The sequence below is a fragment of the Nicotiana tabacum genome, chromosome 10 (genome assembly GCF_000715075.1).
Source record: "Nicotiana tabacum cultivar K326 chromosome 10, ASM71507v2, whole genome shotgun sequence".
Taxonomy (NCBI): Eukaryota; Viridiplantae; Streptophyta; class Magnoliopsida; order Solanales; family Solanaceae; genus Nicotiana; species Nicotiana tabacum.
In genome coordinates, this window is record NC_134089.1 from 32,542,427 (window position 1) to 32,614,515 (window position 72,089).

Genomic DNA, 72,089 nt, shown 5'->3' on the forward strand with positions numbered 1-72,089 from the left:
ACTATCAGAAAATGACGCCAAACTGCACAAAAATTGTAAAAATAAAGAAAAAGAATCATTTTGTTTGAATTTTGGGAATAATTTGCTTAGGGCAAAATCACGTGCTCACAGCTGCCCCTCTTCATTGTTTGTTTACTGTCTCACCCAGTATGTCTAAATTTTGCTTGTTCTGTATGTGATTAGTGTTTCTAAAACCTTGAATGCTTCATGAAGTGTTTGTCTAGTTTGTTCATTTAAATCTAACTTACTCTACTTCACTAAGGATATCTTGTTAAGACATCTAGCTCTTTCAAAGGTACTCTAGTTGTGTGTATTGGTCATGTCTAAGACCTATGTGTTCTCAACATATCTTTGTAATTAACTGGTTACTTCCATAACTTCTTGAGGAATCTGTGTATTTGTTTTCTATCACTAAGGTGCATTCTAGGTGTCCCCTACCCCTTTCTCCTTATGTGAAGTCTGTTTGCCAAAGTATTTTCTGAAGCTATTCTGGGATTGGTATTCTGATTTCAAGATATTCTTTTTCATGCTTTTCCAACAACTGTTTTACTCAAACTAGTACAGGTTTTCAGAAAACTCTTTTCATTCTTGAGACCTTCTTTATACTATTCACCAAACTCTTTCAAATTATTATGCACTCTCACATTACTCTTAGATTACTAAGTCATGCCCCTCTGATATGTGTACTGCTTTGAGACCCTTGAGATCTCTCTGAACTATGGCATATCAGGGTTGGCACTTTCATACTGCACATAACCAGTCTTTGTTTGAGGAAAGTCTGGGTGTGAGCACTGCCCGGTATCCTTGAGGTCCTTAGGGAACTCTGACACACATAGATATGAAATGGGCTATGGAACTTTGGCCATTTGAGACTAGTGAAGGCTTGGTACACCAGGATTGTTTTGGGCCTGCTTCAGGCTCCCTATAGCTTAACTTCTATTCTATTTATGTAATTTATATTCAATTCTTGGTCTGTAATAATTATTGTAAACAAACATTGGGGTGATTAGTGAAAAAAAAGGTTGGGTAATCACATACTATGGGTAAAGTTGGGGTAGATAACATGCCTATAGGGCTTAAATCAACTTTAATAGAAATCATGCCTATAGGATCTGCTTTGGTTCAAATAAATTCTGCTTGATTTACTTTCACAATTAGAAGCCATGCCTATAGGACCTAAATCAGCTTTAATAATAGAGATCATGCATATAGGATCTAAATCAACTTTAATAGAAATCATGCCTATAGAGATTTCGCTTTGGTCAAATATATTATGCTTGCTTCGCCTTATGTCTAATTAGAAATCATGATTATAAGATCTAAAACCAGTTTAGTTAGACCTAAAATTAGTTTAACTTTAACTCATATTTGTTGACTCTGAATAGGTTTAACTGACTAATCTGTTTGTTTCTTTAACAAGTTTTCAATGCTGCCTTAATTAATATTACTAAAGAGCATGCTTATAGAGTCCAAATTGCCCGTTTAAAATTGTTCACTGTCTCATTGCATTCCTGATTAGTGACTAGATACCATGCTAATAGGACATCACTATTATACGCCTAGGCAAGCCTATAGGGCGATTAAAAATCCTGCAACTGTAAAACTATGCTCTGTTATCTGTGATTGCTCATATTCAATAGGTTTAAAATCAGTAGGCAAGCTGAATAGGTCTTTGACACTTTGGTCCAAATTCAATACCGCATATTCTCTGCTCACCTAGATATCATGTTTTATGGCTTCTCTTAAATATCTGAAAAACTGTTGTTTGAGACGTGCATTTACTTGCTCTGTTTGTGGAGGTAAAATGTGAGCCTTTAATTGTTCCCTCTTTAATGCAGCCCTAATTGTTTTCGGTTGACGCTTAGATTTTTCTCCTTTAAGTACCTTAGGATGGTCTAGAACTACCTAAATTAGAGGTCCTAAATACCTCCAGAGCCACAAGGAAGGGACGGATAGTGCATGCATAGGATATCTTTCAACATTTCTAGAACGCTTTAGGCTATGACCGAGGGGAGGAAATCAGGTAGTAAGGATATGATGACTATGCGCTAATGTCACTCGTAGCCCCTCACTAAGAAGTGATTACCGGGCATTGTGTAGGTATGATCCTGTAAGCTAAACCAACCTAGGACCCCTCTCCCATTGTTTAAATGAATTTACTTTCCTTTACATATGTGCAAATTGTTCAAACCTTTTCCCTTGTTTTCATTACTTGGATCATACATGCACTTAGAATGTTAAGACATGTCTTTATTCGCGAGTATGTGTTAAAAATGTTTATTCGTTAAAATGACTAATTCACATAGTTTAAGTTCCGTCGGGACCTACCGTTGTGGACTGCGAGGGGTGCCTAACACCTTCCCCTCAAGATTATTTCGAGCCCTTACGCTAATCTCTAGTAATGCAAACTACTTCATGGGTTAATTTCTCTAGGTGTCCTAACGCACCATAATGCGTTAGGTGGCGACTCTCCAAATACCCAAATTCCAAAAAGGAAACGAGTTATTTTCCCCATGAATGTCGAAACCCGGACTTCCTCGTTAAAAAGGGAAAACATGGGGCGCGACAGTCCTTGTTACACAACATTTTAGATGATTTCGGCGGCCAATAATGCTCAGCGCACATTGGCTGCAACTGCCCACTATGTGTGTTTAAGTATGCAGCAATATTGTATTGCCTATCAACATAGTTGATTGCTCATAAACCTGTTTGTTGAAAGCACTTTATGGCATGTGAGCACGGCATGTGGTAGATGGTCCATTTCCCACAGGAATACAACCTGTTGGCTTCATTTACGGTGTGTATATTATTCCCCCGGTGTTGATGGATAGCAGTGCTGTAGACATGTGATTTTTGACCCTCCCCAAGAGTTTTCATATTTTAGCACGTAAATATTTAATGTATGCCTAATATAGCTATTTCAACTATTTTTTTCTTTACTTTATTTTCGTCATAAAAATGGAAAATTACAAAAAATACTTTAATATGTATCTTTCATAATTCTTAAAAAAAAATACAAAAATAGTACTTTAATTTTATCTTTATATAATCTTGAAAAATACAACAAAAAAATATGTAATAGTTTCATGTTTTAATATAGTATAGTTTAATTAATTAGAATTTATTTTTGCATCATGTAGTATAGTTATCTTATATTAAGGGAATTTAGCTATGGTTTTAATTAATAATTTTTGGAGTCTTCTTAGCCCAAAATTGAAACACAAAAAGACATGATTCAACCCAATTACCCTTAGCTCATTCTTCCCAACTCATTAGTCCATTTAAGTGCAAGATTTAATCCTAACCATCTATTTCCTTCTAATCCAATGATCATCATTCTTTCCCACTTCCATATAAGATACTCAATTATAGAAACTCTACCCAATTCTCAATTCCAAAAAAGCTAGAGCGGCAGCCATCACCCTAGATAGACACAGAACCTAGCCGACACCCCTCCCCTCATTGGATTGGACGTCTTCTGCCGCTTCACCCAAAGCTTCTGTTGTTAAACTTAATGAAGTAGATAAGAAGTTAAGAGAGAAAAACAATGTGAGGAAAGGATTTGAAAAGGAACGGAGCTCGTAACAAGCAGGGACGTGGCTATACTAAGTTCATTCGTTGCTCCAACTCTAAATTCATTCATACTAGATTCAAACTAAATCCAACTCCAACATGCTAAAGCAAGTTACTGAGCCTATCATTTTGTTATCTCAAGACTTTATTTTGGTTATGGCTAAAGTACATTAAAGCATTAGAATTTGTTACTGATTACCTAGCCACCGTAGCCTTGTCTTTTTTAGTTGTCAGATATTTGTCTATAATTGCAGCCATTGTTGGTCCTAGACGATGGATATTTCCAGATCTGACAGAAGGTTTTAGTTTATCGTTTGATTGAGATCGATTTGGGTTTCGAGATTTTCGGTGTCGATTTGAGGTTCCGGTTTGCAATTTCGGTGTTTCAGTCCAAGTATTGTTGTTTTGGCTAGCCCGATTGATTTACAATTTTCGGCTTTGCTCATCAATAAAAGTTCAATTTCTCAATTTTCATTCTTATTTCATTTTGTTATGATATTTTGGTGCGTGTGTCGATTGATTTATGATTCTACGTTGTTTGAGTAGTATGTCTTAGTTTTCATTTAAATTGTTTTAATTAGTTTTATTTCGATTGTGACGTATGTCGTCTTGGTTCTTGAATAATTGCTTTTAATTGGGTAGATGAAAAATTGGAGTTGTTTCTTTCTTGGCAAGGAATAAGAATGGGTCATAAGGTGGGTTTTGGACCATAAGGAATCTGACCAAGTAATAGATCATGCTAGCTAGCATATTTGCTCCCCAATAATATATGACCTTCGCAATAATCTCAAATTAGCTTTAGAAAAATAATTACTGAACATGCGTAATTGTTTTAGGCGCGTAATTTAAATTACTTTCCTAAACTCGGGTGTACATTTATGTGACCCAAATCCAAATCTTAAAACGTTGACTAAAATGTGTTTAGGATTGCGGGTGCATTTCATGTGGCGCGATCCAAAGACACGTTTTAAACGACGTTCAATCTTCTTTAAAAATTGATTAAAAGCGGTTAAAAGTTAAAATTTGCACATAGGTTCATAATTGTTTAAAATTAGATAATTAAGCTGAATATAACAGTTGAGCGACCGTGCTAGAACCATGGAACTCGGGAATGCCTAACACCTTCTCTCGGGTTAACAAAATTCCTTACCCGGATTTCTAGTTCGCGGACTGTAATACAGAGTCAATCTTTTCCTCGATTCGGGATTTGAACCGGTGACTTGGGACACCATAAATTATTTCAAGTGGCGACTCTCAGTTTAATAAATAAATAATCTCATTTCGATTGTCACTTTAAGTTGAAAAAAACTCCCTTATATACTCCCTTCCAGGGTGTAGTGAAAAAGGAGGTGTGACAAGTGCGAATTTCAAAAATGCCACGATCGTGATCATACTTTAAATATGAATGTCAATGTGCTCGCCTCCTATATTTCTCTAATCTTTTCATTGGTATTGACATAAATTCAACACCCCTCTCCATCAATTCCGATGCACCTCTATGCCTTTCAACAAGCCTCTTCGCCGTCTGTTTGAATGTCATCCGGACCATGGCAGTGACAGGCAATCCACGTGAAGACTTCAATAATCCGTTGAAAGACTCCGACACATTTGTAGTCAGGGTTCCCCATCGTCTGTCACATCCGCATGCAATGTCCACTTGTGAAGCTCATGTCACATCAACCAATGATAGGCTCTTTCGTCTAACTGCCGGATCAATTCCATATGCCTCCTGAATTTGCACTGCTGGTGATCAGTTGCAGCCATCCACATTAAATCATGTAAGCCCTTGTTGGGATATTTCTTCTAGAAATTGGCCTTCAGGTGTCTCATACAGTAACGGTGGTATGCATAGGATTCCTGCCATTTAGGCAAATTCTCTACAAAACTTAATATACCACCATGTCGATCAGATATTAGACAAGTACCTGAATGTTGTTTAACAACGTACTGCTTCAAGTGGTTCAAAAATAGCATCCACGTCTCTTCGCTTTCATTGACACAGATGGCAAAGGCTAGTGGAAATATTTGTCCATTGGCATCTACTGCAACGGTGATCAAAGCTTAATATCATACTTTCCATACACATGAGTATCGTCTATAGAAATTACCGAACGGAAATGCACAAAACCATCAATTACTGGTTTAAATGCCCAGAACACATATCTGAATATATATTCCGGTCTTCCTACACTCTGCTCATGCTTCCACTCAACAACAGTCCCAGGATTGAAGTGTTTCAATGCGTCCATGTACTTGGGTAGAGATGCAAATGACTTACCCAGTTACCATAAATAATTTCAAATGCACGTTTGCGTCCGAGATATGCCTTTCTTTTGGTAATAGTACACCCATATTCCTGATGGATGGATGTAATACACTCTTTGATCTAGTACCTAATGGACGCTTTAATGTATGAAATCAGTTGAAGAGAAATCAAGTCAACATCCAAGTTGAAGTGATTCCCATTGAATGTGTCCATTTCACAATTGTGGGTGTCACTATATTTACCCACTTTTCACAACCTTGTTTTCTTCTTGCTCGCACGCAGCATCCAATGACAACCCGTAAACCATCTACGGCAAACACCCTTGTATACATCCGGACTTAACTCCCATACCATCATCTCAGGCACTCTCTTACGCTGTACATTTTTACAGCCCTAGTTGAGCGAGCTTTATCAGAAAAAACATGCCCTTTGCCAGCACTGTTGTTCTAGACTCATCCTACATTACTGTCCGAATTTCGTCAAGATCCCTTGTGAGGGCATCCACATCCAACATACTTAGCAAATTATCAAAGTAGGGGATATGCCTTGAATGAAACGGCACGTGGGACTCGTACACTCTTGATCTAATGGGAGGTGGAGCATGCTCCCTCGTCAACTCAGGTTCGGCATCCTCTTCCTCCTCATCATCACCCTCGTCAGGGAAGGGTGTGCCATCTCCAAACTCATCGGCATGGTTGTCATAATCATTATTATCTTCCTGACTCTGCGCATCTACCAAATCCTGAGTAAATACGTCGTCTATGGGCAACTGAGTGAGGTCAGCACCATCAAGTTGCTCGTTTTCACTGCACAAACAACAAAATAATAAGCTACTCAAATTGATAAATACTTTACATATAGATATATCACTTCACTTACAAGTCATAATGTATTGACATTCCGTGATGGACATTATCCTGTTGGTGATGACTCCCGGATGGACCACCGTGATCCAACACACCAAAATTATGCATATTCCAACTGGACGTGGGGTCATAACTTATAAAATTCATATCTGGACGGTACCCCCAGTGGAATATATGCGTGTTAATACAAATTCAATACAATAAAAATAAATATCGTAACATAAAGGAAATTTGAAGTTTACCGGTCGTCTTGTGGATTATGTAAAGTAGGAGAGAAATTATTTCCTCGCTCCTCGTTCGCCCATGGAGATAAGTTTAGATCCGGCCAAACTCTTTCAGTCGGAACCCGTTAGGCTAAAACTGCTCCACAATAATCACTCGATGATTGAGGGTTATCACTGCTTTGTGCAACATCATTATTGCGAACGTATTCAACCTTCACGTGCATTTTCAATATTTTTATCAAAATAAGTTCCCGGTATTTATCTGGAGTCCCCAAAAATTCTCTCAGAGTTTCATCATCCTCGATGTTAAACTCAGCGTAACAAGCAACCCATTGCGGAGTCACAGAATATAGATGTCTTCTGGTTATTTTAAGATTCACCGAACGTTTGTTCAACCTCATTTTATTGCATAACAACGATATCAGTCTATCGTACTCCATTGTAAGTGACAACTTAACATGACTCTGTAAAGATAAACTATAGCTCATTGAGTTTCTCACCACCACAACCTCATCCCCTATCCCCCAGTATAATGAAACCCTTACTCTTCGCTCTTCGGATATTATGAAAAAAGCTTGAGAATTTAACAACAAAGATTTATTACGAAGTTGGAGCATTTCTGAATGATTTTTCTCAAAACCCTTAACGCCTTTAAATAAGGCAATGCCCAATCCGGGGAGGGGGGACAAATTTTTGGAAGTAAAATGCAGTTTAGAAAGGCGTTTTACATATTTGAATTATTGTTATGTCAATTAAGCACAAAAGAGTTATTGGTGGGCCCGCAAAATATGTAAAATGTGATTTACTACTGCGTTTTATATAATTGTCTTATCAGCTAGTAATATGTAAAATGCAGTTTGTTACTGCGTTTTATATAAAATGCGGTTATGAACCGCGTTTTACCTTAACGTACCAAACGGCCGTTAAGGTAAAACACGGCTCATAATTGCATTTTATATAAAATGGTAATTATTTTTTTTCACCTTAAAAAGTATTTTGAGTCCAAAAGAACCACATTTCGGTTCCGGACTCATTTTGTAGTGGCAAGTGCACAAATTGACGTTTCTAGGACCCCTATTTAAAGAAAAGTTTAAGTTCATTAGATTTTTAAAGTTTAATCATTTCATAATCCAGGCTGGAAATTAGAAATAGATATATGAGTTGGAATTACGATTGCCAATCTAATTTAAGAGCTAAATATCTGCTAATTGGCATTTGCCGTACATTTCGAATTTAAGATAATTAGGCCTGAATTTAAATTTGATAGTTCACGTCAAACTCGTATGTCTGAAGTTGGGACCACCAAACTTAACTTCGTACCTTAGTATCAGAAGTTGGTATATAGCGTATTGTAACTCCTGCACTTTTGTTGGTGGAAAGCAAACTATTTAGGGGTCGTTTGGTGGGGTATTAGAAAAACTAATGCAAACATTAGCTCTATGCATTGTTAATATTTTGTTTGGTATATTTTTTTAACCTGTGTATAATTAATACTATACATTATATTTGGTATTATCCTATATATAAGTAATGCATAGAAAACCATGGCATTAGTAATACCAAGGCTATTAATGCATGCATTAGTATGGTTAAAGATAAAATTGTCCTTAAAGTCCCTTAAAGCCAAAGAATATGGAAGACATTTTTGTAAACAACTATTTTTCTTAAAAATTATGTAATGCATTATAATTTTAATACACGACACCAAATAGTAGATAAGAAATAATATCTGCATAATTAATGTTTGCATTACCAACCTATGCATTACTAATACACCTTATTCTGCACTATTCTTATACACCCTACCAAACGACCCCTTAGCATATAATTTTTTACATAGCTTTTATCCGGTAGTACTCAGGGCGGCCCTTCCTTAAAGCAAGTAAATCAACCACTTTAGGCCTTATACTTTGTAGGGGCCTCATTTTTTATTACAACTAATAAACAACAACAACAACAACAACCTAGTATAATCCCACTTAGTGGGGTCTGAGGAGAGTAGTGTGTACGCAGACCTTACCCCTACCCTGGGGTAGAGAGGCTGTTTCCAAATAGACCCCCGACATCCTTCCCTCCAAGAACTTCCCACCTTGCTCTTGGGGAGACTCGAACTCACCTAATAATCTATGTATAAATTTTTTTTAAAAAAATTGTAAAGTGAAAAAGTTTGATTCTTTCTTTAACAAATATAGATAAGAAGGATTTGCAATTGCTATGATTTCTACCAAGGAAATTGCACTTGAAATGAATATCGAGCCTAAATTTCGTAAGAAATGTGTGATATATAGAAAGTAACAATTTGATGTGAATGTTGATAATAAAATCTCAAAATCTTTCGAACAGTCCTTTATAGTTGATTACTTTTATACATAATAGACAACTATTTTTTCATTTCAAAATAGATTTGAACAATTCAAAACATATGAAAATATTTTTGGTTTCCTACTTAGCGGTAAAGAATAAGATCACTAGATTTGAAAATTTAAAAAAATATTGCCTTAATCTTGAATGATTCTTAAAGCATAATAATCAATACGAATTTAATGGTTTAAATTATTTTTTGAATTAAAAGTATTAAGAAAAATTATATAATTAGAAGATAGCAGTTTAATTGATATACTTAATAAAATAAAAAGATTTAATTCTTTTTCAAATGATTAAATTGCTTATGGAATAATGTTAATAACTTATATTACCATTGCTTCGGCGGAAAAAATTTTCAAAATTAAAATTGATAAAAGCTTACCTAAAATGTTACAAGAAAGGTTAAATGGATGGTCAATTGAGAAATACTTATTAAGAGTTATTGATTATAAGAAAATTATTAACAACTTTGTATCTATCTAAAAAAATAGACTTCAAATAAATAATAATAAAACTTTTAATAATTAAAGCCCCTCGTAAAGTTTGGCTTTAGGCCACAAAATTCGTCGAGCCGCTCCTAGTAGTACTAGACTACTAGCTAATTCGGGAAGGTAAAGTGAAATCATAAAACCAGAAGTACTACTCCCTCCGTTACAATTTAGATGAGGTAGTTTGACTCGGCATGGAGTTTAAGAGAAAATAAGAAGACTTTTGAAACTTGTGGTCTTAAAAGTTTAATGGGTAAAATCTTTGTGGGGCCATGACATTTGTGTTATTATAAAAATTTCTTATTATGAATAAAATTGGTAAAATAAAAAGTTTATAGAATTATTTTCAATTATAAAAATATATTATTCTTTTTAAAATAAATTAATAAGAAAAATGTGTCATTTAAATTGAAACAGATGGATTATAGTGTGCAAATTTGGTACACAAACCGCTCACGTTTCTTACAATAGGCTAAAATAGAAAATTAATGCGCAACTAAAGACTTGTAGCCAGTAACTAACATGCAGCAATGTGATTCAATCAATCAGAGATTTCAAAATCCTAATATTTGGTTCTATTAATTTACTGTATGTAAAAAAAAAATAACTTATTTACCGCATTTCTGTTGGTGTTTGTGTGGACGGTCTCAGTGGCGGATTCACCCTTTAGGATGGGGTGATATGACACCTGCTAGATTGGTAAAATTATCATATATTTTATGTAGAAAGTTTTTTAAATTAGGTTAAATATTTGATCCTGTCACTCCTAGCCGCAAACTAAACAAATGTGTCATAGCTGATAAACCTTTTTTGAAAACTTTTCTCATATGTAAAATTCAAGTTCGAATTTATCTTGAACCTTGTCTTACTTTCCCTTTTTTATATGCTTTTTATTTCCTTTGTCCCAGCCATTTTCTTTTTGGCTATCTCCCAATTTCCTATTTGTTGTTCATTATTTTTTTTAATATTTTTTCTTTCTATTCTATTATTTTATCTGTTGATCTTTAGCAAGCACGCTAAAATAAGAGCCACCAAAATTTAAAAATTCCATAAAATAATCATTTCTCTCAAATCTTTTAGTTTTTTTCTTTCAAAATTAAAAAAAATTGGGTCTTGATCGGAATTTTGGATTAAGATGAAATCTAATTTTTATAATTTCTTCTTTAATATAAAATGAATTTTTTGCTATTATGATTCTTAAATACAATTTATCTCTTTACTATTAAATTATGATGAATATTTCGGAAGTATTTTCTAGAAAAATATGATATTTATGATTTTAATTCTGCATTTACTAATGAGTATAATTTATCTATTGATTTTTTTTTCTTATTCTGATTGGTGGAATTCCCTTATGAAGATGTTATTTTACTTGTACAAATTTATTTTTAGCATACAAAAAAAGATGTAGTTCCTTACTGAAAAGATTGGTTTTGCTTTTGTTGTTAATAATAAAGGTATGATTCCTTCTTTAAAATACGATTACATTTGCTTCTTGATATCTGAGATATAATTTTCATACGAAAACAATAACATACCCAGTGAAATTCCAGAAGTAGGATCTGAGAAAAAGATGTAATTTTCGTATTTGCAAATAAAAAATGCCTATTAAATTGCTGAAATAAACTAACAAAATGGATCGAACAAATGTTTCAAACAAACTCTATATTAGTTATTATAAGATATATATTAAAGAAAATTATGATACCTGCTGATAATATGTGAATTTAACTATAATTATGCCCTAAATAATCATTGTCTTGTATAGTTTGGATGATAAAAGTGATAACAAAATGCTCTTATTAGTGTTTTTCATGCTTTGCAGGTTATATATGACCAGAGAAGGCTATGGAGTACTTTTGGGATCAAATATGGAGAAAAAGAGGCCGATCATAAAATTTCGTCAAGTAAACCACGCGAAACAGCTCAAGTCAGAACCGAAAGAGGATTGTCGCGATTCCACCGCGACCGCGGCAGAACCGCGGCAGAAGAGGGATGTAGACAAAGTGAGAATCAAAGAGCATGTTTGGCCGCGGTTTGACCGCGACCGCGGCAGAACCGCGTCGGAGGCGGAGAATTTCAGGGACTAAAGTGCAAAATACGGGATTTTTAGCCCAAAACCCTATTTTAAACACTAGACTCCGCCCAAGAGAGACATGTATTGTTTTAGAGAGTATTTTGGCAAGAAGAACAATTGTGAGAGATCACCCAAAACATCTTTCTTCTTTTCTTTATTTTTCTTGCAAGTTTTATGATGAATATTGTTTTAGTTTGTTTACCCATAGTTATGAGTAGCTAAATCCTGTGTCTAAGGTTTTGATGGAACCTATTGGGGGATGAACTTCTTGTTTATGTGAATACAAATTACTAGTCTCAATCTTTATTTGTTCAACTTTGTGTATGTTGTAGTTAATTGACAGGATCCTCAATTAGCTGTGCCTATTTAGTGTGCATAACTCGGGAGAGAGTGCATATTTAGGTTATTATTGAACAACACCACTCCCAAAGTATAAGAGGGATCTATAACTGCGGGTTTAAAGGCGGGATTAGGGATAACGAAGCCTTGAGTGCAATCTAAAGTGAACCGTGTTAATTAGAGCTAGCTAGTGTACCTCGGGAGAGTGCATTAAGTATATTACTGTGATTACTCGGGAGAGATTTACGGTAAAATGAACAATCATGGTTGATAGAGAGGTGTTGGTCAATTTGTATGAAGCATAAACATAAGGGATTCCATCAATGGGGGAAGTCATTACCTTAACATTTTCTCATTATTGTTTACAACCTTAGCATCCTTAGTTTACAGCTGCTTATTTACTTGCAATTTTAGTTATTAAAGACACCATCAACTGCGATTCAAACGTTTGGGGAAATTGGTTTTCAAGAGTTTAGTGGGTCTAAAGATAGTGATTGATAGGTTAACTCTCTGTGGATTCGACTCTGGGCAGAATACTCAGGTTATATTTACAATATCCGCAGAATCCTTTTTATAAGACATAGTTGGGATTGATCACCTGCCACCTTTAAATTCTAAATATACCTCTATGTGGTCTAGAGTCGAAAAGACTGCTAATTTATTCACGTCTTATTGTCAGAGTTCACCAGACCAATTTCATTGTGCTTAGTTTTTTTATTGAGGAAGAATATGAGTGTTCATATTGGCAGAAGAAAAACGAAGCAGCACTGGTTTTGTCTTAAATTGCAACCTTTAGGCTAAAATTTAAATATTTTAAAGAAATTGGCTAAAGTCTAAATAAGGGTGTTAAAAGCGGCTACTGATCATTTCTACAATATTGTGAAATGAGAGTCCTCTCAAACCTTTTGGGCTCAAAAAATGGGGGAAGTGCACGGTAAGCCATTAATTAGAAATATCTTTACTTTTTAGCCCCTATTTAAAATGTATTTATTCTTTAGTCATTGCAAAATAAATTTTTATTTGCCTGGACGAAAATATCCATGTGCTAAACATGGGTGTTGTGTAAATATTAAGGACATAATATCCTTAACTTCATAAATAATGTGTAAATATTAAGAACAAAATGTCTTGTATTTGCACCTTCCATTGTTAAACTTTAGGAGATCATGTCCTTAACTTCATATGTGTAGTGTAAATGTTAAGGATATAGTGTCCTTAACTTCATGTGTGCAGTGTAAATATTAAGGACATAATGTCCTTAACTTTATGAGTATTGTATAATATTAAGGACATGGTGTCCTTAACTTCATGAATGTTGTGTAAATATTAAGGACAAAGTGTCATGTATTTGCATCTTCCGTTGTTATAACTTTAGGACATCATGTCCTTAACTTCATATGTGCAGTGTAAATATTAAAGACATGGCGTCCTTAATTTCATGTGTGTTGTGTAAATGTTAAGGACACCATGTCCTTAATATTTATACAACACTCATGAAGAAAGGATAAAAACGTCTTTTCGTATTAATTTTAATAGAGTAGTGGCTATTTTTGCTCAATATTAAAAAACTGAATAAAAACTAATACCATATTAAAAAGTGGCTATCCCACGCTATTTCTACCAAAAAATGTCAGTCAGATCTAATTATCTAATATGTGTCATACAATTGCACCAGTTGTTTCTATAAGGGATTGGTCTTTAAATATTTTTTATATTTTTATTTTGTTGCACAGATATGCTTCTTCTTCATCAAAATATCAGTCTTCAATACTATAAACTTAAAATTTTTGTTTGGGGGGTGAAAAGTAGAAGTTAATAATTGATTATTTTTTAAATTATTTTAATATTGATAATTTATACTTAACTTTTTAGTTCAAACACTAATTTAGTGATTTGCTTTAAAATTTTCAAAAATCCATTGACCCTTAGTACTAAAGAAGATAAAGTGGATCTTTTTGATATGGTGTTATCTAACTAAATTGGTGATTGGAGATCTTTTGTGTTGGTATTTTGAGGTGTTATTTCAAATTTAAAATCACTTGTAGCAGATTATAAGATGATTTTATTGAAACTGAATTAGTAATTTTGAGGAACACTAGTTGAAATACCAATCGAGTAGACTTTGATGAACAATTTAACAAATAAGTGGATTGCATATTATAAAATGTAATACCAATCTGGTAGAGTTTGGTGAAATTGAACAAGCACAAAATCATATCAATCTTGTAGCGTTTGTGAGCAATTTAATAAATAGGTCGAATGCAGATGACACAAAGTCATGACAATATGATATAGTTTGGTTAACAATAGAACAATCACAAAGTCATACCAGCTGGCTGAAGTTTGTGAACAATTAAAAATATAGGTAGAGTAAATATAACATAAAACGTACCAATTCAATAGAGAAATCCCTGACAAACAATAAATATGTGAGTCCGGAGATCATTTTTTAAATATATTTAAAAACATGGGGAATATTTAAATATCAACCCTTTATAGTGCCACCCAATATGAAGGGAATCTTATAAAAAATGTCGTAAACAAGTTATAACTTACCAACCTCTAGTCATTAGCCATATAGTTATTAAAATTAGCCAACCACATATAAAAATTGAAAAACCAAATAAATAAGGTTCTTTCTCTTCAAGAATCACACACAAAGATCTCCTTTCTATATTTTCATGTGTGATGAGGTAACTAACAAGGTGATGAAATACAATATATATATATATATATATATATATATATATATATATATATATATATATATATATATATATATATATCACGAGAGGCAGCATCACGACCGGGTTGGGATTTTGGGTCATGACAAGTTGGTATCAGAGCCTAGGTTACTAGGTCTCGCGAGTCATGAGCTGGTTTAGTAGAGTCTCGCGGATCGGTACGGAGACGTCTGTACTTATCCTCGGGAGGCTGCAGAACCTTTAGGAAAAACTTCATATTCTTGAATTCTTAATCGTGCCTCCTTGATTCAGCTTGACAAAGTAACTTTTACAGTTCCTTCCACATATTCGTATGCGCGAACGAATGCCCAGTATTAGATGTGCCTTGATGGCTTGTAATTCCCCCATCGATGGGCGAGGTGTAATCTCTGTGAGTTTGATGTTAGGCCAGCCGGGAGGACTTGAGGCCGGATCATTGCCTATGGCTTGAGCACCGAGGTGCTGATTGTGTGAGTAATGATTTTAAATGATGCACTGAGGGTTTGAAAACCCGGATTGCACAACATACTGCTATGTTGAGATGAGACACGCGTTGTATGACGAGCGCGAGGTCATTTACTATTGGGGATTGTGACTTGGTCCATCCCAGTTGATATTTTTACCGCGTAATTGATAAAGATTTATTATTTTTCACTATGATTGGGGCTTATTGCCATATTTGAGCTTCGTGCCAATTATCTGAAATCTTTTGTGAATTTACATCACTATTTTCCTCACGAATTAAAATATTATTTGAACTCAGTCCAATTGAATTATATTATTTTGTGAACTCAGCTACATTTATACTCAACTCGAGATTTAATGATATTTATAATGCTGTTGAGCTGAGCACTATTATTTTACTGATGCCCAAGAGGCTTATGATTATTTTCTGGACCGATTAAGGCCGAGGGCCATACGTGAGGATATGTTGAGTGATGTGAGGAGTCTTTCAAGCCTCGAGTGTTATGTGAGGAGGCTTTCAAGCCTCGAGCATATAGACGAGTCAATATAAAAATAAATTGACGAAGATTGATGGTGATTTGGACTGATTTGGTGTCAAAATTCATAGTTAAAATCGAGTTCAAAAAATTCTTGTGCACACATGTATCACGCACACAAATATATATATGAATATACATGTGATACATATTTGATACAAATATGATACATATGTATACATAAATAATACACAGTGTGATACACACATCATTTGTTTATGTTCATCTTCTACTTCGAATTTTCAATTCAAACCACCTCAAAACTCCACGAAATTATCCTAAAACTGAGATTCAAACTCCTTAAAATGTACTCAGTTTATTCTAATAACACTCACTTAAAAAAAGATCTTTTTTTGGTACAAATAGCTAATTGGTTAATATCAATAATATTTGGCTAATATTTGTAGTAATATTTCATAAATTGACCAACTTTTGAAATATGCCTGTGAATACCTTGTTATCCGAAACTAGGCCAAAATCTAAATTGCTTTTCAAGACGGTCAAACGTAAAGGCCCATAAATAACTAAACTTCAAAGGGGGTTTGTTGATTTTCCTTCACTGTAAATTTCAACTTTCAGCAATCAGCACAGAACTAAGGGACGAACACCTCTTTTCTCCGGTAATCTTCCAATAACATAAGACACGCACACAGAGTTATACACAATGGTAATACATATATTCTTTGTTTTCTTCTGAATTTTGTTTCTCGTTCTGATAGTTGGGATTCAAATATTACTTAAATTTGGTGGCGTAATAGTCCATTCATCAGCATTATTTATCTCAGAAATTTATGCATTTATTACAGTTTAATTTAATTGGAATTCAGAATCGAATTTGAAATACCTAGTACTTGCTCAAAGTCGGGAAAGTAGAAATTTTGCTATTTTAGGGTTTATATGTTGTTTTTGTGATGTAGATTTGGCAGCAGAAGCCCTTTTTTTAACTGATGCATTAGGGGTTTCCATGAAATCCTTAAAAATTTCTTTCAATTAGAGCCTGAGGTTAGAATTGATATGGGTACTAGTTAGAAAGCTTGTTAATCATTAGTATTTTCTGGACAACTATTGTTTCTTATAACTTATTCATTTATTTGCTTATATTTGGACCATTGCTTCATCACACCTGCATACAAGAAGTATGCCAAAATGTAGAAAACTTTACAAAAGATATGATAGTTACCCAATCTTCTATAAAAATAGGAATCTCGTGGGTGCCCCAAAAATCAATACGGGATAACTGGCTACTCCTCAAATGTACAAAATCAATTTCTACTCCTTCAAAAGCTCTCCCTCCGAACTGTCTGCATATTGCTAGAGGAGCCACATCCCAAACCATGCGTCTTCTTTTCCAACTTCTGGTGACCAACTGAAAATAGCTTCCTTTACCGTGCATGACATCACCCATTGAAGACCAAACCATCCCAGGATCTCCTATGCAGTATTTTGTTTGTATAGCCTCCACAAATGTGAAGCAGCCCTGCAATGTAAAAGAAGATGATCCACGTCCTCACCCGAGTTTTTGCACATGAAACACCAACTGACATATGTAATCTTTCTCTTCCTCAGATTATTTGCCGTCAAGATCTCCCACTCATGGCTAGCAAGTGAAAAAGCACACCTTTCTCGATACCCGAAAGATCCATACCTAGAGTGTGGGAAAGCTGACACCTCCCTTACTAGAAGCTTCTCATAGTAGGACTTCACAAAAAATGCACCACTGTTTCACGCGCTCCATCTCCATGCATCACAATTATCCTGTGTAGTATTTCGTTTGTGAAGCAATTCCACAAACCCTTGAAATTCTGTAACCCTTCTTGATCTTTTTCGTGGTATCATGCCATGCTTATCTTCTTTGTATTTTCCAATTTTATCTTTGTCCTTGGAGGGATATTGATTTGATATAAGGTGATATTCACAATTGAATTTTATGGTAATAATTTTTTTTATTAATTCCCTGCAGAGATACCATTGATTTGTTATTTGAGTTGAAGAAGTTATACTGGTTTAGTGGGTCTGACGAGGAGGGTGGGGAGCAGAATACTTCGAAAAGATGCTTCAGATCAGGCTAAGCAAACCAGCCAGTGAGAGTGGTGGAGGTGCTAAGTCTTTGCCTTCGGACAGTATTACAGTTGCTTGTCCTGATCACCTTGTTTTAGCTGATCTTCCTGTAGCCAAGAGCCTTGGTTCAGCAAATGCTGCTTCTCTGCTCAAGACTGTTGGCCGCCGGTCCCGTCGCCAGCTTGGTGAACGAGTACATTTTTGTGTCCGTTGTGACTTTCCAATTGCTATTTATGGACGTCTGGTGAGTATAGAATGTTCAGCTTTTTTTTTTTTTTTTTGCCTACTCCATTGTTGTTATAGTGGTCCTTGAGTCCTCTGTCCCTGAGGTGCAACGTGTTTGTCAATCAATGCTATTCCTACTGTTACTGCTCAATATCAATTGTTTCCACCAACAAATGAGGGACTAAAACTAGGGTACTGCTACTTAGTACTACCTTTTTTTTTGATAACCAAGAAATCTCTAAGGGCAAGCATCACATGGTTCGGAACTCAGTGGATCATGGGCCCACCTATTTTGACCAACAAAAAGGAATTACGTGGTCATATTTTTGGTGCCAACTTCAGTTGCTATTATAGGGCCTCTTAAATTGACCACTACTTGATATCAGTCTCACACCATCACTTGGTTGAGAAAATATTTTCCCTTGTAAATCCTCTAGCACAATATCTTTTACATGATCCCAAGAACTCAAGGGGCACCAAAGATGAATTTTGAATTTTCAACTCTATTTAAATTAATCCCCCTTCAAGAAAAACAGATTGTCTGTCATATGTTGTAGAACTTATTTTTGTTTCAAAGGTTATGCATTTATTGAATAACTTATACTCTTTCATACACTAACTGGTTAATGCATTTCCTATTGTCTTGTTGTGTCAAATATGGCAGTCTGGCAGAGCTTGTTTTTGCTACTACGGAACGGTTGTATGCCGTACACTAACTGGGTTATGATTTAAAAGCTAGTGTTGACATATGATGAATGACATTATCAATGTTATGGAAGGATTAAAAACAATATCAATGTTATGCATTTATATTTACTTTTCACAACTATATTTTTAAGTAAAATGACCTTTACTATCTTCTTTTGCAGAGCCCATGTGAACATGCCTTCTGCTTAGATTGTGCCAGGAGTGATTCTCTCTGCTACCTGTAAGCTGTATATCCTGTTTCTCTCGCTTGTAAGAGTAAATTCTATTAAGTCTTCAGGATATAAAATTATGAAACCGTACGTCTCATATGAATTTGGACCACATTGAAACTGGCAAGTTGAAAGAGGAGGGCATACAATATAGTGATTTATAGGGATTCCGCTGCTGGTAGAAGCATGTGGTAGTATAAGGTGTATGTTTGAGCTCTTGGCCGTTCTATATAAACCTGGTTTCACATCAAATTTGTCAAGTGAATTTTCAGTATCGTGTCTCTTTTGTTTTTTTTGTTCCCCTGTGTTTTAGACTAGTGCATTGACATCTTGGCTTTTTTTGTCTAATCCAATGTCAACTTGAGCTAGTTGTCGGAATGAAATTTTATTAGAAATTATTCTTTTCGAAGTTAGATAAATGTTGCTCCTAACCCTCAGGGGTTGGCCTAGTGGCAATTGACTTGAGCCTTGGGGTTTGCTCCCTTTCAAGGTCTCAAGTTCGAAATCCACTGGGTGCAAACAATTTCTGAGGGCCATCGGACTGGGTAAAACCTGAATTAACCGTGGTGCACTCGCCGGAAACTCCTTGCTGTGGGCCTGTGCACCCCCGGGATTAGTCGGGCTCTTAGAGACTCGGACACCCGGTGCAAATAAATAAAAAATAAAAAAATAAATGTTGCTCCTATTAAGAGCTTCATCAGACCTTGTTATGGCAAATGGTTGATTTTAACTCTGACTGGGCCTTCCTTTCTCAACGAAGTAGATTATTTAAAAAACTTGAGATCTCATCGAAGCGGATTTGAAATTGTCGTGATAAGCATCACCCAGAGAATGTCATGCGTCCCCTATTAAACTCTAATTGCTACTGAACTATTTGAGAGGAAACTGGGTTGGTTAGTTTAGCATGATTTCCTGTTCCAAACTTGTTTCGTCAATCTAATGAGTATGAAATGAACTACTTAATCTTTTTCTTTCTCGGATTCAGCTGCGATGAACGCATTCAGAAGATTCAGACAATTAAATTGATGGAAGGGATCTTCATCTGTGCAGCTCCGCATTGTCTCAAGTCCTTTCTGAAGAAGACTGAATTTGAATCTCATATTCATGAGAATCACGGTGATCTCCTTCATCAAACTGCAGAAAAAGATGGAAATGTTTCGGAGTCTGCCAGTGCTAGAAAACCTGCAGCCTCTGATTCTACAGTGCAAGCACCGCCTAGGCCCCTATTTTCTCCTAGTTCAGGTTCCCAGGTACATGATCGTGAAGACAAATCTCATCATTCTCAAACTAGAGACCAACAGCCTCCTAGGCTTGTCATGCAACCAAAGCCAACACCACCTTTCGCTGGGTCAATCCAAAATCATCCATTAGAGCAACAGTCTGATAGTAATCCTCCTCCGGGCTTTGAAAGGCCCGGCAGCCAGAACCGGTTTCCCCAACAAGGTTTTGACACACAGGGCGCATTGCGGCCAGAGCCAGGTCAGTTTCCAGACAAGCAACAAGGGATTATAGGGGGTTCCCCTTTCCCTGAATATCCTATGCACATGTCCCAACCTCATGGCTTTGCAGTGCCTATGAGTTCGAATCCAGTTTTGGCTCCTCAATTTGGTTATCCTCAGTTTGCACCCGATGGAGCTCAACCATTTTATGGTGCCCCGTTTGAGATGCCTAGGCCAGACTCAACTCCTGAAATGGGATCAGAACAAGGGTCTTTGCTAGGTTTTCCACCCGGCGCTGCAGGAAGTATGAATTTTGCAGAAAATTACCCTCGGCCATGGAATATGGGGCAGCAGGTTGGGCCTTTTGAGCGCTCTGCAGTTCAACCTCCTGGGGATGGTTTTGTAAATGCCGCTGATCCTCAAGGAAGACCCGTATTTTTCCAAGGAGACTATGGAAGGAATGCCGGTATAATGCCCTCAAACCTGCCACCTCCACCTTCAGCCAACCGAGGATCGGAAGGTGGACAGAGTGGAAATTCAATGGACAACAGAGATAGCAAGGGTATATTGATGCCACAACATATGGCCCTTCCGCCACCCCCTCCTTTACCACATCCCATGTCACAACTTCAAAGAGGAGGCAGGCACTACTCTGATGCTAGTCATGATGGACAGGGCTTTGGTTGGCAACACGAGAAGCGTGATAGTTATGGAAGCAGCCAGGACTAGTGATGTTCTTATTGTTCCTTTGTCGTTCTGTTTGTAAGAACAGTGCTCATTTTGTTTGCCTACACTGTATGTTATTGTCCGAACTGTTAACATCGTTTTACTAAAGCCAAAAGGCTGAGTTCCTTGATACTTACCCAACATGAATCACATTCTGCTTCAGTAAGATACTCAAGATTCTGCTGCTTCTAAATTGAGGCAGGCATTACATGAGAATTAAATCATGTTTTCTTAAACATCCGGCATTTGCATAATTTAATTTCCTTTCTGTTACTGAATTACCATGTAAAATACAACAATTGTGATTTAAGCAAGCAGCAATTACACCTTAATTGCTTTGTTGCATGAGATTGAAAAAGAAGAAAAAAAGGTCATTTATATACAAGTGCTCTTACTCGAATATCCAGTTGGCAAATCATGTTGCAAGCTTACAACTTGGTTCGACCTTAAAATGATTTGCTTCGCAAGGAATGGATGTACATAATCAATCAATCAATCAACTATACTTCAATCCGAATTAGTTCAAATCATCTATATCAATCGCCCGTATCCATTTATGAGGAAAATGGACGTACACAGTATATATGCAAATTACAATCTCTCATATTTTGGTGCCTCTCAGAGCATTTGCTCTCCACACTTCACTTCCGATGAGAAAGAGAGAATGGGAAAGAAACCAAGATATATGGCAAAGGCTATAAAAAAAGACCCCAAACAACCTTTCCCCCCATCCCTACTAAAAAAGTTAAAAATAAAAAAGAACAAATAAGTTGAAAACAACTTCACAAATTCAGAGAAAATGGTTTAGCTTAATTTCTCCTTTTCCAAAATCAATCTTTGAACCTTGCTAACACATACTGCATCAAATTTAAAATAGAAGAGCCGCAATTTCCTGTATGCCATTAAGACACATGCATCAACTTGGTCTTCATACTTCTCATAGAGTGCAGGAACTGTAAGAACAATCACAATGCCTGCAAAGAAAAGAAACCCAAAGTCAATTTCCAACGTCGAGAACTCTTTGTTTCCAAAAGTAAGAATAACGGGAGTAACTATAACTTACTAGTGTATCCCAATGTGAGGAAATCGGTCAAGCCCCCGATCACAGATACCAGCATCAGTCCCACAGAGACCTTAACAAACATATTTGTGTCTTTACCAAGGGCAATATCCTCAGATGCAGACAGCAGCATGTTGATGTGATTGCGGACGAAACATGCTGCTTCATTTACCATTTCTTCAGAGAGATACAGATGCGGCAGAGGCGGAGCTGGTCTGTTGTAATTTCATAGAGAATGTTCAAGTACAAAGAACCAATGAATATAATTCGAGAAGGTTCATTATCAGATAAGCTGATAATAATATCATGAACTACCGTTCTGGTGGCTCTAAAAGGTCTCAAGATAACATAGTTTGACTATGAAGAAATTCATAAAACCTCATGCTGCGAAACCTCTCTATGCTATGACTTCCAGGTTGAGGATTAATCTCATTGAATCTGCGAGCAGACGACTTCCTAGTGAAATATTTTTCCATTTCCAATCTTTTTCTTGTGTTCTGTTTTCCTTTTCTCCTACTGTTCCATCAAAGATCTGTAATAGGTCCTTGTCCAAGCAACACTACCAACATTTATATACTAGTTTATAAAATATTGAACTATCTCAGTTGATTTAATTCTTTGGCAAGCTGCTCTTGTATAATGCATTAAGGGATTATAAGCTTCTCTGTGCACCATTGACCTTGGGAGGAAGCTAGAGTCCCCACAAAGGTAGCATGCTTTGGAAGGTTTGTAGTTTCTTAACACATGATAATTTTAACTTATAAATTGTAATAGGTGCTACATGTGTGAGAATCACTTGGAGTATAAATCATATGTTCTTGCAATGCACAGTGGCTTTGAGATTTTGGGTATGCTTCTAAAGTCTTCTTGGAGTAAAAAGAGATGATGCCCAAGTCCATGAGACAATTATTATAAAGTTGGAAGGGGGTAAAATCCTAAAACATTGGTATGTAAAATTTTAAGTTCCCCCCCCCCCCCCACCAAAAAAAAAAACCCCAATGTGGGTGATTTACTGGACAGATCAAAACTTATCAAGCAAAGTTGGTCCTAGATAATCAATCAAATAAATAAGAAATGAAAAAGCAAGAAGGCCGAACGGAGCATTAAGTACTAGTGAAACTTTTGTCGAAGCTTTGTTTCATTTAACATTTCTTAATAGCTTGCATCTCAGCGTCTAATAGAACCTTCCCTCCACTCCCCACTCCCCGCAGGGGCGGGAAAAAAGATGAAAGCTTTTCACTATCAGAAAATGTTAAATCATTTTGGTTTGCTACATGTCAATCACTTCCTTCTTTCCCTTATCCGATTTAATGAAGCATCTACAAAACCAGTGGAGGATCACCCACATAAAGCAAACGAATATCCAGTGAATTGTGGGATAAATAACCAATCCAATATGGAAAGAACATAACCCCTCTCATAGCAATCGGTACAGTTTAGAGCTGTGCAAACTCTAAGCAACATGATGTATTTTGAGGACCCACATATTTCGATTTAGTTACTTGTGCCAATGTTGATCATACATTAAACAAAGCTCATCAAAGCTCTATATCATAATTGAGGGATGTGAGATCATAAGACACATTTATTTTGTGGTACTCATTCAACCACATACAGCTAACTGAAAAAATCATAATATAAAAGAATTTGCAAAAAGATTGTTGTTTACCTGTTAAGAATTGCAGCTGATTTAGCCCATAGAAACAAAATGGTGAACAGCAGCAAGAAAACACTTGAAACTAATGATAGGAGTGTATAACCAGATATCTCAAAGACAACCCAAGCAAACAATGTAATTACAAGAATTCCCACTGTCACATCTTTTCGCCTCCATAGAACAACATCAGCAACTGTTTCAAACAAACTACAATTTAATCAAACACAAAACAAAATGACCAAGAAAATCCTTCAATCACAAGAACAAATTTTTTTAATCACAAATAGTTAGTTGACCATTAGCTATAAAAATCTCATCTATCCATATCAAGAACTCATTTGTATTTGTGATAAATATATCAATCAATTTCCAGATAAATCAAATTATGAACTTAAATTCTTCATTAAACAAGCATTGACATGATCAAGAATTTGCCAGCATTTGAATTAGGTGGACTTACCAAAACCTCCTCCAAGGATCTGATGAAGACTTCTTTGTCTGTTAAATAGCCTATCAATTGAACCCATTTTCAACCAATTTATAAAAACCAAGAAAACCCCAACTCCAAGAACCTCAAATGAAAACAACTTGTATAACAGAACAGAGAAAAAAGGTCACAACTTTGGTATCTTTAGTCAAAATTTGTGTATAGTTCATCACAAGAATCAGTCTTTTTACTTTTCAGTTAGAAGCAAATGGATGAATATTGAGATATGGGATTGGTGGCACTCAGATTACAGCCTAAAAGCATGAAAACATACTCATGACTTTTATTTTCTGCACTGTGTTTTCAACCCCAAAGAATAAAGATTTGTTTTTAAAATGGAAAGTGGGGGCTGGCCGGTTGAGGAAGTTGCCTTTGAGACTTGATTTTTGGGAAGTAAAAGGAAAAAAAAAAAAAATGGGTCCAGGAGAGGAAGTGAAACATGAGGTTGATCTAGGAATAGAGACGTTTTTAGTATGAAGTGTTTTACTTCCAAATAAAAAATATGACTGAATTTAAATTACAGTTTGTTTGGATATTGTTACTTATCATTTCTTAATATGTCGCATGTATTATATTCTATTTTATTATATTATATTAGTCTATATAATATTTGATAGAATATACTTTTTCCGTTTCAATTTATGTGAATTCATTTGATTGGGCACGAAGTTTAAGAAAAGAGCGAATACTTTTGAATTTGTGGTGTAAAATGAGATACATATATTTTGTGTGGTTATAAATGAGTATTGCATAAAGGTAAATTATTTTTAAATAGGAAAATTAGTCATTCTTTTTGGTACGGACTACAAAGGAAATAAGTTCACATAAATTGAAACGGATGAGTATTATTTTTCGCTATTTCATAGTGTCACACACTAATAATTTGAAGAGTAGGCGTATAATATTGTTAAAAGAAAAAAAGCAGCGTAGGAGGTAAAGTAATTACTAAAAATGTAAGATGAAGAGTACAATAGAATTATAGTAAGGGTAAGATGAGAAAAAAATAAGATAATGCGATCATACCAAATCGGTCGTTACGTAAAGGGGGTCTTTCCATTATTACATAATCACGAATTTAACAACATGATGCAATAAAATTAAAATAGTAATCAAAATAAATATTATATTTAAAATAATAATCATCCAAATAAACTGTTAGGGAACTACTTAGAGGATACCAAACATCAAATAAGAAATTAAAAAAAGAAAAAGAAATATGAGGTTGATGTTTTTTAATAAAGAAGACAGGGACATTCCCCCTGATTCTCACAGCTAAGCTGTCATGTGGGGCTGCTGATCCTGTTTTCTTCTGTCTTTGTAATAATTGTTCTAGTAAATTTTAGTCTTCCTAGTACTTTTCAACAGTAAGGAAATTTAGAGGTAAATGATTTGGGTATTGAATGGAATATTTTTTCTTTGGGAATTAAAATTTGTTATTACCATTAGAAATATTTACAGCTCACAAACAGAAAGAAAATTGAATGGAATAGTTTGTATTCAAGAAAAAAATAAATTTTAAAATAAAAATAGATTTATTGTTTATATATAAATAGTGTAAAAAAATTACACTATAATATATAGCAAGAACAATTTTACTTTTATGCACTTAAAGAATTTACTTTGTCGTAAAAGTTAAATTCAACTAATATACCTTTTGAATGATAACTATAAAGTAGTACTACCTCTGTTTCAGTTTATGTGAACCTATTTCCTTTTTAATCAATTCCAAAAAGAATGACCCATTTTTAAATTTTGAAACAATTTAGCTTTAAATTACAATTCTACCTTTAATGAAAAGTTTTTATAAATTATTTCAAAAGTCTTCCTTTTTTTTAAAAAATTCCAGTCAAATATATTCATATAAATTGGAATAGATATAATCTTTGGGGGAGGGGAGGAAGAAGAAGAATGCACACGAAAAAGAAGAGAGAAGATCAAATTTTGCTTTTTGTTCACGAAGCTTCTTAGTATTCCCTACTTTGACCAGAAAACACTGAAGTACAAAATTTTTAGAAAAATAAACAGCATTAACAAAGTTAATTTAGCATAAAGAGTATGAAATAAAGAAGAAAAATTGAATGGTGCAAGTTTTACACAGTATTCGTTAAAAAGGGTTTCCAAAGTCTAATTTTTGCAATAAGGTCAATGAATAAAATGATAATTACGAAAGATTAGAGTTCAAATCACAATATAATCGGAAAAAATTAGATAATTTCTATTGATGTACGCAAGTTTTGATGAACAGAACTATCTAATACCTGTGCAGTGAAAGTTAACACATACTTAATAGAATAAAAATATAAAATGAGTGCAAGTGATCCTAACACCATTGGTATCAAAGAAATAATAATAAGGTTTGGAGGTACTTCTCCTCACAAACTTCGATTCTGTGTCTCACATAACAATGACATTATGGGTCTGTTTGGAAAGCAATTAGGTAATTAGAATTGGTGTAATTATTAGGGTAGTAATTACACAATCTAGTAATTACATAATTGTGTAATTACGATGACCTATTTGTTAGGAGGTGTAGTTTCAAAAAATAGAATAACAAAATAAATAAAAAAATAATATATATGCAATATCACAAGAAGTAAAGGTAGAGAAATAAAAGATAAATAATGCAAAGAAAAATATATTTTAAAATTTCAAAAGAAATTAAAAGGTAAAAATAAATTAAAAAGTAAAATAATAGAAATAAAAAGTTATAAAGAAAATAAATTAAAATAAAAACAAAAAGGAAATAAACTAAAAAGCAACCTTGTAATTACATAGTGTAATTACCACCAATTCTCACATCCCCATGAGAATTGGATAGTGTAATTACACCTCCTCCAATTACACTCAATTCCCTGCTGACCAGGTAACTACTTGGCCAAACAAACATGCCAAACTTTATAATTACATCCAATTACACCAAAATCCAATTTCTATGTGGCTTTCCAAACAGGCTCTATAAAAATTCATTTAACTAATTTTACATTACACTACTATTGTTGGAGAGTAAAAACAAGTTTTATTTAACAAATATTTTTCTATATTTTGATTTTTTTTTATTTTTTATAATTTGTTTTTGAGTTTGCGCATTATTTTGCTTCTAACTATGTAGAATTTATTCTCATACGGTTGAAAAGTTGTTGCATGGATTGATTCGTGAATGAACTGCATCTCTAATTCTCCAAGTAAATCTTTCAACGTATCTCAATTTGTTTTATTTTCATTCGTGAATTTTCTTTAGCAAAAAGGGCGGATTTTAGACCTTTGCGTCGACTATCAAGTGCTATATTTCATATTTTGATGGTACAGTAATATTACAAGATATTATATTCTTGTCTCATATTAATATTCATATGTCCAAAGTAATCTGGATACAACCAATAATTCTGCAAATTAATCAATCAGAACAAGGTTTTCCTCTTCATTGTGCTTATTTAATATTTAGACAGTGAATCTTCCTTCTCAATTACACAACTAACATGAAAAAACGAATCACTTCATAAAACAATGAACAAAATTCAAGTATGAGAATTTCATAAATTGTCTCCTACATGAACAATCTAAAAATCAGTTTTTCTTTTACAATTACTATTAGTTATGAAGCTCAGGAAATACATCTACATAACAAGTTTGTATCATCAACATTTCGGTACAAAATTATCAAATGTGCAGAATGGTTCTAGCCACAACTAGGAAACTTCACAAACTTCCCCTTGGCTTTAGCAGCTCTTGGTAAGAAACTTGTACACTGCTCAAACTCTGTTGAATGTTACAAAGATCCTATACAAGTAGGTCATAATGGTTCCGACCACTATAAAGAAGCCTCACAGCTTTCCTGGCCTTTCTGTTTTTTGAACCTTTGCGGAACTCAGCTCCATATTCTGCAATAGGAATGAAACCAGAGCCCCCTCCTCCATGCTGCAGTTTCATTGAAAAGAGCAGAAATTCTTAAGGAAACACTAAACCAATAAATATAGAAGAACAAAGGCAAGAGAAGTTTAGGAGTACTTTTAAGAGCTTAGATATTATTCAATGGCTAAGAAAACAAAGCTACTGACAGCGTTTAACAATTACTCAGTGAAGGTAGATAAGATGAGGGATCCAATTTTTTTTTAGTTCAGTAACATAATCACATTGTTGGAGTTGCAGTATTTGGGTTTATGGTTGATCTACCAACCAGGTAGCACGTCTTCAAGGTCATAACGATCTTTTCACAGTCACTTCTTCTATTAAAATTAAATGGAACTTTTACCTTATGTGTTTCTTTTGAGCATTAAATGTTATTAGTGATTCCCTGAACAAAATATTTGTATTAATACATTATTATCACTTGCTTTCTCTCTGCTTCATGCTGTTTAAGCATTATGGCAAATTGGTTCATTAGTCCTGAGACTATGAAGGGCCTTTACATTCTTTTTTCTTTATCTTTTAACTTTACATATGTAACTCACTATTGCCAACAGCAGCTTCCACATAAGTTGAAGGGGGAACATTTGACTTGATTTGCTGCCTTATTTATTTCTTTTGGAGGAGAATTAGTAGATCAAATCTTTGTATTTTTGTTTCATTTTGTATAAAAGCATCTCCTTGATGCCTTTTAATGAAATACCTTATTTCATAAATAAAAAAAGAGTTAGCAAATTAAATGGGAAAATTAGAATCGAAGAAGGAAAAGTTCATGGAAGGAGAAATAGAGATGAGAGTCTACTTCACAAAGGAAGAAGCTGGTGAAGCTAGGATGCAGTTAGCTTGCTTTAGAAAGAACTAATGCACTTAGAATTCGATTTGCTTTATGTATACACTGGGCTATTTTGAATGAGATCTCGCAAAGCCTACTTTAATTGTTGGAAAGGAAAACAGATATAATTAGACAGCAAGACCCAAATTACTTCGTCTATGCTGTCGATGCTTTGTTGATAGGATGGATAAGCTTGACTTCCAAGTGAGAAGTCCGAGTTGTGACTTTACCCATCAAAAACAAAAAGTCCGGCTTATGACTACTTTAGAAGTTAATCTTTTGAAGCAAAGGGATAGTACCTCCTGTTCTGGTATGTATACTGTAATTGGCTGGCAACACAACTTTGATAATACCTGATGTAAAAAGAAAGATATCTATCAGCAATAGGGGGGAAATGTAGCTAAATGGAACACTAAAGTAGCATGCAAGTATCCCATTTGTGATGTGTGAACGGAGTAATATTGATGCACTTCATATAGAATCAGTATCAGAACCATCTCTTTCGTTCACCCTCACAAAACAAGACAGGAATCAATGTGGACTTGCCAAGCAGTATAACATTGAAGACATGAAAAGAAGGAATGAGTCAAAAGAAATAAGGGGACGTTTGGTTCAATTGTGGGATTAGCTATCCCACCTTCTATATGGGATTAGCTAATACCACCATTTCAAATTAAAATGTATCGAGGGATTAACTAATACCTTTAACCAAACATGCGATAAATACAATACCAAATTCTATCACGGGATTAGTATCCTTATCCCGGTAAGCGAACGACCCCTAATAGTCCTACAAGAATGATTGAGAGTTTCATAAGAACTTCCCAGTTCCCATACAGCAACTAATCTTGTATTACTGACAGATAAACTAGGTAGAGGATAAATACAACATAATATTCAAGGTTAGAAGAACAGGGCTAAAATTTTGCTTACCAATAGCTCTGACTCGCCTCCCCAGAAATCAGATCGTCCAATGCGTTGGCAATATCTAACAAAACAAGTCAAAGTAGTGAGAAAGGCCGCTTATCTGAATCACTAGTAGTATTATCATAAAGTACCTAAAATTGATGAATGAAGTTTCATGTTACCGTCTCAAAGACTCCTCAACTGTAATGGCAATCAAGGCCTCTTCATATTTAAGACGTTCTTTCTCATCATCACAAAGAGCCTCTTTTACAGCCATTCTTAATTCATCTGTTACACAAGAAAAAAAGCAGATTTTTCATCAACTTCAGGGAAATAATCCACACAAAATGAGAAGAGAACTGATAACTTGCCTTAGTGTATCAGGGGTAAATTTTTTGGAGATTATTAATATGTGGAAGGCATAGTTTCCTAGCGACAGAAAAATCACAAATGAAAGGAAACTTCATAACTTTGACAAGTTAGAGAGCTACTATGAAGTTCTAACCTTGTTGGTATTATTCTTTTTAATTTGTTGTTAACCTTGTCAGTAGTATTAAAGAGAAGCACAAAAATGATTGATGAAAATCTGCTGTGGATAATATTACCTGCATCCTCTCTTTCATCTCGAGGGTTAAGTTTCACACCTTTGTTGAAAGCCATCCCTTTTACCTGATTTAGAAATAACAGCAATTCGTAAGAGAAATAAAGTATTGTTTCCAAGTTCTAAGGCACTAAAACATTTTTGGTACAAATAGCATGAAGTACAAAATGGGAATAATCCACATTTATCAGATATTTACTTGATAGCACTCTTATTTTCAGATTTTTACCATATGTGAAGAGAATTCAGAGTCATCAACTTTTCATAACCTGAACGATAAAAAGATAAATGAATTCTAAGAGTTCCTTCATGATTGATGGGATTGTTAACTTTCAGCTCATCCTGATAGGAGGATACTGGATTCAGATAGTTTTGGCTTCTTATGTAACTCTTCTAAGTTAAGCTGACAACACTAGACCCTCCCTTTCGGAAACAAAGAACCCATGATAGGTTAAGGTAGCATATTCTTATTCTTACAAGGATAAATGTGAATGACATGTTACAGCCTACACAAGATTATACCTCCTGAATACTGCAATGTGCATAGTGGGAGCCATAAATATATGTAACTTATAAATTTACAAAAAAATAAGGAAAGAAAGAGTGAGATCCAAAAATACATGTCTCTATATTATTATTTGTCAGCGGCATTGTGGTGGAAGTTGTTTAGGGTCATTGATACCTCCTATTCCTGTGTGCGAGCACCTCTGAAGAAACCAAATCCGGTTTTCAGGGGGTTTTGCTAGCAGAGTGAAGGCAAAAATTTGTGGCTTTCTACCTGATTAGCAATGATTTTTATATTTGGCTATACAGAAATGCAACATTATGAATGTCGTGTCAAACGCCTGGCAAAAGGCAGTTTATTTTGCTTCATTATGGACTACAGAATATAATTCTTTAAGGTGTGGCACATGTGGGCCTACTGCAGAGTTGGGAGGCATTGTCAGTAAAATGACTTGGCAGTTTCCTTCAGTTAGTTTAACTTCTATTCTCGTTAGAGGAGCTTGTTTTCTCAAGTTTGTGGTTCCTTCCCTTTCAATGAATAAGCAAAATGTTCTAAAACCATGACCATTAGGGTAAAAAGACATCTAAAAATTATAGCAATAAAGCTATGCAGTCAACAGCTTTACATGAAATTGATTTTTGGATCAGGGAAGGAATATGCTTCATACCAAAGCACGAAACATACAGCGGCCATCACCTGTTACTCTCTGTACTGAATAACGTTCTACTTTCTTTAAAGCTGGCGAACCTCCACCTCTACAATAAGAAATTGAAGGGAAAAAAGGCACACAAAATACACAATTGTGAGATCAAATTAGGCACTTCATTTGAACTAAATTATAATCTATTTAGATTGATTTAGGTAATTCTCAAGCCCTTCACTGTATTAGGGAACATATTAGTTGTTAAAGGCTATGTTACATAGTATTTGCTTTGATGTAGCTGTCTCCAACAGGTGTACCATGGGTACAGGTTCTTCATGGAGATTCTTCAAATTACACTAAAGATTTAACAAAAACTGCACGTACTCATATACGATAATTACAGACATTCGTATATTATCCACATACATATACAAGTCCATGTAACATAGGTCTAGGATACTTAACACGCATATATGATACATATCCATGTAACATAGGTTTAAGGCATGCTTGTCACTAGGAATAGGCCTCAACCATTAATATATAGTATGAAAAGATTGAGTTTAAGTTATATACACGTCAATGTAAGGAATTTTTTACACTATCAGGTCTCCTAAAGGATATGTCTCCTTATGAAGGTTTCTCGGATTCTCCGAAAATGACAGTGGTGCTTGTCGGATCCTCCAAAAGTGGAGCAATTGTGGAGGATCGACATGGGTGCGGCGGCATTTTGGAGAATCCGCGGAACATAGCCTTATAACGTGAGACTTGTAATTTTGTAAACAAGACCGGTTACCTGCTATAATAAGTAAAGGTGACATAATGGTGTAAAAATTCATTAGTGATAGTGTATACAACTTGAACTCGAAATAATCATTCTACGCAATAACAAAATGTACCAACACAACTCAAGCTAGCAAAACCCCACTAATTGGAAAACAAAAAGGAGGAGAAACTTACAGTGAGGGTCCTATTCTAGCAAATGATTGATGAACAGTGGCAGCAGAGAAAACACCAAAGGGGTTTAGGCCTCTTTGCTGAGGCCTATAACTGGAAGCAGAAACTGAAGCAACTGGAGAATTAACCAGCTCAAACTGCGCCAATCCATGTCTCAGCTCCTCCAGCACAACTTCTGTACCCAAAATTTTCAAAATAAAATCAAATATCAATCAGTTGATTACACCTCAATTTCAAACTAGTAGGGTAGACATACTAATGCACTATATTTAGGCGCATTTCATTCTAGTACTGAATAATTTTAAGTGTAAGAGAGCTAAGTACCATTAGAGGGCACGGCGGCCATGAAATTCAAAGCTCGTTAATGATTAGTCCAAAACTGCCGTATCACCGGACGGCTAGTGCTTTTTATCCTTTTTTTTTAAAATCTTTTTAGGTAAAATTGTTTTTGAGCAATAACGATAAGTATGATATAGCTGGAAAAACCTTGAAATGATCTTCCTTTTTTTTTTTTTTTAACTTGGAGTACTAGCCCTTTGGCCAAGCCGCAAAAATCAGCTTATTTTGAGAATTGCTTTTTTTCAAAAGTATTTTTCTCAAAAGTACTTTTGGTGAGAAGCAGTTTGTGTTTGACTAATTAGTTTGAAAAACACTTCTGAGCAGCAATTAGTGTTTGGCCAAGCTTTAAAAAACTGCTTCTAAGTGTATTTTTCTCAAAAGTGCTTCTCAAAAAAGTGATTTTGGAAAGAATCTACTTTTTTCTGCTTCTCCTCAAAAGCACTTTTTTTCCTTCCAAGCTTTGTCAAACACCTCAATTTTTTGTCAAAAGTACTTTTGGCAAAAAAATAAAATAAAAATTTAGCCAAAAATAAGCTTGGCCAAACAGGCTATCTGAAATGCTCACTCTAGTCGATGGCCCTATTTTTTATTTACTTTTTTCTGTTGTTTATAAAAATGACCTCTCCTTAAATTTACATACATTTTAATTTAAATTTATTATCTTTAACAAGAAAATTTTATAGGCACCAAAATATTATGATATGTTTAGACTATATATATCAAAAGTTTTATAACCCTACAAACACACAAATATTATGACATATTTAAAATTACATATTTCAAAAATCTTCGTTTCTTTCTTAAAATTAAAATTGAGGAAGTAATTTATATAATAGAGTATAGATATAGAGTACTAATAGTCTTGCAAATTTCAAAAAATGGAGCACTTTTAGTTAATTATCACATGTTTATATGTATAACATTAATCAGTCATTTATGATATGATCCTGAATCGTTCAGGTAGCACAGAGCATGTAGCAGAGAATCCCCAATGCCTAATGGACCGTTGACTCGTTTCGAGACCAAGAATATTCAAAGATTGCATATTAAGAAGTTGTGTGATCTTCAAAAAGTAGTTAGAAGGTGTTTGAAAAGCCTATCTCAGTGATTCATGTAAAAAAAAATACTAGTACTATGTATGGGGGCTTGTAGATCGCTTAGAAGATTTTAGAGTCAAAAATGACATGTGCAAGAGTCTAGACTTAAATGAAAAATTACTGCGAAAATGTGCTACCACAAAAGAAAAGTTACAACTATATGCTACATAGATTTGCACTCAAGCAGTAAATTACAGCGCAAATGTGCTACAACGCAAAAATGTTGTGCCACAGTTTCGCTCCCAATCGAGCTTAATATCATTTATTTTTTTTTGTAACTTTTTGGGACTTCCCTCCTTATTTTCTAGTCCTATTTAAATCTCATGATTGCCTATTTTAAGAATTGAGATTCTTGAAGGTGATCTTTTTTCTCTTTTTTACATTTGTGGTACTTCTATTTCACCATTCTCGGCAGGCAATCGAGTTAATATAATGATTGTTGCCTGGGAGGTTTATCTAGGCTTCTAGACTCTTTCTCTGTTTTGTTTATTCAAACTCTTTTTAATTACCTTAGTCGAGATCTATCTTAACTTAATTTCAATTATTATTATTTAGTATTTTATTGTATTTTATGTATCTCAAATAGTATCAACTTGCTTCTCATGTGACTCATACCGAAATTGCAAAAAAGAATCTTTTAATGATCTCTTATTTTTGAAGGTGTGTATATATAACTGTTTACCCTAAAATTTGGATAATAATTAAACTTATAATATGATTTTAAGGATATGTGATTTCACCTAATACCAATCGATAAACGTAAATATAACTAATGAAAATTGATAATAGTATAAAGTAAACCAACGTTTGGGCGGAGCCCTCGAGCTTGGAAACCCTCGAGCTAGTTATGCAAGAACAGTTAAAACGCAACAAACTGATAAACAAAAAATATAAAAGAGAGATATTGTATTGCTTTTATGTATGAATATAAGGTGCGTACAAGATGATTAGGACCCCCTTTATATAGTAGAGGAATCCTATTTAAGATACAATTCTAACTATGAAAGTAAATCCCATGATTAACTAGATAACTGCCCTTGATTTGATCTGTTGCGAGATTTACGCCATGATCTCCAGCCAGTCACGGATATCTCGTCCTTCAGTTACTACACTTTGTTCGAAGTCTATCACATTTGGTCTTGGTCGCCGTTGGCCTCGATCTTGGCAGGCACCTCGATCCTCGGACTCGATGCCTCGTCTTCGTGCTCTAGTTTGATTCATTGCGAGGCTACCCCTCGATGTAGTTCCCTTGTCTCGATCAAATAGCATAATCGGGTAGGTCCGGTTTTAACCGTATACAGATAGTCCCCTCGTTTCTTGGAATGTAATGAGAAGAAACGTATTGAGCCTTCGATTTTGTACCTCGATCCACCATGACGCCATCCTTGTGACGTAAGCAACGTAAGCGACCGAAATGTCCCGTCGGTACAGTTTCCAAAATCATTAATGAGTGTCAGTTGGCGGTCGGCCACTAGTGCCTTTGAACCGTCGCCGTGAATCCTTAAATAAGTCTTCTTTTCACTTCCTCAAACTTTACTTTGGATTTTTCTAGTGCTAATCTTCAATCTTTATGTTCTTTAAGTTTGTCTGCAAATCTTCAAAGCTTTCCATATCTTCTAAGCCTTCCCGTTCTGCTACGTTACCAAACCTTCCTCAAAACACCAAACCTTATCCTCTTCTCTTTTCTTTACACAAAAATAGCGAAGACATCAAAAACTGTTTCTCAAAAAGAAAAAGCCTCTTCGTCGCGGCCGGCCGACGATAAAATGCCGGTGGACCACGCTATGAAGAGTGTGTTCCCGAGGGAGGTGATCTCACTTCCGACTTCAAAGTCAAGAAAACATCCTCCGTCCCTGGCCGGTGTGAACCAATGTCGAGATACATATGCTCTATAACCGAACGTAACCTTGAGCAGGTCAAGAAAGACTGCAATTGGGACAAGAAAGAGGTGGTGGTCCTGACTCCTGAGAAAGATATCACTACCCACGTGAATGGGTTCCTACGTGTTTACACTTACCCTTTCACGCTGGGCCCTGTCGACCCCGTCATCCTCGACTTTTGCCGCTAGTACCAAATAACCTTAGGTCAGATTCACCTTCCTTATGGCGGATTGTCCTTCTGTTTTGGTTTTTTGCTAACAAAAAGGAAAGGACGCCTTTCACCCTTGATCATCTCATGAGACTGTACAAGCCTCTTCTTTTCCGAGGTGGACTAATAAAGCTCCAGCGTCGGGCCACCAAGGTGTTGTTCTCGAGTATAGACGAGGACAAGGACAAAGGGTGGATGGGTCAATTTGTCCGAGTGAAGACTTCCGACCTCATTCCGCCCAAAAAGATGCCATTTCCCGAGAAGTGGAACATGAAGCCTAAGTTCGATCCTTCCTCTAGCTTTTCATTTACTGTTTTGTTTTCTTTACTTCCTTTTTACTGACATCATTTTCTGTGATGTAGCGATTGCTTTGACATATCAATTAGGTTATGGCGACGAACACTTTGATTCTGCAGGTTCAGCAGAAGGCCGAGAAGATCGAGCAACTTCATGCGGAGGCCAAGATGAAGGAGGCAGAGACTTTGGGGTGGAAGCAAAACATGGACCGCCTTGTCTCGTAAAAAATACTACTCGAGCCTAACTGTCTTCGGCCGAACATCAACTCCAAAGCATGAAAAAGGAAAGTCTGGCTCGAGCTAAGAAAATTGAGGAGCTCGAGGCTCGGTTGGCCGTTGAGCTTGCAAAGGCCACATCTGAGGCAGAAAGAGTAAAGGCTGAAGTTGAGGCGATCATGGCCGTTTATCGAGCTGATGCTGAAGCTGCTCAAGTTCGAGCAAAGGAGGTGGCTGACACCGCCCAGACTCGATCATACTGGGCTGTCGAGCATGCCAAATACCAGTTTCGGAGAGAGACTCGTGAGGAGATTCATGCTCGTGGATTCGACCTTACTGTCAACATCAAGAATGCGAAAGTACTCGAGGCCGAAGCTAAATCGTTGCTCTCCTATGATGATGATGATTCGGGAGCTCGAGTGGGTCCGAGAGTGAAGGGGATGAAGATGGGGCTCCGGAGGAAGATTAGGCCTTTAGGATTATTTTCCTTTTTTGGATTTTTTGTGTAAGACCCAAAGTGGTCTTTGTAAATATTTTTGCATTTATGAAACATTTTCTTTCTTATCTCGACTTTTGCCTTGTAAAAATTTTGATACACTTTGTGCTTTGCGATCATTTCGACTCACTTAGTGCCTTACAAAAATTTGTTTGTGGATCCGAAACTTAGGCAACTTGACCGAATTCAGACCAATATTAGTCTTTATAATCGGGTGAGTGCTTGGCTCGAACTTGAAGTAGAAAAACCTTTAGGTTTTAGTTGAGTGAGCGTAGATTTTTGAGCTTAAAAATATAATGTCCCTTAGGCTCTTGAGTTGGGACGATATGGCCTCAAGAGAGTGCCTTTTTCCCCTTTCGTCTTAAAAAGTTTATAAAAAATTGTTATGCCTTAGCACGAGGCAAATTTTTACCCATTAGGATTTTCGAGGGCTAGTGCTATCGGAATCCTTTACTTTATTATGCCTTAGCATAATCTTGTTCTATAGTTTGAGCAATTTGGTACCTCTTAAGGTTTTTGAGGGTTGATGTTATCGAAACCCTTTGTAATTTTGCCAAGGGTAGCCCTTTTAACCGTTTTTGTGAAAATATTAGAAGGCCTATTTTTGTTACAGAATTTGGACGTCTCCGAACCGTGTTAGTTCGGCTTTAGGCTTTAACTTTGAGATTTGCCCTTTGGGTTTGTTTCTCAATTATACTTTGAACTTTGTTTGAAGCGTTAGTCCCCGAGTTGGGTGGCCTTGGCCTAAAAAAATCGAGGATTGCCTTTTTTAGGTCTTATGATATAATTCGAGCATGTCGATTTCCGAATGGCATTCCCCGAGTGCGGGGTTGATTGCTCGGGCTTTAGTTGCGATCGGCGCTTGAGCCAGTTTCATAAGTATGTAATTATAAAGTAGAAATTTCACTAAGGCATGGAACATCTGATAAGGAAAAAGTACTTTTTTCAATAGATCATTCATGCGTACATATTTTGTCATTAGGGCTCGGTCAATCTACATGGGCACGGTTCATTCGACCGTTTGGCCCTTTACAAAATTTTTCTATCGAGACCTCGTTGACACGAAGCATCTTCCTTGAAAACATAACATCCGAGGGTGATGCCCCCAGTATTCGAGGTTGATTGTAAAGGAGCCTCGGATATTATTGAATTGCTCTAAGTTAGCACGAACAATAGTTGCCTCATTAAAAACCTTACCGGAAAAATCCATTTGGGATAAAAACAGGTCGAAGGGAAAAAAAGTGCAACGCATGCTTTCAGACCTAAGAACTTCGTTTTTGGAGAGAACTTCGACGTCTTCGACCAAACACCTTCAATAAGTTAGTATAAAATACGAATGAAAAAGGAGAAAACTGTCACGACCCAAAAATCGAGGATCTGCGACCGACGCTCAACCGAGTAAACCCGACCGAGCAAGCCTATTAGGTTTCATACTACTCAAATTCGTCTTTGAATAAAGAGGAAATGTACTCCATTAATCAAATTCTGAAAATATATCATTAACAACTTCCATTTCATTTCCATTAGCAACTTCATTCATAATTTTCAAAATATTTCAAGTTTTATACATCTTTGCCAAATATCAATATTTCTAATTCAATTTCCCATTATCAAACACCACCCACAACCTGTCTACGAAGCCTCTAAATACAACTGAAGAGTAATATGGAAATGCCGACAACAAGGCTCTGGCTATACCTCAAAATACAAGTACATGATAAACAATCGATACAGGACCCCGAAATGAAGTGGGGCTCACCAAGTCGGCTGAAAAGGGGATGCACCACTAGCTGCGACCAACACTGTCTGCTATGGAACCACCTACATCCATTTAAAGATGTAACTCCCCTGGCAAAAGGGATGTTAAAACTGTCGAATAGTACTAGTATGAATAGCTAAAAGTCTTCTTTCAAAATAGAATGCCAATATAAGAAAAGACAACCATGTAAACAACAAGTAACAATCAATGATATCCAAAGGCCAAGTTAAACATAACAATTTTTTAATGTACGAAAGTTCATATGGTGAAAATGAAACTCGAGATATGTGGACAATACTATTATTGGATGGAATATATTTAATAACAATTCACCACAATTCACAATACTACTGTTCACAATACCATTGTTCACAATATGCACATCGTAACCAACTCCAATTTCAATCACAATTTTCTGTGCCAATATATATACACATACATATACATATTCCACCGTAAATCTTAGCACGGAGTCCGATCATGACTTGACCGGCTAGGTATCTCCCTTGGAGACATTTTTCCACAATATCAATTCCCATTTCAATTTCGGTTTCAATTTTTTTTCTGCACAATTCCACCATGTGTGCGGCATGGCATCCGATCTCAGACTGATCGGCTAAGCCGTCTTATTTGAGACGTGTACCTCAATCACAATTTTATTGTCACTTTCCGGTTTCAATATTAGCACAGTACCACCATGTGTTGCGGCATGGCATCTGATCTCGGCCCGATTGGCTAAGCCGTCTTACTCAAGATGTGTCCATTTTTCCATCAATCATTTCATTCCATATTTCCCACACATTTCAATTCCTTTGGCACTAGTGGCCACAATAGTTATGTCACACTTGGCACTTCGCCGCATTTCATAATTCTAGTTCTTTCCACATATTTCACATCAATATCAATTTCAACAACAAGCCATTCAATTCAAGATGTCAAGTACACACAGGAAAAATTATGAATCATGGGCATATAGAGTATTTCAGAAATCATACACCTCAAGTTCATTAACAATTGAACTTTAAACATAAAGGATTCCTCCCAAAGGAGGGGACATACCAAACCACAATAGAAACACACATCAAAGTCATAAACAAGCAATTACACCGATTATTCTTGAATTACCCTTTTCCAATCACGACAATATACAATTTCAACATCGGAGTATATAACAACTCGGATCACATTGGATGTACTTATAAGGTAAAACATTATCTCGAACAGCCATTTATGGGCATAATTGAGTACAAAGCCTTTAGGCAACCTTATTTTGAAGTCATTTACGGAAAGTAAAGTCAAGGCTCATTTCATAATCTATTCACATTTTCTCATGTCATAGGCATCACCAAGCACAATTATAACTCAAGTTCTTGGCACGTTGGCCATACTCTATTTCCCAAATTCATTTAATTCATTTCAAACATCTTTATAGATTAACCACAACTAGACACAATCAATCAAATACATTTGGTACACATAAGAGCAATTAGGAGTATCACCGTATCGAGTTTTCTCACACAATTTGGCATACTAGCCTTTATTTGAAACACGACTCAAAGCTGTAATGTTTTTAATACGCAACTAATACTTAGAATATATATATATCTTTATTCATAAGGATCATTTCGGAATAGTCATGTTTATGGGTAATAACCCGGAATATAAGATTTATGAACTTTGAGCCAACCATGCTTGAACTTATGAAAACATTTATGGAATTCGATTCTAAGAGAGAAAGTTTAGCCAACATACCTTGTTTAAGCTTCCCTTAAGTTAATACAACGTTCCGAAAATTCTAGCAATCCCAATCTACTTTGAGACATAACAAAATCGAACACAAATTAGGGAGATATTCATAGTTTCAGCTCATTTGAGCATTTTATCAAACACTAGTTATGTATCTTAATTTCAAAACTCTTCTACAAGATTTCCTTTATTCCCCAACCCAATCTTTACTTATTTGTATTCAGAGATCTTTCCACAAACCTAATTTGTACATGCATGTATACATAATACTATTATACCCAAGAATCATACCTCAATAACCCATCTTATACCCAAAACTCGAAATTAAATTCTAGTGTATAGAACCGTACCTCTTAGATGAAGATCTTGTGATTGGTTTCATTGATTCTTGAAGATTGATGAAAGATTGAATGGTTATAATGTTAGGCTTCCTCCTTTTCTCTCTAAATGCTCTCACATTTCTCTAGATTTAGTATAAAATAGCCCCAAATGAATCCCCAAAGTTTATTTATCAAAGTAGGTTCGGATATGAAAATTTCCAAAAATGACCCCCAAAGTCAATTATGTGGTACAATTATGCTATAACATAATTGATATGTGGTCAGCATACTTGCAACATAATCAATTATGCGATAGCATAATATTTTGCCCAACTCTGTTTCAATATGCGACGCATATGCGGTCCGCGGAGTCATTTTGTGATTGCGAAATTGATAGCAAATCCAGCCTTTGGTAATTTGATCATAACTTTGTGTAGGAATGTCCAAATGACAAACGGTTTGAAGCGTTAGAAACTATACTCAAAGACCTTTCATTTGATAGAGTTTTCATCACATAATACCATATATATATATATATATATATATATATATATATATATATATATATATATATACTCGTTCAAAGTGTGGACTTGTGCGAACTCATTTAGAATTTTAGCCTATTATGTAATTTTCCAATTTGACTTAGACTTTAGGCCTTTCCTTGCATCCCAAATTACTTATTATATGACTTATATACTTATTTACAAAATCCAATTGATGTCCATCATGTTAATATCACGTAAAATATTATAATTAGCCTACCTAGCACCACGAAATCCTAAATTACTTAGCGAAATTTTTCGGGGCCTTACAAAAACCATACCTTAGCAATAATATCATTTGAGGAGTGATATGTTCCAATTATTTGGTAATTGTTCGCCGTTCATCGTACCAAGTTTGTAAGATCCTTTTCCAATGATGTCAAGGACCTGAAACGGTCCCTCCCAATTTGGACCGAGCTTTCCCTTATTTGGGTCTCGAGTGTTGATGGTGACTTTTCTTATAACTAAGTCCCCAATTTGAAGTGTTGAAGATTGGATCTTCAATTATAATATCTTTCGATTCGCTATTTTTGGGCGGCTATTCGAACGAAGGTTGCTTCTCATTTTCATCTATTAATTCGAGGCTTGTGTTCATAGCCTCGTAATTTGATTCTTCCATTATGTATCGAAACCTGATGCTTGGTTTCCCGACTTAGACCGGGATCAGAGTTTTGGTGCCATATACTAAGGAGAACGATGTTTCCCCCGTACAGGATTTTGTCGAAGTCTGATATGCCTAAAGGACTTCGGGCAAAGTTTCTCTCCATTTCCCCTTAGCGTCGTTCAACATTTTCTTTAGGTTTTGAATGATGGTCTTGTTTATTGATTCGGCCTGTCCATTCCCACTAGGATGATATGACATCGACAAGATTCTTTTTATCTTGTGATCTTCAAAGAACTTTGTTATTTTGCTACCGACGAATTGTTTTCCATTGTCGCATACGATCTCGATGGGTATCCCGAATCGGTAAATTTAGCTTTACCTGGGGCAAATGATTGAGGGTTGACAATGTCCATTCCCCATTTCATGAACGACCATGGGGATAGGACTAAATAAAATTATTCCCCAGGCTAGTGGATCATCGATTCATGTCTTTGGCATTTGTCGCATTTTCAACGAACTCCTTAGTATCTTTTTCCATATTGACCCAATAGTACCCTGCTCGGATGATTTTATGAACCAATGATTCGGCATTGGAATGGTTCCTGCAAGTACCCTCGTGAATTTCTCGCAGGACGTAGTAGGTGTCTTCCGGACCCAAACATACTGCCAACGGCCCATCGAACATCCTACTGTACAACGTTCTATCTTCGGCCAATGTGAATCACGCAACTTTCGTTCGTAGAGTCCTCGATTCCTTAGGGTTCGATGGAAGCTTCCCATTATTTAGATACTCGATGTATTTGTTCCTCCAATCCCAAGTTAGGCTTGTAGAGTTTATTTCGGCGTGGCTTTCTGATAACTAGGGATTCTAGCTTATTTTATGCTCTTTTTTGCTTAGGTTTTGGATTAAAAGTGTGTACAAGTATTCCCGAAAGCTAACTTATTTTGCTTGTTTGCAGTGTTTGGTCAAAAAGAGACAAGGAAGTCATAACCAGTTAAAAAAGGAGTGAAACTTGCACAAGTCCAAAGCTAAGTCAAAAGTGCGCTTACAGTGGAGAAACAAACGCGGACGCGGAGTGTCCACCGCTGAGGCGGTCTTGATTTCGCTCTCAGCGGTGGCCAAGTTCAGAGAGTGCTATTTTGGGCTTAATAAGTTACCGCTGCCTGTGGTGAAATTGCACAGCAGCAGTGTCTCTGAAGCGACAACGGTCAAGTTACCGCCCTCAGCGGAAGTCAGAATCAGAGAGCCAGAGGTGGAGCTAAAAATTGAAGACCGCGGCCCGCGCTTGATTTTGCGCGGCCGCAAACGTCTTAGTACTGCAGTGGTCCATTTTTCGCTATCAGCGGAACCTCCGTATGGGCATTTTTGTTTGGAAAATTTAGCTGTGTATAAATAGTTCTTTTTCAGATTTTTAGGTCATCTGTTGTTTATGGAGTACGTGAACAACAACTTTTTGTTATTTTGAGTAATTTTAGAGCTTGGTTAATCATTAATCTTACATTTTTCTCTTGTAATTACTTTTTATGGGTTAAATTTCATCTAAATCTTTAATTTCTTCTTTGATTATGAGTAGCTAAACCCATTATCTAGGGTTGTGGATCAATCCTAGTGTGGGTATTTAATGGGTCTTCAATTCTAGGGCTTAAATGTTTATGGGTGAATGATATTTGGCTTGATTTATGCTTTAAATATTGAATTGGTGGTTGCAAACACTGATTTGTGCCTTTTTTACTTAGGCTCTTCTTGAGAAAGAGAGACTAAGTCTAGAAAATTCAGGCCAATAAGGAATTAGGGTGCATTCAAGAGATTGATAGCCCCAATTAAAGGGTTAAACCTAGAGATAGTAATACCCGACTTGAGCCATATTTGCTTGCATTGTTTGACACCTAATTGGGCTTGAGAAAGTCAGTTAGGGCAAAGTTACTCAAACTACTGAGAGGTATAGAGTGAGTAGTTACGTGCAATGGCTATATCATGATCCCAATTATAACAAGTTTGCCCTAAGTTTTAGACCCCGTTAGATACCCACCTAGGTATAAGTCACTTCCCTAGTACTTTTAGACCAATTGAGCAAACCTGACAAAAATACCATACTTAACTTATTTTCCTACATCATTAGTATTATAGTAGAATAGTAAACAAACAAAGAATGATTGGAAGTGCAATTAAGAATATCGCACATCGCTAGATTAGATAGGAACTCAATTCCAAACATATCTTAGCTCTATGTGGATTCGATCCCGACCTTTCGGGTAAAAGCTGCATCGACCGCTCTTCCCACTCTATAGTGGTATAGGGTTGGACCCAATCACTTTTTGGTGCTGTTGCAGGGGAGATAAATGGTTTTGGCTATATATCTAAGTTTTGTGTCTTGTTTTTCTTTCCATCTGTGTTACTAACTTGTACGTGTCATTAATTCAGGTACAAAATGGCAAACAATGATCTTCTTGGAAATGTTCTCCCAGGGGAGGAAGTAGAGATGAGGTGCCTCTAGTTCCTCAAGGTCAAAGAAGAGGCCACCAAGCCAATGACAATGTTCCAGACCCTCCCCCACCTCCTCGAAGAGTCGCCTTTCGGGTGCTTCCAAATGAGGGGTACGCAAGTGCAATTGTCCTAACCCACCGGGCGGGCAATTTCCAAATTACAAATGTGATATTGACTTTATTGGAGTAGAGAGGGTACTTCATAGGTGCTCCCCATCAGAATGCATATAAACATCTTAAAGGCTTTGTGGATACCTGCTGGGGAAGCAAACAGACCAATGTGTCAGAGGATGCATTGATATTGAGATTGTTCCCTTTTTCACTTAGAGGGAAAGCTTTGGACTGGCTCGAAAGGCTTTCCAGCCATTCCATCACTACGTGGGATGAGTTGGCGGACAAGTGTATAACTACGTTTTTCTTGCCAGGGCATATGGTGACTTTGAGAGATGAGATTTTTGCCTTCAAATAGGAACCTAATGAACCACTTCATGAGATTTGGGAGAGATATCGGACAATGGTGAAAGAATGTCCAAACAATGACATGACCGAAGCAATGATCTAGCTGACATTCTACCATGTCATTAACACGACCAATCAGTGTGTAGTGAACCAATTAGCATGGGGGAATTTTATGAACACACCTTATGCTGAGGCGTGAGAGATATTGGATGAGATGGCAGATACTTTCTCAGCTTGGCAAAGTCAAGCTAATGTGCCACAGGGTGATTCGACTGTCATTCACCTGAACAAAGAACTCCACGACCATGGTCAGGCAATAGAAAAGTTAACTACAATAATGAACCAGTTAGCAAAAGCATAATTGCAACAAGTTCAAGCGCCGAGATAAGTAAATGCGATGCAAGGTGTCAACATGTTGATCAACAAGAGGCGAAAAAGAGGTCAACAAGGTCAAGGTAGTCCGGATCAATATGAGTAGGGTAGTGGTGGTTTCAACCAAGATGATGGGTATGATGACCAAAGTGAAGATGTGCAGTACGTGAACAATTATCAAGGACAAAGGGGCAATGCTCCTAACCAACAACAATAGTGGAGTTACCAAGAAAATTGGGGGAATCAAAACCAATAAGGAAATAGCAACTGGGGGAACAACAATCAGAATTGGGGCAATCAGAACAACTAGGGCAACTGGAGTGACAACACCAATAATTGGGGAGGAAACAACAACCAAGGGGGTTGGAATAATGGCAATCAAGTGAATTGGGGGCAAGACTTTCAAAGACCTCCGATGTATCAACAACTAAACAACTCGCCTCCATTTCCGTCCCAAGGTCCTAGCTCGTCAAACGATAAGGTGGGAATGATCGAGATGATGTTTGAACAAATGATGAAAAAGAATGCTGACTCTGATGCCCAATTGACATCCAATAATACTTCAATCCGAAACTTGGAGGTTCAACTTGTCCAGATTTTGCAATCTTTGAATACTCACCCTAAGGGGGCTCTACCTAGTGATACAGTAGTAAACCCAAAGGGTGGGAACAATGTCGGGCATGCAATGGTGATAATCACAAGAAGCGGTCGAGGTGGTGATGTGAATAGCTCCAAGAAAAAGGAAGTTGTGAGTGATGAGGTTGAAGTGCAATATGATGATGTTCCTATAGTTGATGAGCAAGTGAGTGAGGAGAATTTGAATGCGGAAGTGAGAATTGATATTCATGATAATGAGGTGGAGACTCAAAATGACGTGAACCATCTAGGGAAAATGTAATAGACATACAGGAAACGGTAGTGCCCAAGGCTAAGGCTCCCTTGACAAGGCCTCCTACACCTTACCCTCAAAGACTTGTGAAGCAAAATAATGAAAACCAATTTAAGAAGTTTATTGAGATGATGAAAAGCTTGTCGATCAATGTTCCTTTGGTGGAAGCTCTTGAGCAAATGTTGCGTTATGCCAAGTTCATGAAAGACTTGGTGACTAAAAAGAGATCCATGGATTGTGATACCATCAAAATGACTCATCAAGTAAGTGCAATTGTGCACTCGATGGCTCCAAAGCTTGAAGATCCCGACGCTTTCACCATTCCATGTACCATTGGAAGTGCGGATTTTGTAAAGGCATGTGTGATTTGGGAGCAAGTATCAATTTGATGCCTTACTCCATGTTCAAAACTTTGGGTATTGGTCAATCGAGAGCTGCTTCAATAAGATTGCAAATGGAGGATAGAACAATGAAGAGGCCGCTTGGTATGATTGATGATGTTGTTGTTCGGGTGGACAAGTTTATTTTGCCTGCTGACTTTGTGATTCTGGACTGCGAGTTCGACTATGAGGTGCCGATAATATTGGGAAGGCCCTTCCTTACAACTGAGAAGATATTAGTTGATGTGGAAGCAGGGGAGCTCACCTTTCATGTGTGCAAATCAATGAGGCAACCAAATAGTACTGAAGTGTGCTCTTTTATGGATCTTGTCACGGAGGTGATAGTTGATGATATTAGTACCATGGCCAATGTGAAGGATCCTTTAGAAGCAATATTGTTGAACCTTGATGTGAATGAGGATGAAGGTCGGGTGGAGTGTGTCAATGCTTTGCACGGAATGGGCTCTTATTCTTATGAGCCCCATAAGCTTTATTTGGATCTTGAGAACAGAAAGACTCCGCCAATAAAGCCCTCAATTGAGGAACCTCCCATTTTAGAGTTGAAGTCTTTGCCCTCACACCTCAGGTATGAATTCTTAGGCCCTAGTTCAATTTTACCTGTTATTCTTTCGTCTTGTCTTACTAACGTGTAGGTAGATACAACACTGGAGGTGCTCTAAAGAAGGAAGAAGGCAATTGGATGGACTCTAGCTTATAGTCGGGGAATAAGCCCCCCCTTTTGCATGCACAAGATTATACTCGAAGATGATGCCAAACCCTCCGTGGAACATCAAAGGAGGTTGAACGAGGCTATGCAAGAGGTTGTCAAAAAGGAGGTGATCAAGTGGTTAGATGCAGGGGTTGTGTACCCCATCTCGAATAGTTCTTGGACTTCGCCAGTGTAATGTATACCGAAGAAGGGTGGTATGACTGTGGTTACCAATGAGAAAAATGAGCTAATTCCTACCAGGACTATCACCAGATGGAGGGTGTGCATGGACTACCGCAAGCTGAATATAGTGACCCGCAAGGATCATTTTCTATTTCCCTTTCTTGACCAAATGCTAGATAGACTTGCTGGGCGTGCCTTCTACTGTTTCTTGGATGGGTACTCAGGTTACAACCAGATTTTGATTGCTTCGGAAGACCAGGAGAAAACCACCTTCACGTGTCCATATGGCACCTTTGCATTTTCTAGGATGCCATTTGGTTTGTGTAATGCACCGGCTACATTCCAACGGTGTATGATGGCTATATTTACCTACATGGTGGAGGACTTATTGGAAGTGTTCATGGATGATTTCAGTGTTGTGGGTGACTTCTTTGATGAGTGTTTGAAGATTCTTGACAAGGTGTTAGCCCAGTGTGAAGATACAAATCTTGTGCTTAACTAGGAAAAATGTCATTTTATGGTCAAGAAGGGCATTATCCTCGACCATAAGATTTCAAAGAATGGAATAGAGGTGGATAAAGCGAAAATTGAAGTGATCTCAAAGCTTCCTCCTCCTACTTCAGTCAAGGGGGTTAGGAGTTTTCTTGGGCATACGGGGTTCTATGGAAGATTCATCAAAGACTTTTTTAAGGTAGTGAATCCTTTGTGCAAGTTATTGGAAAAGGATGCCTAGTTCGTGTTTAATGAAGAATGCATGAAGGCTTTTGAACTTCTCAAGTACAAATTGACAACCACTCCTATTATTACCGCACCCAATTGGAGCTTGCCTTTTGAGCTCATGTGTGACGCAAGTGATATTGCGATAGAAGTGGTTTTGGGTCAAAGAGTAAACAAGATGTTTCACCCGGTATATTATGCAAGCAAAAAACGAATGATGCTCAAGTGAATTACACGGTGATAGAAAAAGAGTTGCTAGAAATTGTGTTTGCAATGGAAATGTTAGGCCTTATCTCATGGTTGCCAAGGTAATAGTTCATACTGACAAAGAAGAATTCTAAGGCTCGGTTAATGAGATGGTTCTATTGCTTCAAGAGTTTGACCTTGAGATTGTCGATCGGAAAGGGAGTGAAAACCAAGTGGCGGACCACTTGTCCCGCTTGGAGGAAGAGGGGAGGCCCTGTGATAGCCTCAAAATTAATGATTCATTCCCTGATGAGTAACTCCTATCCGTATATGTGAATAGCATGCCTTGGTTCGTGGATGTTGTCAACTTTCTTGTGACCAGTATTATTCCGTGTGAGCTCTCTTCTAACCAAAAGAAGAAGCTTAAACGGGATTGCTTGGGCTATTACTGGGATGAGCCTTATTTGTTTAAAATTTGTAATGATGGTGTGATCCGGAGATATGTTCCAGAAGAAGAACAAGTGAGTATTCTGGGTGCTTGTCATTCCTCCCCCTACGGTAGGGGTGGGCATATTTCGGTCGGAACCGAATAAATCGACCGAACCAAAAAAAAATTTATTTCGGTTTCGGTTATTCGGTTTGTTCGGTCGGTTTTGGTTTAAAATTTTAAAATTTCAGTTTTTTGGTTTTTAGTTATTAAGTTATTTAGTTCGGTTAACCAAAAAATTGAATTATTAGCATATAGGTTCTTTAAGTTATATATAGGCTAAACCCATAAGTAATAAATTAATACTATTAGGTCCAATCTATCAAAGACTCAACCCAATTAAGTAAGTCCATCAACTTTCCAATCTTGAAGACTTTCACTCTATTAAAACTTCCATAGCATATATGATAGATACCGGGAGGATTTCACAAAGAGTTGTAATTTACACTATGTTTGAATTTTATGATCCATTATAGTGTGCAAAGTTTAGTCTATTTTTTTTATAAACACAATATTTCCAACAATTTTGAAGTTTTGAAAAAAAACAACAAATTCGCCGGTCCTATTATTACATAGAAGGAGCCCAATATGATAACGTTCAAACCGAAAACTGAACCGAAATTAAAAAAATTGAACTGAACCGAACTTATTTCAGTTCGGTTTCGGTTACTACTTTTACAAAATCGAAAACCGAATAACCAAATCGAATTTCTTCAAACCGAACCGAACCGATCGAACTCCCACCCCTACCATACGGTGGTCATCATGGTGGGACAAGGACAACTTCAAAGGTGCTTAGTTGTGGTTTTTATTGGCCTACATTTTACAAGGATGCGGGTGATCTTGTGAAGAGATGTGATGAGTGTCAGAGAGCTAGTGGAATTTCAAAGAAGGATGAAATGCCTCTTACTACTATTCTTAAGGTTGACATATTTGATGCGTAGGGCATTGACTTCATGGGACACTTTATGAGTTCATGTGGCAACACATACATTCTAGTGGCCGTTGATTATGTTTCCAAATAGGTTGAGGCAATGACTTTACCCAACAACGAGGCCCGGAGTGCGGTGGCTTTTCTCAAGAAGAATATCTTTACTCGGTTTGGCACTCCTAGAGCAATCATCATTGATGGGGGTTCTCATTTCTGTAATAAGGCATTTGACACTTTGCTTGCAAACTATAGTATCAATCACAAGGTTTCAACCCCTTACCATCCTCAGGCGAGTGGGCAAGTTGAGTCTCCAACAGGGAGATTAAGAGCATATTGTCAAAGACTATTAATGCAAATAGGACCGACTGGTCAAAGAAACTGGATGATGCTTTATGGGCTTACAGAACTACTTACAAGATTCCGATTAGTATGTCTCCGTACCGGTTGGTATTTGGGGAAGCTTTCCATCTCCCGATTGAGCTAGAGCACAAGGCCATGTGGACTTTGAGGAAGTTAAATCTTGAAAGGTATGTTGGAGCAAATCTTCGAGTGGAGCAACTCAATGAGCTTGATGAGTTCTGGTTTCATGCCTATTCCAGCTCGTCCTTGTATAAGGACAAGATGAAGTACTTACATGACAAGTATGCCCGTAGCAAAGAATTCAAAGAAGGTGACTTGGTTCTCTTATTCAACTCCCGGTTACAACTGTTCTTAGGAAAGCACAAGTCAAAATGGAGTGGACCTTTTGAGGTGGTGCTTGTCGCGCCCCCTTTTTTCCCTTTTTGCGGGGAAGTCCGAGTTTCGACATTCATGGGGGAACAACTCATTTCCTTTTGGGAATTGGGCATTTGAAGAGTCACCACCTAACGGATTAAGGTGCGTTAGGGCATCTAGAGCAATTAACTCATGTAACCAGTTTTGCATTACCAGATATTAGGGTAAGGGCTCGAAATAACCTTGAAGGAAAGGTGTTACGCACCCTTCGCGGTCCATAATGCCACAATGGTAGGTCCCAACCGAACTTAAACTATGTGAATTAGTTAATTAACAAGTAAGCAATCTTAGCACATATTTGCAAATAAAGGTAGTTTTCACAGTCTAAATACATATATGATCAAAGAAGTTGAGATGGTCCAATGCGCATATATGAAAGAAGTTTAGATAATTTAAACACATATAGGAATTAGGAAAGGGGAGTCCTAAGTTGATTAGCCTACAGGATCAATCTGTGTAATGCCCGATAATCCTCCTCAACTAGAGGGGTTACACGTGACATTAGCGCGCAGGTCATCATATCCTTTTACTACCCATTACCCTCCCCTTAGTGGTTAGATAAGCGAATTTAATTAACAACCTCTAAGCGTGCTATTACCCGTCCCTTCCTTGTGGCCCTGGAGGAATTTAGGATCTCTAGACTTAGGCAGTTCTAGACAATCCTAAGGTGTTTAAAGGGGAAAAATCTAGGCGACAACAAATAACACATAGGACTGTCAATTAAGGAAGCAGGTAAAAGGCTCATATTGACCTCCACATATACATAGGCAAATAAACAGCACGTCTCAAATAGCTAATTTTGAAGAAGTTCAGAAAGCCTAGGAACATGATATCTAGATGAATGTTACAAATACATGATATGCAGTGTTTGTTTTAAGGGAAGCGACAGAATCCTAACCAGTTTGCCTACTAGTTTTATAGCCTGTTAAGCCTGGATAATTTCACACATAAACAGAACTGGTTTCATAATTATTTAACGGCCTAGGGCTTGCCTAGGTGTGTATATGCAGTCACAATATGGGAACTACTTAAACAGTTTGAAGTTCTTTCATCCTATAGGCATGCTGATCTAAGTGATGAATGTTATAGCAGGTGATTTTACACCAATTCATACCAGAACATGATACACATGCGTGAGGGCTGTTTTAGCCTATTTATTTTAGCGACATGTCTCAAGGAAAATGCACGTGTAGTCGTAAAACAGGATCTCTAATGTACATGGAGAAGGTTATTTTTATTAAACAGTATTAGTAACTTAATGACAGGATTTCTAAGTGATAGCGACTTATACAGAATCAGAAATGAGATGATGAACTATAACATGTGATATGCAGAAGCAATAAATGTGATTGTCCTAAGTCAAGGTATCTAATGCACAAATTTTGCATGGTTTAATGCGAGTAAGCATAGAAATATTAAAGCATGATATCTAATGTGTCATACAACCTAGAACATGATTTCTACATCAACTCAACATAATGTAACACCTAAAGCATGGTTTCTACCAAAATTTATCCCACAGAATCACATAGCAACCCTACCCTTTTACTAGTTACCCCAATATCTATTTACAAATAATTATTACATACCAGGATTAAATAAATTACACAGATGAAATGTAAAATGACACTATAGGGAGCCTGCAATAGGCCCAAAATAAACCTGGGAGTACCAGGTGTAGACATGTGATTTTTGACCCTCCCCGAAATTTCATCCATTTTAGCATGTAAATATTTAATTTAGGCCTAATATAGCTATTTCAACTAATTTTTACTCTGTTATTTTATTTCGTCACAAGAAAATGAAAATTATAAAAAATATTTTAGTTTACATATCTTTCGTAAATTTAAATAAAAAAATATACAAAAATAGTACCTTATCTTTATTTTTATATAATCTTGAAAACACAAAAAATAGTTTTATGTTTTATAGTTTAGTTCAATTAATTAAAATTAGTTTTATATTTTTATATTATAAGTGTACATAATTTTAGAAGGAGAAATTAGTTTTAGGTTGGTTTATCCCGTCTTTATAAATCTTATAGTCCATTTTTTTAGCCTTTAGCCCAATTCCCTAGCCCATAATTCCTAGGCCCATATCCCTAACCTAATCCCTATCCCTATATAATAGCACCTAACACCTAAATATACACACACAAAAAAATGCCTAAAATCCATGAGATCCACCGTTTTCTGATTTGAGAAGCTCCAGTCGTCTTCTTCAGCAGCTACACCAAAAGAGAGCCAACGTCCAACATTACCCTTAAACACGCCAAAAAACACACAGAATGTAAAAGGAAAGGAAAACTCTTTCTTGCCTCCTAACTTCTAGATTATCAAATTTTTCAACACTTCACCAAATCCATGGAAACGTGGTTTTGAAACTCTGCAAGCCCAATTCATCTTCCCCAAAATTTAGCTTCATAAAGCCCCTGTTTTCCACCACGAAAGCCAGCAGAAATTTCAGTTATTGAAACAACCTTCAAACTCCATCAAAAGCCATGGAAATCAGCCCCAAAACAACCCGAAAAACCAATTGTTTTCCCCATAGTTAAAACCAGCAAGATTCGACTTTGTCACCTCATTCTGGTTGAGTTAGAGAGGTCAAAGTTTGAGGTCTGTTTGAGTTTTGTCGAGTTTCCGTCGACGACGCTGAGAGTTCCAGTTTTTGTTCGTGTATGTACCGTCACTGTTTAACTTGAAAGATCTGTAGATTTGAGGTTCAATTTCTCACCCCTTTCTTACTAGTTTATGATGCTTCATGTTTATGTATTCCTTTCAAATTATTTTTGGAATTGTTCTGTCATGTCTCTTGATCTCAAGTTGGTCACTATACCAGAAGGTTTTAACAATTCAATTTTGTGCTCAAATGAACTTAGGATGTTCAGCTCTTAATTTCAGTGATATAGTATGAGTTAAATCATCTGAAGCTAAAGTAAAATAGGTGCATGCAGTTTCTCCTCTATGTATTCAGTAGTTATTTCATGTTATTACTTTTATTTTGATGCTTACTAGTGCCTTATTGTTTCCTCTTCATTGAATTAGTAGTTAGAGATTATTTTAATTAAGTAGACTATGATATAATCAAAAGTGAGCTGTAGGAGTGGGCTAACTTCAATTCACGTGAAATAGGCCGAATGATATTCTTTGTGTAGGCTCAGGAGCTTTAAGACAAATGCATGACTCTCATTTAATTAATTTTAATCCTTTAGAAATCGAGGTGTACCATTTAGTTGAATTTTCCATGGCTCTCGCAAATCTGAAAGCTCGTAGTTGCTTTAGGCGCGTAATTAAAATTAACTTCCTTAAATTCGAGTATGCATTTATGTGACCCAAATCCAAATCTCAACAACGTTAGATAAATGTGTCGTGGATCGCGGCTGCATTAATGTGACGTGGTTCAAGACGTGTTTTAGATGACGTTGAATCTTTCCTAAAAATAATTAAACAAAAGCGGTTATAAAGTTAAGGTTATACCATAGGCTAAAACATGTATTAAAAATCAGATAATAGACCAATTATAATAGTTGAGCAACCGTGCAAGAACCACGGAATCCGGGAATGCCTAACACCTTCTCCCGGGTTAACAGAATTCCTTACCCGAATTTCTGGTTCACGGACTGTAATACAGAGTCAATCTTTTTCTTGATTCGGGATTTGAATCGATGACTTGGGACACCATAAATTATCCCAAGTGGCGACTCTGAATTTAATAAATAAATAATCCCGTTTTGATTGTCACTTTAAGTTGGAAAAAACTCCCCTTATATACTCCCTTCTACGGGGTGTAGGAAAAAAGGAGGTGTGACAGCTCTGGCGACTCTACTGGGGACGAAAACCCAGAATCTCTGGTTCAGGGTTCAGAATTTGAGCTTAGAATAATTGTTGTATTTGACTTTATTTATTATCTGATTTTATTCACATGTTTGGGCCTAATGTGCTAAGTGCTGCTTTTTATCGCTTTGATATTATTTGAACTGCATATAAACTGTTACGAAACCCTTCTCTTCTCATCTTCGGGGATGTGCACGCTGGCGTGACTCCTCCTTCTGTTAGTGTCATACCTTGAAATAAGAAAGAGGCTCGGACAAGTTACAAAGCCGGATGGCCTTTTGGTTTCCGGTACGTAGCCCCCTCCTTGGCTCGATTTTTCCGCTCAGGTACACAAGTCTAGAACAATATACCCAGGTTCTTAGCTTAGAATAACTCAGCCTCATGCCGGATCCCTAGTAGGAATGTTTGTTTGTATCATGTGCATTTGTCTTTGGAGACTCAACACAGGGGTTGAGTCCATCTAGGACTAGTGCACCCAAATTTAAAGACCATCTTGATGCATCTTACGTTCTACTTGTGTATCTGTCTATTTCGACTTGCATGCTGACTGCTTCTAGAATAGGGAAAGAAAATGAAAAAAAAATGAAAATGAAAAAAAAAGGAGAAAAGAAAAGAGAGTGAGAGGTAGGTATTTGAATTACCCTGAAATTCTGTTGAAAGTTTGAAAAAAAAATCATTTCAAAATAAGTCATATTTTCTTTTATTCCGTCAAAACTGGGCGAACTACGCGGGTCCGATTCTCACCGAATGTGAGATACATAGGCAAACCTCATCGGTTCCGGCCAATAATTTTTAAGAAATCCAAAAATATTTTCCATTACTTGCTTCTTTAGAAAGCCTTTCTTTTAGACCCTAATTCTTTTTAAAAAGAATATACAAAAATATTTTCTTTTAATTTCTTCCAAAAATCCAAAAATATTTTCATTCTTCTTTCAAAATTGAAAAGAAAATTCAAAATTCAAAAATATTTTCTTTTTTTTAGAAGCATTTATTTCATAAACTCAAAATAAAATTCTAAAAATATTTTCTTTCTTCTTTAGAAGTTTTTCTTTCGAATTCCAAAAAAAAATCTTTCTTCTTTAGAAGTCTTTCTTTGCAAAAATGCAGAAGAAAAATCAAAATCCAAAAATATTCTATTTCTTCTTTATAAGTCTTTCTTTCGAAAAAATAAAATAAAAAAAATTCCAAAAAAATTAGTTTATTTACTTTATTCATGATCTTCCCGAACTACGCAAGATCTGATTTATGTTTCCACATGATACGTAGGCAACCCACATTAAGTTCGATCAACCATTGAAAAGGAAAATGAAAAAAATGAAAAAATATTGATAATAATAAGGACCGACTGAGTCCATTTTAATATGTTTTATTTTGAATTGTGAAGAAAGTTGAGGTGGTCCGTTTGTGGTAAGCTGGAAACACAAGATCCAAGGAAAAATGATAACTGACATCGAAGCTGTTACAAGTGCTCAAGAAACTCAGGGTTAGAGGGTTCAAGAAGAGTCTACTGTGTTTGAGAAAAATAGAATACTGAAACAGCAAATGACCAAAATGTGTCAAGCATGGGCCAGTGGTCAAGGACAGCCTCATCATGAGTCACAATTTGCTACACAACAAGAGCAGTACCACTCTTCTAAGTACCAATCGTACTCGTTTGATCTTCATGCAAACATTGAGAAGCCTGCCCGAAAGATGGTACAAGAAAAAATGACCCAAAGAGTGAAAATCTTAGAACAACGGTTAAAAAACATGCAAGGGTTGGCAGGTTAAAAGAGTGTTGCCTTCAAAGATCTATGTATGTTCCCCGATGTCCACTTGCCGCCTGGTTTCAAGACCCCAAATTTGAAAAATATGATGGACATGGAGATCCCATAACCCACCTGAAAAGGTATTGCAATCAACTAAGAAGTGCAGGAAGAAACGAAGAATTATTAATAGCTTATTTTGGGGAAAGCCTTACGGGAGTAGCCTCCGAATGGTTTATGGATCAAGACACTTCTCGCGGGTATGTTTGGGATGACATGGCACAGGCCTTTGTCAAACATTTCCAATACAACATTGACATTGTCCTAGACCGCATTTCCCTTTCAAACATGAAGAAGAAACCAACTAAAAGTTTCAGGGAATATGCCATTAAATGGAGAGAGCAAGCAGCTAGAGTTAAGCCACCCATGGCCGACCACGAGCTAATCACTGTCTTCCTTCATGCTCAAGAGCCAGATTATTTTCAAAACATGATGTCTGCAGTGTGTAAATCCTTCTCGGAAGCAATCAAAATGGGAGAAATGGTAGAGAATGGTCTTAAGACAGGAAAAATTATAAGTCAAGCAGTTCTTAAAGCCACAACTCAGGTTGTCCAGGTTGAATCTGATAATTTCAGTGGCATGAATGAGAAGGATGAAGAAATCATGATGACAACAGGTTCAAGAAGAGGTCCCAGGAAAATACCTCAAAGGTATGCGCAGCCTCGTCAGGTTTCCCATGACTCCCTTGAGCATTACTATCCGCCTCAGAACACACAATACTCTATCACTCCACCTCAGTATGTTGTCCAGCCACCAAAACACCCCAGAAGGAGAGCACGAGCATCACAAAATCTCCAACAGCCTCCACAAAATTTTCAGGTACCCTATAACCCACATCCCAGCCAGAGGTATAAAGGGGAACAAAGGTTGAAAGATAATTTTACACCAATAGGAGAGTCCTATGCAAGCTTATTTGAGAAGTCAAAGCATTATGACATGATTGCACCTATTCCTCCAAATCATGTGGACCCATGTGCGAGAAGCTTTGACCCTCTAAAAGGTGTGAATACCATTCCAACGCCCAGGGGCACAATGTTGAAAGCTTCGGGATTTGAAAAGAGAAATAGAAAGGATGATCCAGGAAAATCTGATTGTGATCCAAGACAGTGACACCCGGAATATCACGCAGAATCTTTTACCTGCACATCATGATACACACTTTGTGGGGAAGATGCCTGGTGACATGGAGTTTGAGAATGCCTCTCGGGAGCTTGCTAACTGAAGTTAATGATGTTGAAATTGGAGAAGGCTCTGTTGATTCTGGTAAGCAAATTTGTGGCTAAATGTCAAGCCTAGCAATTGAAAAGTCATTCCCTCTTCACTAGGAAGGAATCTTGGTAGCTTGTTTTGATGTTTTTTTTATTATCTGGGTTATTTCAGGGTTGTGATCCAGATTTTATTTGTTTTATTGAGTCAAATCCTTCTATCCCTCCATTCTATCTATGTGAGTCTTGTCCGTTTGTTCTGTTGCTATTTTCATTATTCGGGCTATTTTAGGGTTGTAACTCGGATCTTGGGTTGTTTGTCTCATTGTCAAAACCTTTCATCCTTTACTCAATAAAATACAGTTTGTCCTTTTGTGTCCTTTTGTTCCTAGTTCTTTTCTCGCTAGTTCTAATGACATGACATGCATGTGAAAATTTTGGCCAGATATTAGAAAATGATTTAATATGGAATTGGATAATTGAAAAAAAGATACTTTTGAGGATGAATAAAGAGTTGAGATACTTTGGAATTGAGGTCGAGTAAAATTCACCTTCAAATCATTGTGGAGGTCGGGCTTGAGGATGATTAGTCAACTGAAGTTTGTAGGAATGTAAGAGATAGAAAGTGTCTTGTGACCACGACACACCAAGAAGACAGACATGTTCGTCAATGCTGTAATTCCGAAAAGATACTATGTTTGGCGTTCTCGAGGTTGGGATGCCCTTTTTTGCTATCCAAACACTTTATATCCTTCACTACCCCTTTTGAGCCTGTGTTATTTTCTTTAACCACCCTATTTTGGAATCAAGTTTGGAGTCAAGAGACAAAAAAAAAAAGAAAAAAAAAACAGAAAAGAAAAGAAAATAAAAGTCCATACCCCAAGAGTACAAACTGGGGCAGCTCTTTGAAAGTTCAAGTGAAAAAAAAGAAGAAAAGAACTGTCGAAGGTCCATGCCCTCAAAAAATAGAAGCTAGGGCAAACAAAAAAAAAGAAACAGAAAGAAAGATGCAAAATAGTTTAGGTCAGATGTTTGAACTATGTTAGACCTGATTCCTTTAAAATAAGGATATGTAGATAGCCTCACGGTTCGGTCCAACCAAATTTAGAAGAAAAAGGAAAAAATAGAAAAATCCAAAAATCTCCAGCATCTGAAACTAGGGCAAAGATTTTATTTCATTTTTGAAAGAGTCGATTCCAAGAGTTGTAAGTTTACAACCCCTCATTTTGAGTTTATTTTGAGCTTTCATGCCGACCTCTTTCCAATCCTATCCAAAAACCTTCCAAATAAAGACCTCCCAATATGCCTTTAAGAATGCCAAAAGACGCATGCAATGAGGAACAGTTGTCACACAACGTAGAACATCATCGAGTTGCTCACAAAAAAGAGGAAAAGAAAAAGAAAAAGAAAAATAAGAGAGTCTTATTAGTGAAAACTCTCACAGGCACTGTAAGACGACGGTAAGCAGAAATGAATAAATGAGAGAGACTTGTTGGTGAAAACCCTTCGGGGCACCACTAGTCGAAAGTGAGTCGCGAATCTGATGCAAAGAATTGGCACGAACAAGCCCGACTTCAAAGCTCATAAGAATGGCAAAAGGGAAGATTGGATTAGTTTGATAGATCAGGTCGTTTAGTCTAAAATGCATGTCATGACCATTAAGGCAAGTTATTGAAAAAAAAACTCTTCCTTCTGTCCTTCTGACAGGGCATTTCTTGTTAATATTGTTTCTTCATAGCATTTTGTCCTTCCCTCTGAGTCAGTCCTTGTCAAAACAAGCAAGAAAAGATTTCAAAATCTGCTACTAGCTTTTCAGTTGCACAAAGTAAATTTGGCCAGTACACTCGGTTGGACTGTCAACGTGCCTTGAGGATTCATGCAAAGGCTCCCCTAAAAGACTCTTGTCAGCCTATTTGGCGTAAGCAAAGATAACTTGTGATTCTCTCTAACAGACAAATTGCTCAAAAGTAGGAAGTCATTCAAGATATCAGCAAAGGTCATCTAAGAAAAGATTTCCAGTTGGGATAATGCTGATTGAGCCAGAAATACAATGGTACCGGGTGTGAAACAATTAGGGTTGATGCATAGCAAAGTCTCTTGAAGCCGACTCAAGCTGATTGAGCAGAAGCCAAGCTGCCCAAGACTCAAGGCCACAAACCGACCACCATTTGCAAAACTGACAAATTTGTTTTTGTATGAAACAGGAACAAAGCGGTGCAAGGAAAGTGATTCAAAAAGAGAAAAAAATGAAAAAAGAAAAAAAAACAAAAAAAGAGAAGAAAAAAAAAGACGAGAAGAGTCGACAAAGGGAAGTTTCTCAAATTTTTACCTTTATTTGTCTTGCTATTGTGCATAAAATCTTGTCATTGATCTTCACATTTTTCCTCATAGGATAAAGGTCCTAGTCTGATGGATTTTCCTCCCAATCAAAATCTTAGTCTAATGAATCTTTCTCCTAAGATAGAAAACCTAGTCTGATGAATTTTCTCCTAGGATAAACGTCTTAGTCTGATGAATCTTTCTCCTAAGATAGGACCTAGTCTGATGAACTTTCTCCTAGGATCAAACGTCTTAGTGTGATGAATCTTTCTCCTAAGATAGGACCTAGTCTGATGAACTTTCTCCTAGGATCACAATTTTAGTCTGATGAATTTTTCTCCTAAGATAGAGGACCTAGTCTGATGAATTTTCTCCTAGGATCAAAATCTTAGTCGGATGAATCTTTCTCCTAGAATAATAAATTAGAAGACCTAGTCTGATGACTTTTCTCCTAGGATCAAAATCTTAGTCTGATGAATTTTTCTCCTAAGATAGAAAACCTAGTCTGATGAACTTTCTCCTAGGATAGATGTCTTAGTCTGATGAATTTTTCTCCTAAGATACAAAACCTAGTCTGATGAATTTTCTCCTAAGATAAATGTCTTAGTATGATGAATCTTTCAAGATAACAAAAAGAGGACCTAGTCTGATGAACTTTCTCCTAGGATCAAAATCTTAGTCTGATGAATTTTTCTCCTAAGATAGAAGACCTAGTCTGATGAACTTTCTCCTAGGATAGAAATCTTAGTCGGATGAATCTTTCTCCTAAGATACCAAAAAAAAAGAGAAAAAGGACCTAGTCTGATGAATTTTCTCTTAGGATTAACGTCTTAGTCTGATGAATCTTTCTCCTAAGATAGAAAACTTAGTCTGACGAATTTTCTCTTAGGATATTTTGGAAAAAAAAGGAAGTCTGGATTTGAAAAAAAAGGGGTCAATATTTAGTTTTCTTTAGTTATCAATGTTTAGTTTTCTTGAAATCAGGGGTCCCACCTGGAGAATAGGGTCAGTCTTTACTTTAGTCAAGCTTAGTTTATAGTTTTCCTAGTCTATTATTTAGTTTACTCTCATCATTGCATCACTAGTACAAGTGGTTTACAATTTTACTAACAACTCACAAATCTTCCTAGTGCAAACCGGGGCAGAAAAAATTTCTTTTGTTTTGTCTGTTTTGTTGTAATCAGGCGCCCACCTGGAGAACAATGGAAGACAACTCAAGTTTCAAGGAAAAGCAGTTTCGAAGGAAGACAACTCGAGTTTCAAGGGAAAGCAGTTTCGAAGGAAGACAGTTCAAGTTTTAAGGGAAAATAGTTCAAGGTGCAAGGGAAAACAGTATCAAGTAACAAAAGAAGACGGTTCAAGTTGAGCAATCAGGCGCCCACTTGGAAAAAAAGGGGGAATTCAATTTAGAATGCAATTCAGGTCAGCAACAAAAGAAGCTCGCGTCAAGAATGCGAGTCAGTAGTCCAAGATGATCAACAGAAGTTAGTCACAATCTAGAATAAAAAGAAAAAAAAAGAAAGACAAGAAGTGAATCCAAATACAGAAGTTAATGAAAGATGTGAGCTGCTCAAGACAGGGCTGAGGTCACAAGCTATGCATGTCCCATCATGGTTTGAAAAGCTGAAGAAGATTGAACTAACACTAGCAGCTAACAAGTATCAAGATTCAGATCAGAGTCCGCATGAAAAACCAACCAAGACTCAAGATCAAGCTTCAGAAGACTCATAGATAGGAATCTTGTAACTCGTAGCTGATAGGCTTAGTTAATCTTTTTTATTTTTGATTTTGATGTAATAACGGGACCGCGGACCGGAACCTCGGCGGAACGGCACCTCGACCGGCTCTCCACCTCGGCACACTCCATCATCTCACTCACCTCTGAACTACACGTGGCCTGATTCCTTTATAGCCAAGGATATGTAGGCAGCTCAGATACCAGGGCTCGATCACATTCTCCTTTCTTTTAGCTTTCGGTTTCTTCCCTAAATAAGGGTCGGGTTAAAAACCTGTCTAGTCATTCTTTGTTTGAAAATTCTTCGCGTTTCCAGTCAAAGAGGGGCAGCTATAGACATGTGATTTTTGACCCTCCCCGAAATTTCATCCATTTTAGCATGTAAATATTTAATTTAGGCCTAATATAGCTATTTCAACTAATTTTTACTCTGTTATTTTATTTCGTCACAAGAAAATAAAAATTATAAAAAATATATTAGTTTACATATCTTTCGTAAATTTAAATAAAAAAAATATACAAAAACAGTACCTTATATTTATTTTTATATAATCTTGAAAACACAAAAAATAGTTTTATGTTTTATAGTTTAGTTCAATTAATTAAAATTAGTTTTATATTTTTATATTATAAGTGTACATAATTTTAGAAGGAGGAATTAGTTTTAGGTTGGTTCATCCCGTCTTTATAAATCTTATAGTCCATTTTTTTTAGTCTTTAGCAAAATTCCATAGCCCATAATTTCTAGGCCCATATCCCTAACCTAATCCCTACCCCTATATAATAGCACCTAACAACTAAATATACACACAAAAAAAAATGCCTAAAATCCACGAGATCCGCCGTTTTCTGATTTGAGAAGCTCCAGTCTTCTTCTTCAGCAACAAAAGAGAGCCAACGTCCAACATCACCCTTAAACACGCCAAAAAACACACAGAATGTAAAAGGAAAGGAAAACTCTTTCTTGCCTCCTAACTTCTAGATTATCAGATTTTTCAACACTTCGCCAAATCCATGGAAATGCGGTTTTGAAACCCTGCAAGCCCAACTCATCTTCCCCAAAATTTAGCTTCATAAAGCCCCTGTTTTCCACCATGAAAACCAGCAGAAATTTCAGTTATTGAAATAACCTTCAAACTCCATCAAAAGCCATGGAAATCAGCCCTAAAACAACCCGAAAAAACAATTGTTTTCCCCATAGTTAAACCCAGCAAGATTCGACTTTGTCACCTCATTCTGGTCGAGTTAGAGAGGTCGAAATTTGAGGCCCGTTTGAGTTTTGTCGAGTTTCCGTCGACGATGCTGAGAGTTCCGTTTTGGTTCATGTATGTACCGTCACTATTTAACTTGAAAGATCTGTACCCCTTTCTTACTAGTTTATGATGCTTCATGTTTATGTATTCCTTTCAAATTATTTTTGGAATTGTTCTGTCATGTCTTTTGATCTCAAGTTGGTCACTATACCAGAAGGTTTTAACAATTCAATTTTGTGCTCAAATGAACTTAGGATGTTCAGCTCTTAATTTCAGTGATATAGTATGAGTTAAATCATCTGAAGCTAAAGTAAAATAGGTGCATGCGGTTTCTCCTCTATGTATTCAGTAGTTATTTCATGTTATTACTTTTATTTTGATGCTTACTAGTGCCTTATTGTTTCCTCTTCATTGAATTAGTAGTTAGAGATTATTTTAATTAAGTAGACTATGATATAATCAAAAGTGAGCTGTAGGAGTGGGCTAACTTCAATTCACGTGAAATAGGCCGAATGATATTCTTTGTGTAGGCTCAGGAGCTTTAAGACAAATGCATGACTCTCATTTAATTAATTTTAATCCTTTAGAAATCGAGGTGTGCCATTTAGTTAAATTTTCCATGGCCCTCGCAAATCTGAAAGCTCGTAGTTGCTTTAGGCGCGTAATTAAAATTAACTTCCTTAAATTCGGGTGTGCATTTATGTGACCCAAATTCAAATCTCAACAACGTTAGATAAAATGTGTCGTGGACCGCGGGTGCATTTATGTGACGTAGTTCAAGACGTGTTTTAGATGACGTTGAATCTTTCCTAAAAATAATTAAACAAAAGCGGTTATAAAGTTAAAGTTATACCATAGGCTAAAACATGTATTAAAAATCAGATAATAGGCCAATTATAACAGTTGAGCGATCGTGCTAGAACTACGGAATCCGGGAATGCCTAACACCTTCTCCCGGGTTAACAAAATTCCTTACCCGGATTTTTGGTTCGCGGACTGTAATACAAAGTCAATCTTTTCCTCGATTCGGAATTTGAACCGGTGACTTGGGACACCATAAATTATCCCAAGTGGCGACTCTGAATTTAATAAATAAATAATCATGTTTCGATTGTCACTTTAAGTTGGAAAAAACTCCCCTTATATACTCCCTTCTACGGGGTGTAGGAAAAAAGGAGGTGTGACACCAGGCCTTCAATGTAGTCTCAAATGCTCAGAAATCTCATAGCCAACAAGTGTCCAGGTGTGTCAGAGTTCCCTAAGGACCTCAAGGATCCCGGCCAGTGCTCACACCGAGACTTTTCTCAAATAGGGATTGGTTATGTGCAATGTGGAAGAGCCAGCACTGATATGCTAGAGTTCAGAGAAATCTCAAGGATCCCTAAGCAGTACACATACCAGGGGGTAGAACTTAATAACCTAAGAGTAGGTGAGAGTGCTTGACATAGTTTGAAAGACTTAGTGAAAACAGTATGGAGATAACTTTTAGGAGTGAAAAAGATTTTTTGGAATAGACCAGTTTAAGAAAATGCTAGGAATGAAAACTAGTTTTTTAGAAGAATACTGATAATATTTGAAAACAGTTCTGAAGAGAGCAAATGCAGTAGACAACCAGTCAATCATAGATGGTTCAGATTCACAAGTACTTCAGCAAGCAGGTTTGCACACAAGGGTGAAAGGGATTGAGGATATATAGGAATCTCATTGAGGGTACATGAATAGGGTGCAGGGAGGCATGTAGACAACAATATGCACAGAACACTTAGGAGCTTCATAGCCTTAACAAATTAACCAGGATAGTAGGCAATTAAGACATGGAGCAAAGATGTAGAGGACAAAATCAGACACACAAGTAGGATCAATCATATGCATTAAGTAACCAACATGATCACATAGTTAAGGGATTAATCACAAATCAACAAACAGGCTGGTCAAGCATCAGATAAACATGTGAAGTGTAGACATACTAGTTGTACATTAAACATGGCAGAATTTAGGCATGCTAAACAAAGAAGTAAATAAGAGGATAGGTTAAATTCATAGTCAATAAACTAGTGCAGGAATGAAACATATAGAGTTTGGGTTCAAATTTAACTAGAGACATACCAGTTGAAGAAAAAAGAGTGCAGAATATAAAGCAAGTGCAGTTCCAATATCTAGCCTTAACTTTCAGCCGGCTAGACCCACAATATCACAAGTAGCACAAGTAGTAGAGAAGGAGAAGAGTTTGAATGTATGTGTGTGTTGTGAACTGATGTGCGTGTGTTGAGAAGTAAAACAGAGGAGTCTATATAGTAGTTCAAGAGTAGAGTCAATAAGGTAAAAGAATCAACTTCAGTTAATAAAGGGAAGATCATAGAACCAATTACACAAAAAATCACCATAATCTTCCCTAATTAAGGGTAATTAACCAACAGTAAGGACAAGAAATATTTAAGAAAAGAAATTCAAATCAGACTTAGGCAAAGAGTGAATAATTAAGAATTTAATTAAGGAAATAATCGTGCAAGGAATTAGTAGATGCTATAGGCAACTAAATAAGGCAAGAAAACTTATTAAAGTCATCAACACGGTAATAATCAAGAATCATACACATGAACGTTAACAAAGCAAATCACTCAACAATTCTGGAAAAAATATATCAATTTCCATAAACAAAATAGACTGAACAAAACTCTATGGACATAGAGAAATTAGGCGGAAAATAATTCAAAACCCTAATAGAGGCTAATTATGATTAAAAATCACAAAGTAAGGAATCCGACTAAGGAAAGGCGTGTAAATTAGAATACAAAATGAACCAACATGACTGGTAACTTGAAAAGCTCAGAATTGAAGCAAAACATCAGACAATTATAGTTTTAACACAAATTGACTTAGGGCTTATACAACTTTAGCATAAATCAGTCAAATCACTTAAGAACAAATGACTAAGCGTTCAAAAGTCCGAAAAACATTTTGAGAAGATGACTCAGGGTAAACCCTAGTTTAGGAAAATGGGGAATCAGTTGAAAACCAGAAACTTTCAAGGAAAACATGTGAGATATGTTCAATTCGTCTCAAATCTATACAAATTTGAGAAGATCAGAGATAAAAAATTAGGGTTTTAGAAAGCATGACATAGACGAGAATATAGGTCTAGGAAATCATGGATTTATATCAAAATAAGAGAGGCATTCTTACTCATGGTCAAGCAAATGGCCTGAAACAGGCGAAGAAATCAAAGGTGCAAACCAGACCGCCTAGGTCCCCTTGAGATCTTCCCAAGGATCTAAGAAACTGATGAACCATAGCAAGTAGGAGGCCAATATAGGCCTGATACGACAAAGAAACATCATAGAACGGAGGGCTAAACTAGTGACGGTGCCTGGGGATTAGTGTTTAGGTGGAGAGCGTTTGAGGTGGACCCCAATTATATGGTTTGGTTTGGCAAAAGATTTCAAATTCCTTGAGAGCCCGAGAGACCTGCTAAGAGACCTCATGTCCAACAATTCACTAACGACTCGCAGGAGCAGTGGGGCTGGTTGGCAAAAGAAGAAAGCTATAGGGCTAAGATAAGTAAATTAGAGGGACAAATCAGGGACCTCAAATTTGGCCACAGTATCCAAGTTGCTGCAGATGAAGGGGAAAAGAAAAAGCTAACTCAGGAAAACGAAGCTCTCAAAGCTCAAATCCATAAAATGAGAATAGCTGCTAGAAACCCGGAAAGAAGCCGGGCAGATGAAAGGCTTATAAGCGGTCTGAGAAAAAAAGTACTTGAGTGTCAAGATGACCTCAAAAAATCTGAGGCTAGTCTAGCAAAAGTCCGAGCACAATTGGCAGAGAATGCAGAAGGGCGGGCAGAGTTTGTGCGACAAATGAAAAGAAAATATGAAGGGACAATTGCCAATTTAAAGAGAAAATTAATCACCCTTGAAAATGAGGCGGACAAATAGGACAGGAATTTAAAGCCGATAGGGAACATTGTTATGCTTTGATGGCCCAAATGGACGAAGATATGCAACAATTGCGGAATCAAAATCATCATGATACTCAAGTGTTGGAAGCCCGAAATCAGCAAATCGGGCGTTTACTTCAGGAAAAGGGTATTGTCCGAGAGAGGGTTAGAGCCATTGCCAACTACATCGTCATGAAATGCCACACATGTGAGGATATGACTCAGACCACTTTCTTCGCTGCTGTAATGACATTCGCCCGCCAGATAATGAGTGATTTGGAGCAGCTTCAAGGGGATCTCGCACGTAGGCCCGTGAGACCGAATGATGTCCCGCGGGCCCCAGGAGTAAAAGCATTGATGTATTCATGATTTTTTCACTTATTGAGTCTGTATTTTGGAAATAATTTTTTAGTCTATTGGTAGTTTTAAAATTCCAAGAAAATGAGTAGTTTGAAGCCTTTTGTAATAGAAAGTTTAGGAGTTTTATTAATGAAAATTTGAAAATTCCCAAAAAACTGTTTCTTTATTTTTCGCACTTGTTTTTCTTGAACTACGTAATGATCTGATTCACGTGGCATCGTGATACGTAGGCAATCCTCATCGGATACGGTCACGATTTTAGTAAATAACTCAAATAAGAGAGGGATGTGAAAAAGAGAGCCAAAGAAAAACCAAAAGAAAAACGAAAAAAAGGGCAAGGAAAGAGAGGAAAGAAAAGAGTGAAAATGGGAATAAGAGGAGAAGTACAAAAGCCAAAGTGGAAAGAAAAAGAAAATTGGGAAAAATAAGCAGAGCCGGGATGAAACATGCAGCCGTTGCGAAACATGTAGAAACACATTTAACTGTATAGGTACATCACACCCCAACGTGTGATTTCCTGTGTGTTAATTGCTTCAAACTAACTGGTTTGTTGTCTACTATTGTCCAGGTTCTATAGTAAGGTAGTTGGTTTTGTGGTAGTCTGGCTTCACATTCATACTTCATAAGGTCAAAAGTAAGCGTTGAAATGTCTTCGGAAATTCCTCTGCCAACAGTTCCTATTCCAGAGGATAGTTCAATCTCGGCCATCACAACTTCTGAGTCAACAACGGCTGAGGAAAATAGAATTCTGCGTCTCCGCATGATGGAAATGTGGGACGCCTGGGCCAATGGAAAAGAACAGCCAAGTGCGATCCCTGGATTCCCTGAGCTTTTCCCCAGGGCACGTGGGACCTCCAACATCCCCATAAGTTATCCAAATACCCCATTGGGATATCCTACAATTTCAGCCCACTTTGTTGGAACACCTTCTAAGTCTCGCCCCCAGGTGTTAGCTTCAAGTGCGGCTTCAAACATATTCACCGCGCCACCTTGTTCAGCTACGACACAGCCTGCTTTACCCAGGCCTAACTTTGATTCATCTTCCTTCACATTTCAAGCACCATCTTTCCCAGTGGAACCTCCTTAGTTTCCTACTTATACTTACCCTCAACCACCCCAGTTTGAGTTCACTGCGGGGAAAGAAAAAACCACCAAAACTCCTGAGCAAGAAGAGATTGTGAGGAAGATGAGGAGTATGGAATAGAGTCTCAAAAGCATACAAGGCTTGAGTGGACAGAAAAGTGTATCCTATGCCGACTTATGCATGTTCCCTCATGTGCACCTACCATTGGGATTCAAAACCCTAAAATTTGAGAAGTACGATGGGCATGGTAATCCTATTGCTCATCTCAAGAGATATTGCAATCAGTTGCGAGGAGCCGATGGAAAGGAAGAACTACTCATGGCCTATTTCGGAGAAAGTCTGGTTGGCATCGCATCTGAGTGGTACATGGACCAGGATATATCCCGCTGGTACATCTAGGATGATCTTGCTAGAGATTTCGTCAGGCAGTTCCAGTACAACATTGATATTGCTCCAGATAGGAACTCATTGACAAACTTGAAAAAGAAATCCTCAGAAAGCTTCTGAGAGTACGCAGTTAAATGGTGTGAGCAGGCATCCAGGGTAAAACCTCCGATGGATGAGGTTGAAATGGTCACAGTTTTCCTTCAAGCTCAGGAAGCTGACTACTTCCAAAATATGATGTCCGCAATGGGTAAACCGTTCGCTGAAGCTATCAAGATTGGCGAAATGGTTGAAAATGGGCTGAAAACGGGTCGAATTCTAAGCCAATCCACTATCAAAGCTACCTCCCAAGCCATTCAGGGTGGGTCTGGAGGAATAGCAAAGGGAAAGAAAAAGGAAGAAACATTCATGGCAGTGTCGGGTGCAAGGAGAAACTGTACTCCCAGATCCTTTTTCTCAGAAAGGACCCCGCAGCACTATTACCCTCACCAAGACTTGGCCTATACTCCTCAGCCATACTCGGTCATGAATGCTCAGCCTTATGTCTGGCCACAACAACAAGCCAACAGAAATCAAGCTCCATTTCCTAGAAACCAACCTCCTTACCAAACCCACTACAACCCCCGTCCTCCACAAAATAATTTTCACCCTCATGAACCACCCAAGAGGCCAAATTTCACACCAATTGGCGAAACCTACTCCAGCCTGTTACCAAAGCTTGTTCAAATGGGTCTGCTACAGCCTGTTCCTCAAACCAGGCAAAACCCAGCATCACCCGCTTACAGAGTCGGTACTCGATGCGCCTATCACTCAGGGGCAGAAGGGCATGACACGGATGATTGTTGGACTCTAAAGAGAGCCGTGGCGAACTTGATAGAACAAAGAAAGATAGTGCTAAGGGATGAAGATGTTCCCAATGTGACCAACAACCCACTGCCAGCCCACAACAATAGGCCGATAATTGGAATGATTTGTAAGGATAAAGAATTTGACCCAGCATTGAAGGCCATCATTGTCATTGCTGACAAAGAAAAGAAACCAAAAGCTGCCCCAAAACAAGATAAAGGGGAAAAAATAAAGAAACCACCCCTCCAAAGTCAGAGAAGAAAATTGAAGTTGAGACCGGGGCAACGCCTCCCAAAGATGTTGTTCTCTACGTCCCTCAGGGCCGTAAGGAAAAGCAGATGACATTGAGTCCTCCCAGGAGATTCGAGCTGAACAAAACAACCCAGATGTATGTGCCCAAGAGGGTTTATATGATGCGGGGTCCAATTAAGCCATCAAGGCTGAATGAGCCCGTGGTTATTGGACGCGCGCCACAGAAGCCTATGAAAGATCCTACTGTTGTGCCCTGGAACTACAACAAAACGGTGGTGACCTATAAGGGCAAAGAAATCCCAGGAGAAGTTCAAGAAAATAACCCTGTTGAAAAGTATTCCAATTTGGAAGAGGTGAACAACGCTACTAGAAAGCGCTTCCCACTTAAGAAGCCCGTGAGTGCCGAAGAAGCGGAGGCTTTCTTTCAAAACATGAAAATGGCAGATTATGAGGTGATTGACCAGCTTCGAAAATTTCCCGAACAAGTCTCCTTATTGGCTTTGTTGATGAACTCCGCCGAACATCAGAAGGTATTGATCAAGACCCTTAACGAAGCATATGTGCATGTTGACACTTCTGTAGAGCAGTTGGAGAGAATGGCAGAAAGATTTTTCGCATTCAACCAGATCACTTTCAACAAAAATGATTTACCCTCAGAAGGGGCCACACATAACAAAGCCATGCACCTAACAGTCAAATGCAAAGGGCACTACGTGAAAAGGGTTATGTTGGACGGAGGCTCTGGAGTAGACATTTGCCCACTTTCAACTCTACAGCGCATGGAAATCGGGACCGAAATAATCCGACCCAACAATGTCTGCGTACGTGCCTTCGATGGCATCAAAAGGGACACAATTGGAGAGATCGATCTAATTCTGACCATCGGCCCAGTAGACTTTGAAGTAACCTTCCAGGTTCTAGACATAGACACATCCTACAACTTTCTTTTGGGGAGGCCATGCATTCATGCAGCGGGGGCTGTACCCTCTACTCTTCATCAGATGGTGAAGTTCGAGCATGAGGATCAAGAGATCGTGGTCCACGGAGAAGATGAGCAATCAATTTATCGGGACCCATCAGTCCCATGTCTTGAAGCAAGAGAGGGGAGTGAGCACATAGTTTATCAGGCTTTTGAAATTGTGGTTGCAGACCAGTACAAAGAAGGAAACCCTTGCCCCCAACCCTTCCTTTCTAATGCATCAATCATGGTGGCCAAAGAAATGATCCGACATGGCTTCAAACTGGGGAAGGGACTTGGGAAATCATTGCAAGGGATAGTTGAACTTATCACCCTGCCCACCAGTGAAAAGTTCTTCGGGGTAGGCTTCCGACCAACTCCAGCTGATATAAGATGGGCAGATGATAGAAAGAATGATGGTTGGGTCTTGCCTCAGCCGGTTCCGCATCTGTACAGAACATTTGTCAAGCCAAAATACCAGAAGAAAGAAGAAGATGAGGCCTTTACTGCCGAAGATATTGAAGAAATCTATGGGGCAATGAGGAAGATACTATATGAAACCCACATGGTCCAGCCAGGGGAGGGCTCAAGCACCGCTGAGGTGCTGTATATGGGACCCAATGCCAAGCTGCAGAATTGGAAGGCTACGCCATTCCCAATCAGGCGGGAGTCCTGGTAGACCTGTCCTGCCACTTTTTCTGCATCGCGAGTTATGTCAGGGTGTAACTCGGATGTTTTTATTTAGTTTCTTGTCTTTTAATTTCCAATGTAAACCCTGTTATATTCAAATTCAAATAAAGGAAATCATATTTCATCGTCCATCCTTCTTTATTCTTTTTGATTTTGTTATTTTTTTTTCTTTTTTTTCTTTCTTTCAGCTCTAATAATGTGGCTTTAAATAACATGACATGCTTGCGAACTTCATGCCCAGATCCAAACACGATGTCTAACTGCGAAATAATGAACCAAGAACTGAAATATGATGAAGAAGAGGCTTTTAAGGAAATAAATCGAGAATTGGAACAATTTGAGAATAAACCTAAGCTAAACTTAAATGAAACCAAGCCGGTTAATTTGGGTAGCTTTGAAGAAGTCAAAGAAACCAAGATAAGCATTCATACAGATGAAAGAACCAGGGACGCATTGATCCAACTTTTGTTTGAATTCAAAGATGTATTTACTTGGTCATACGATGACATGCCAG

At 37.0% G+C, this 72,089-nt stretch overlaps 3 protein-coding genes across 3 annotated transcripts; 1 reads left to right on the plus strand and 2 right to left on the minus strand.

Annotated features, from left to right (window-relative positions):
• Nucleotides 1-16,447: 16,447 nt before the first annotated feature.
• On the plus strand, nt 16,448-21,419 carry LOC107805152 (E3 ubiquitin-protein ligase HAKAI homolog). The gene is made up of 4 exons (XM_016629145.2): nt 16,448-16,588; nt 17,882-18,223; nt 19,074-19,132; nt 20,107-21,419. The coding sequence occupies exons 2-4, from the start codon at nt 17,972-17,974 to the stop codon at nt 21,287-21,289; spliced, it is 1,494 nt and encodes a 497-aa protein (XP_016484631.2). The 5' UTR covers nt 16,448-16,588; nt 17,882-17,971; the 3' UTR covers nt 21,290-21,419.
• Nucleotides 21,420-21,803: 384 nt separating this feature from the next.
• Nucleotides 21,804-24,909, minus strand: LOC107805153 (reticulon-like protein B12). Its single transcript, XM_016629146.2, has 4 exons — nt 24,464-24,909; nt 24,016-24,196; nt 22,350-22,561; nt 21,804-22,260 (listed from the first exon to the last, which is right to left on the minus strand). Exons 1-4 carry the CDS (start codon nt 24,528-24,530, stop codon nt 22,091-22,093), a joined length of 630 nt encoding a protein of 209 aa, XP_016484632.1. The 5' UTR covers nt 24,531-24,909; the 3' UTR covers nt 21,804-22,090.
• A 3,100-nt stretch (nt 24,910-28,009) lies between these two features.
• LOC107805154 (OVARIAN TUMOR DOMAIN-containing deubiquitinating enzyme 3) lies at nt 28,010-33,297 on the minus strand. The gene is made up of 8 exons (XM_016629147.2): nt 33,162-33,297; nt 32,841-33,012; nt 31,905-31,992; nt 30,737-30,800; nt 30,314-30,419; nt 30,159-30,213; nt 29,525-29,578; nt 28,010-28,405 (listed from the first exon to the last, which is right to left on the minus strand). Exons 1-8 carry the CDS (start codon nt 33,181-33,183, stop codon nt 28,268-28,270), a joined length of 699 nt encoding a protein of 232 aa, XP_016484633.1. The 5' UTR covers nt 33,184-33,297; the 3' UTR covers nt 28,010-28,267.
• Nucleotides 33,298-72,089: the final 38,792 nt, after the last annotated feature.

Bases quoted from the DNA above. Each gene is read 5' to 3' on its own strand.
- LOC107805152 (XM_016629145.2), top strand. From the start codon at position 17,972: ATGCTTCAGATCAGGCTAAGCAAACCAGCCAGTGAGAGTGGTGGAGGT. The intron at 18,224-19,073 runs GTGAGTATAGAA...CTTCTTTTGCAG, and splicing joins TTGCTATTTATGGACGTCTG to AGCCCATGTGAACATGCCTT. The intron at 19,133-20,106 runs GTAAGCTGTATA...TCTCGGATTCAG, and splicing joins AGTGATTCTCTCTGCTACCT to CTGCGATGAACGCATTCAGA.
- LOC107805153 (XM_016629146.2), bottom strand. From the start codon at position 24,530: ATGGGTTCAATTGATAGGCTATTTAACAGACAAAGAAGTCTTCATCAG. The intron at 24,197-24,463 runs GTAAGTCCACCT...TGTTTGAAACAG, and splicing joins GATCCTTGGAGGAGGTTTTG to TTGCTGATGTTGTTCTATGG. The intron at 22,261-22,349 runs GTAAGTTATAGT...TTTTCTTTGCAG, and splicing joins CCTCACATTGGGATACACTA to GCATTGTGATTGTTCTTACA.
- LOC107805154 (XM_016629147.2), bottom strand. From the start codon at position 33,183: ATGGCCGCCGTGCCCTCTAATG. The intron at 30,801-31,904 runs GTATGAAGCATA...TTTCTAAATCAG, and splicing joins GCTGTATGTTTCGTGCTTTG to GTAAAAGGGATGGCTTTCAA. The intron at 30,420-30,736 runs GTAATATTATCC...CTTGTGTAACAG, and splicing joins AGATGAAAGAGAGGATGCAG to ATGAATTAAGAATGGCTGTA.